This window comes from Nelumbo nucifera, chromosome 4, assembly GCF_055504915.1.
Source record: "Nelumbo nucifera cultivar China Antique chromosome 4, China Antique-T2T, whole genome shotgun sequence".
Taxonomy (NCBI): domain Eukaryota; kingdom Viridiplantae; phylum Streptophyta; class Magnoliopsida; order Proteales; family Nelumbonaceae; genus Nelumbo; species Nelumbo nucifera.
Window position 1 is genome coordinate 23,400,728 of NC_142652.1, and position 62,917 is coordinate 23,463,644.

At 35.7% G+C, this 62,917-nt stretch overlaps 5 protein-coding genes across 9 annotated transcripts; 2 read left to right on the forward strand and 3 right to left on the reverse strand.

Moving 5' to 3' along the window:
- Window positions 1–317: 317 nt before the first annotated feature.
- On the forward strand, window positions 318–1,514 carry LOC104597804 (stress-induced protein KIN2-like). The gene is made up of 3 exons (XM_010259526.2): window positions 318–458; window positions 563–631; window positions 1,251–1,514. Exons 1-3 carry the CDS (start codon window positions 399–401, stop codon window positions 1,323–1,325), a joined length of 204 nt encoding a protein of 67 aa, XP_010257828.1. The 5' UTR covers window positions 318–398; the 3' UTR covers window positions 1,326–1,514.
- Window positions 1,515–4,227: 2,713 nt separating this feature from the next.
- Window positions 4,228–16,942, reverse strand: LOC104597803 (NAD(P)-binding Rossmann-fold superfamily protein). The gene is made up of 10 exons (XM_010259525.3): window positions 16,757–16,942; window positions 15,525–15,642; window positions 15,315–15,403; window positions 12,688–12,743; window positions 12,541–12,596; window positions 11,556–11,649; window positions 6,640–6,719; window positions 6,088–6,130; window positions 4,864–4,955; window positions 4,228–4,578 (listed from the first exon to the last, which is right to left on the reverse strand). The coding sequence occupies exons 1-10, from the start codon at window positions 16,810–16,812 to the stop codon at window positions 4,405–4,407; spliced, it is 858 nt and encodes a 285-aa protein (XP_010257827.1). The 5' UTR covers window positions 16,813–16,942; the 3' UTR covers window positions 4,228–4,404.
- Window positions 16,943–17,538: 596 nt separating this feature from the next.
- On the forward strand, window positions 17,539–28,510 carry LOC104597802 (uncharacterized). 3 transcript variants are annotated; one of them, XM_010259523.3, is made up of 6 exons: window positions 17,540–17,780; window positions 19,969–20,385; window positions 23,869–24,014; window positions 24,308–24,584; window positions 27,348–27,620; window positions 27,881–28,510. In XM_010259523.3, exons 2-6 carry the CDS (start codon window positions 20,077–20,079, stop codon window positions 28,358–28,360), a joined length of 1,485 nt encoding a protein of 494 aa, XP_010257825.1. In that variant the 5' UTR covers window positions 17,540–17,780; window positions 19,969–20,076; the 3' UTR covers window positions 28,361–28,510. The 3 variants fall into 3 exon arrangements, with proteins under 3 accessions (XP_088759208.1, XP_010257825.1, XP_088759207.1); XM_088903081.1 differs by having other exon boundaries at window positions 17,540–20,385; XM_088903082.1 differs by lacking the exon at window positions 27,348–27,620 and having other exon boundaries at window positions 17,539–20,385.
- A 7,594-nt stretch (window positions 28,511–36,104) lies between these two features.
- Window positions 36,105–39,459, reverse strand: LOC104597801 (uncharacterized). 3 transcript variants are annotated; one of them, XM_010259520.3, is made up of 8 exons: window positions 38,965–39,459; window positions 38,211–38,291; window positions 38,051–38,110; window positions 37,170–37,213; window positions 36,902–36,944; window positions 36,728–36,799; window positions 36,547–36,648; window positions 36,105–36,443 (listed from the first exon to the last, which is right to left on the reverse strand). In XM_010259520.3, the coding sequence occupies exons 1-8, from the start codon at window positions 39,322–39,324 to the stop codon at window positions 36,324–36,326; spliced, it is 882 nt and encodes a 293-aa protein (XP_010257822.1). In that variant the 5' UTR covers window positions 39,325–39,459; the 3' UTR covers window positions 36,105–36,323. The 3 variants fall into 3 exon arrangements, 2 of the variants coding, with proteins under 2 accessions (XP_010257822.1, XP_010257823.1); XR_016085188.1 differs by having other exon boundaries at window positions 36,397–36,443; window positions 36,777–36,799; XM_010259521.2 differs by lacking the exon at window positions 36,902–36,944 and having other exon boundaries at window positions 36,777–36,799.
- Window positions 39,460–45,407: 5,948 nt separating this feature from the next.
- LOC104597800 (enolase 1, chloroplastic-like) lies at window positions 45,408–51,187 on the reverse strand. Its single transcript, XM_010259518.3, has 7 exons — window positions 50,483–51,187; window positions 49,249–49,556; window positions 48,708–48,862; window positions 47,833–48,150; window positions 46,555–46,701; window positions 46,409–46,459; window positions 45,408–45,740 (listed from the first exon to the last, which is right to left on the reverse strand). The coding sequence occupies exons 1-7, from the start codon at window positions 50,917–50,919 to the stop codon at window positions 45,675–45,677; spliced, it is 1,482 nt and encodes a 493-aa protein (XP_010257820.1). The 5' UTR covers window positions 50,920–51,187; the 3' UTR covers window positions 45,408–45,674.
- Window positions 51,188–62,917: the final 11,730 nt, after the last annotated feature.

The window sequence follows — 62,917 nt, forward strand, 5'->3', positions numbered from 1 at the left end:
GCACTCGGCCCATGTATTATAAATACCTGGCCAGGTGACATCCAATAAAAACTAGATTGTATTTTTTGGCACCCATTGGCCACCTGTAAAAGAACATATATATTGATGGAAAAAATACGAAATAATTAAAAAATTACAAGAACTTGAATTTTACAAGTTATTAAGAGTGGTTCCTCGTCAATAGGCAGAAATTTCTAATGCTTGGTCCAAATAGTTCCACTTGTCATAAATTCATGTGATACCAAATGGCAAAGCTTGATCAAGGTCCTCATGGCAAAAGCTATAAATTAATCTTATCTTCCATCGCCAAAGGAAAACGATCGAAAAGTTCAAAGTTCAAACCCAGTCTGATCATTTTGATCGTATTAATTTCAAGCCAAAAGAGATAACAATTAAAGATGGCAGACAACTCTCAGAGTCTCAGTTACCAAGCTGGCGAGGGCAAGGGCCAGGCTCAGGTGAGGGATTCCTCCTGCTTCTTTGCGCTCAACGACGTTAATTTTGTTCAGGGTGATATGAGATCAATATACGTAGTATTAATGGTTTTCCTCTCTTCTTACAGGTTAAGAAGGACGATCTGATGGACAAGGCATCAAATATTGCTCAATCTGCAAAGGAATCATGCCAAGAGGTTATCATTACACCTTGCTAATCCAGTTCATCCACCACCCGGAAATCACACCATTAGCAACTCCTTAGTGCAGTACACCAAAAAATTCTGAGCTCTATACCAGTTTGCAGTGCTTAATTAAATTTTTTGGGTTGATCTAGTAGTACTTAAATAAAGGATCAGTTTGGATCAAATAGTACAAATACAAATATTAGAATGCAAAGCCTTATATTTTGTATGTATTAATATTATATATATATATATATATATATATATATATATATATATTTTATTTGTACTTTTTCTAAACTGAGCATCATAAAAACTCCGTTTGAAAAGAGTATAACATATTGTATTTCTAAACCTACATTTATACTGTACATATTTGTATTTGTACTGTTTCCAAGCTGAACCGGAAAAATTCAAATACAAATATGCACAGTGCAAATACAAGGTTAAAAAATATGATATACAAGGTTTTGCACTGAACATATTTGTATTTATACTTCTTCAAAACCGAGTCTAAGGTGCAACTCCAAACAAGACTGCACCAAAGTAAAATGTGTCGTACTTTAAAAACTGCTTTTTTTTCTCATATTTTATTTGTTTGGCATTTTTATTCTAACATTCAATGATGCAGGCTGGTGAGCAAATAAAGGCCATGACACAAGGGGCCGTTGATGCTGTTAAGGATGCAACCGGAATGAACAAATGAAAATAATATTTCATTAACCGTGATTCTTATTAATTGTTGATTTATTTTGTTTGCTTTTTTATACTTTTTCTTGTTCTCAATTGCCCTTTTTAGGGACTTGGGCTGCATTTAGAAATGATGCAAATAAGTGTGAATGCAAATATGTAGAGTGTAAAACAATTCATATTAATTGTAAAGTTTGGTTAGTTTTGCACTGACAGATTTACTTTCTTACCAAACAGACTTTTAGATGTAATAAATGCAAACACGGAATTCCAATAAAATATATGCATTTTTTTATCAAAATTCCACTTGAATGCAAATTTACTTCTTTTTTATCGATGTACTTTTACATCTTATTATCAATGTAATTATGCGTTGAAAAATGTGTTTTCTGTTATTTACCAATGCATAAATGTAATATTGTCAAATACAGACAAAAGTGAACTAGAGTGCAAATAACCCTGAACCATGATTTACAGACCTGATCCTCAGAATTATACAAAGAGCAACAGCCGTATAAACCAGGGAGAGATAAAACCAAGAAAACTATTTATAAATAATGTAGGAATGTTGTTGTTTATAGTTAAGAAAGTTCCTTTTTAAGTATTAATGATATTTAATTATATCAAAGAATCATTATATTTGGTTCTAAATTCTAAAACTTAAAAGAGCTTGACTTTTTGGAATGAAAATGAAGTCAGAAGTGATGCCAGAAGTGGTAGATGCTGAAGCAAGTCTAGCTCCCATACATCAGGCCAAGTCTCAAATAAGTTGTGGCTGGAAATTGTTGAATCTGTAAGGCTAGCTTGGAAAGAGTAGAGTACTATATATAAAATAATATGAAATACAAGGTTTTACACTTTATATATTTGTATTTATAATCCTAAATTAGAAATGTTTTTATTTACCCAAAATACTAAAATTAGGAATTAATGTTTTTCATGTATTTTTTTTTTTGGTATTTGATGATACACCTCACATTAATAACTCTTTTCCCCAAAATGGGTGGTTGTGAGAATCAAATCTGCATTTATGCTAAAATGGGAATGTGATCTATTCATCACACGGGGGTGCCTCATATGCACATCCACCGTGCATTAGGAACATCTCTCGTGAATAATAACTTATAAATACGGGAAATGTTCTCAATATATGGTATGATATATATGTGAGGCCTGCGTGAGGCGCCCTGTGTGAGGAGCATATCTGGTCTCGCTGAAATGATCTGTCAGCTTAAGCCATCCCTCGTGTAATCGTGTATGCTTTTCAAGTTTGACCGATAGACTAATTCAATAATAAGCCCAATAAAATATAAACCGACTCCAGAGGCATAGATTTAGTGCCCATTTGGGAAGGTTTTCAGGAGGCAACTTCCGGTGTTCGGAGCTGGGCCCCACATGGGAACGCTGTAAGCTGTGTTTGGTAAAAATAATAGAAAGCCAATATGAGCCTTCCAAACACCTAAATCACTGCTAAAATATGAAACTTTTCTAAATTGCTTCTCCAGAACACCGGTGCTCAACCACCGCATCTCAATTTCCACAATACACTTCAAACGGGTTCTTAGTGTTTCCTGCAAATGGATTAATCGCAAAATACTGCTGACTTTGTCATTTGGTGTTTATGTGGCATGTTGTCTGGATCTGGACCCCGATGGGTTTCACCTATAAGATTTGCTGATTCTCTCGTATTAGTAAACGGCATCATTGGATGAAGTAATAGCTTTAGAGCAAAGTCAAGATTGATTAACAACATTCTAACGGAATTGCATAGTTTAGGTTTTAATTCAGAAATTCTGAAGGTATTTGTTAGCTACGGGTGTCAATACTAAGGAGGCAGAAACCTGTTTGCTCTTGATTGTGAACACTTTTAAAACATTATAGTTTTCAAAACCGAACTCAATTGGATGGTTGGACTGGAAAACCGGGAACCGGTCAGGTGATCAGTTCTATTTTATCTCAGAAACGTTATTTCACCAAAACCGTTAATTTAGTCAACAAACCACTGACCCGAGCAGTCAAACCTTTCAAACTGTCTATTGGTTTTGGCTGTTTTTATTTTTTATCAGAACAGGCCATCCATTTGGTTCAAATGGTCAAACCATTTGACCCAAGAACCAGACTGGTTCGTTGTCAGATTCAATTTTAAAAACCTTGTAAAACATGACATATCTGACTGCACACGTTCAATAGCAAAAGTCAGGTTTTTCCTTAAATTGATTATAAAGCTCTGAGCGGCTGAGCCACATTGCAAAGTTCCACATGAGGTTCTTTTTTTTTCTTTTTTCAAACAGATTCAGGGGGTATAAGACCTGTCTACCCCCTGAATCAAATCATACCCCGAAACGAAACGGTTACTGTAGAGGCAAATAGCGGGGGTCACCGATACGATATGTATGAGCTGATACATATCGTATCAGCTAATCTAGACGTGACGCGTTAAGAGGCCTTTGATACTGGAGGCCCAAATAATCACTGTACATTCCTACCCATAATCACGCTACACCACACCAAATATTTTTCTTTGGTGTGTGTTCCAAATCATTGTTTTACGAGTGTCCCAAAGTGTGGTGGGTTATAGAACATGAGATTTTGGTGCGATTCAAATTTTGCAATGTGTTCAGTTCTAAAACCCACCCTAGCAAAACCCAAAATGCATTACAGTATAAAAGAACACATTTTCTCTATGGATGGTGCATTTTAAAAACAAACGAAATGAGCCACAACCACGGTATACAGCACCCCCTAATTTCCAGGCTTGACATAGCCCTAATTTTCCTTATTCTATCATTTATTTATCTCAGTATCAAGCCATCAACCCAGCAATACTCACCCATGTAATCATGTATGTTACCAAGTCCAACCAAGAACACATTAAAAGCATAAACAGTTTTCGGATCTTATTGTTTCAAATATGTTAAGATATGAAATGAGAAGTTGGTATTCAATCTATAAGATGCCCAAAACTTACAGTGTTACTTTCTCTGAGTTTAGGCTCTTGCCATCATTATTTTGCCAAATGGGGGATGGGGTTTAAATCTTTCTTCTACACTGAAGGATAGAAAAAAGAAAAAAAAAAGGACATGAAAAATTTATATTCACTTTTGCTGACTGTAGCGTTGTATACCATAAACGTCTATGATACCAGGAGGGAACACAGGATCTGTCGCAGCTCTCACAGCAACTTTGGCCACTGAAGTAACATTAACAGGAGGTATAAAAAGTGGCCCAACAAGTGGCACTCGGTCGAGTGGTTTTGCATGTTGCAGAATCTGCAATAATTGAATATGAATCAAGTTATTATGCATAAGGGCTGAGGTGGGCTGCTCACCAAACTGTGGGTTCCCCCTCTGAGTCTGAGTAAATGGTGGATGATGCATGCAAGTAATGGGCCAATATTCCTTTAAATCTAATGCTGTGATAGGTGAAACTACATCACTTGGTCAACTTCTTCAATCTTTCTTTCAGCGAGAGTGGAATACACTATAGGATTCTGACTCTTTGTTAACATAAAACTACATGGATAGAATAGTAATATGGAGGCAGAAAGATTTTACCATCTCCAATGGAGCCCCGATAACACCTAGAGGTAACTTCATGCTCCCAACTTGGCGAGTCCCATGTATGAAACCCGGCCTAAGGATCACACCTGAAAAAGAAAATGAATTTTTTTTTTAATATGTAAACATGGTCTCAATTTCTGTGTTGCTAAGAAATCAAGTGGGACCCTGGAGGCTTAGAAAAGCCAGATCACTAACAGTGGCCATGCAGGCTGAAATATGTTTGATACCTGGATCTGCTAACTTCATTGCAGATTCTTTAGCTAGGGAAGGTACCAATAGGCAGTCCCTGGTTGGCAAACTAAACAAACTTAACCATATCCAAAATTGAAAACCTCAAATTTATCAGAAAAAATTGAAATCCTCAAGTTCATCAGTTACCCTTGGCCTTGGTTTTCTAAATAAAAAACACATCAATTTTGGTACCATCAAAACTTCAATTACCTACCCAATAAGGCAATAAGCTTGTTACTGCACAATCTGGATATAATCCTTTTAAGAGTTTCAATGCTTGTTCTAAAGGCTTCCATTTTAGAAAGATATTAGAAATATCGGCATGTCCCTGAACTAGAAGTCGGTAACCAAATGTAGGGTCAACAAGGTGACCACAAACTGCAGATTTTGAATTTGAATAGCAGATTGCTTTTTACTCTTAATGGAATGTGATTATATCTAGAGCATGACTACTATATAGTTATGTTGATGGTAGAACTTGATTGACATGCTGATTCAAGAGCAATGCTATTAAAGGCAAGCATCTTGCTTACGTGGATAATGAGGTCAGGCAAGGTCAGATGCTATACAATTGCCTTGACCTACTTGCCTCAGGTTTGGATAGGTGTGTTGATTGAACCACTCACCTAGGCACATTCATAGCTTCAGTTGAGGGGTGGTCACCCTTTCTATATTGGTAAATTCATTTTTATAGAGTTAGAGAGAAGTGCAAATAATAGAGGGGAGGTCAACAGTTTTGCCATTTTGAATTTTAGAAGTAGGAACCGGGAATCAACTCAAAGTTTTAATATTGGGTTCTTATATTGCTTGCCAATCATCCTTCCTTCCTTCCTATCTTTCTTCTATGAAGCGGGCTGTCCCTATTAATGAAGACAATTATTTGTACCATGATATGTCCCAAGAGAAATTTCACAAAAATTTGAACAATACATTGTAATATACTTACAAACTATAAAAGAATAGCAGTGGAAGAATAAGAAAACTCACCTCCATATGGGAATCTCGTCAATAACTCTGTTTCAGCAGCTCTCTGCATCATAACAATGACATGGTAATTTTTAATAAAAAGGGATATGGATAATATTCAGCCATTACCAGAATACAGAAAAGCTATTTTAATTGAAAGGTTATTATAAATATCTCAATAAACAAATAGTGCAGAAATTTGAGCACCAACCAATTTGTACAGCTACAGGATATGAAAAAAAAATCTGTAAATACATGCATATATCAACCTAAGTGCTAAAGCGCCTTCAACTATAAGTTGGACCAAAAAAAAGCCCAATGAAGATAGGAGAAATATTAAGAAATAACTAAAAAGAAAAAACTTCCTTCTACAATTCACTATAAGAGTATAAGATTCTTAGAGCAAATAATTTTGGTGGTTTTTCTTGATTTCTGCAAGTTGTGCAGGGAACATGATACATTACTAATCTTCTTTACATACATCCTAATTTTATCAGTTATCTCCAGACTTTTCAGGATTAATAATTCATATATACTATGAAAAAACTGTAATATTTTTTCCATGGAAAGTACCTTCCCCTCGTAGTATCCTTGAAGTAGATAATTTACCAAACCAAAGTCAGCAGCAGAAATATATACAAATCTTTTCACACCTGCAAAATGGTATTGAAAACCCAGTCAACACAGCTATGTTTGAAATTCTCCATCTATAGGGATGGATAATTGAAGAAAGAAAATAATCATGAGAAAAGGCTGCTACAGAAAATGGAAATAAAAAATTACTTTTTTAACATAAAAAACATGTCATTCTAATCATATCTTTCATTTTCAGTAACAATCAACAGTCTTCTGGTGGAGTTCCCCACCCTCAAACTAACTGTTTACAAATATACAAGTTCTTAAAAAATGAACAAGTATCAACATAAGTTACAAAATAAACTAAAGATTATTAAGGTGATAAAGTGACCCAAGGCAATTAAGGCTCACCAACAATTAGCATTGTGGACACTCCACCTTTGGAGGGGGCTTGAGAATCAACACATGTCAATGGGTCAACTCATGTCTGAATCTCTAAAATATGTCGGACTCAGCTACAGTGCAAATCAGACAAATTTACCAGAATGCCCACCACATTGACTCTCCAATTTACTAATCCTCACTCTAAACACCTCTATGTAATAGTGGTCCAATTATTTAAACTGTCCAATAGGGGATTCCAGTATCTGTATTATCCCAATTTACACATAAAATTATGATTCATTGGAGAAATTAGGAAAACAATGAAAAACAACTAGCATGGCCACGTAGCTAATGGCCAAAGGCTGTTGCCTGTGAGTTTAATTTTTCAATTGTAAATTGTTGTTTAACTATTTAAGCTGTTATGCTTGTATAGTTCTATTAATTTTAAGAATGACATTAAAAATTTTAATTTTAATATTCCGGGAAGGTATGATACCAGAAGAACTTTGACAATCAGAACCCCACCACCAGTGAATTTTGATGAATACCAGTTGATCGGTTACCACTTTTATGATACTGGTTGGTTGATTATCAGTTTTTTTAGGTATCGTATACTACTTATATTTTGGATTCACCAAATAGGACTCCTAGATACACGTCAGATTCTGATTTCCATGTCTGAGTCCATGCAACACTAGCTACAACAATTGCTTTGGGTTGTTTCAACATGTTTTTACTTTTACAAAGTAAATACAGACACATGCACAAAGATTGACAGAAAAAATGAGCGCAGTTGAAGAGATCAGAAGTTCAGTTGTGATCCATTCCAGATGTGTACAAGGATATGGTCAAGGCAACTGCCATTCATAGCTTGTCTTGGAAATGAGTGAGGTTGGTTCCACAAAATTGAGGTTTTTACATCATAGAACTCCTTACAAAATGCCAATCATTATATCCAGCAGTTTAGAGCAAGCTGAATAGCACTTTAAAAGAACGCGAGCCTTCTATACCATTCTACAAACTACAAACAGAAATTAACATCATAAAATTCCCAAAGTGTTCTATAAAGACACCTAATTAGATAAGCCTCAGCACTTGAATATAAAAAACATGCATGTAATTAATAGCTGCTTTGTGTTTGTGTTTTATTTTCATGTCTACCATACAATGGCTTAAGCATGTAACTGCTCAATCTGTTGCTTAATACAGTCTGCTCAAAAAGAATAAATGGTCAGGCATGTGGTTATGGATCTGGTCTTGGTGGTCACAGTCAGGGTGTTGTCTTAAGATCGACATTGGTGAGACCATGAAAGGGAGTTGGAATTTGATACATGTCAAATAGTCTGCTTCAGCAAGAAGAAAAAATATGGACTTGCAAAACATGTCTTCTGAAAAATATACACTATTAAATTGTATCATAGTTTTTGAGCTCAACATTACACGCCTAAAAAAACTCTAAGGCCCCATTTGGTTTGTGGAAATAGGGGTCTGGAATCGGAATCGGAATGGGCTATTCCGGTTCCAACTGTTTGGTTGGATGGAATCGGAATCCCATTCCCATTCCTGCTGGAATGGCATTCCCCCATTTGATAGAATGGCCATTCCCTGCCCCTCCCTTGGGAACGAAATCCCATTCCTGCTGGTTTCAATTCCCATTCCCATTCCTGTGAACAAAACAGACTATGGGAATGGACCATTCTGATTACGATTCCAGAGGATTTTGATTCTGATTCCGATTCCGACTCCGATGGCAAACCAAACAGACCCTAAAATGTTGTCTTTATTACACTGACATGGAGTGATCTCACAAGCAGTGTTGCATGGACACTGACATGGGAATTGGAATCTGATACATGTCAAATAGTCTGGTTCAGAAAGAAGAAAAAATATGGACTTTTAAACATGTCTACAGAAAAGTATGTACTATTAAAATGTGTCATAGTTTTGGAACTCCAACATTACACATCTATAAAAAAAAAGTTGCCTTTGTTACTAAATAACACTTTATAGGAAAATTGGCATTCATTAATGAAAATAAATTATAAGCTCCACTAAAAAATCCATGGAGTTTTAGAATCAGTAATGTGCTCAACATAAATAATTCATGAATTTAGGAGACTCCATGCAACACTGCTCAGAAGCCATTGCATCAAATGTATCCCAGCTAAAGTGTCAAAGGAGAATAGACATAAACAAACAAAAGACATCTAATTAACAAATATTCCAGCTGAAGTGTCAAAGGAGAATATAAATGAGAGGGAGTAGTTAAAATGAGTTCTTGGAGGGGTTCAGTAATGAAATATACTCCCATACATTTTTCACTTACCAACAACAACTTAAGGATCAGAGTGTCATAGAACAAGTAATAGAATATTATCAGGGACAAAGAAGCAAATAGTAGAAGATACGAACTCTAACACACTTTTTTTTTTTAATCAGCAACTGAAAACATGGTTTTATTAATTAGCAGAATAATTTACAACATCTTGAGTAGCCTTGGCTACCCCAAAAATCTTAGAACAACATCAGAAAATTTTCTTATATTACAAAGAAGCCCAAAAGCAATATTAATACCCTCTATTAACCCCTCGCTTGGCTAAATGATCAGCAATGCAGTTTTCTGATCTAGGAACCCACTGCATAACCACCAGCATGTCTTTTGAAAATAATTTGAATTTTTTAAACTCATTCCTGAAAAAACACAGAACCTTATCCTCTCGATTCAGCCAGCTTATGATATTCTAACACAGAGTTCATCTGTCTTATCTAATTACCCACCCAAATTTCAATGCAGCAAGCATTGTGGAGTTGTGAGACTTTCCTTGTGAAGGTCAACTTCATCTAACTATGTATTGTCAGTCTGCTTGCCACTTGGAAAGTAGACTAGCCTTTCCAGAACTGATGCACATAATCAATACATGGACAGAGTCACCAACTAATAGACTGAAACGTATATAAATTATCAGTTCTATTTCGCTTTAAAACTTGATCACTATAAAGTTATGAGAATCCTCAAATGTGAATGTCAAATTGTCAACTTCATCTAACAGTGTTTTATTGGTCCGCTTAGAAAATTAACTGACCTTTCCAAGATTGATGCACATCTTCAACACATGGGCATACCATGAACCAACAAACTGATATGTATATAACTGTTAGTTTCATTTCCCTTTAAAGAGACTGAACCATAGACCTAGAGGGTTTATTCCCAGTTTAATAAAAGAACTTTCATTATCTGGAGATAATTCATTCGCTGACTCCCTAGCCCATGAGGGAGTTGGTAGGCAATCACTGCATATGTGGGTATCCATTAGAATGACACAAACTTTGATTGTTTAATTTATTTGGGGCTCTAGTTAAAGCAGTGAGAGGAAGCAGCATTATGCTTACTAGTTCCAAATCTTCAATGGGATTCATACATAAATCTGTATTATTTGTATATTTTGTTTATGGATTTTATAATCAATAAAATTATCACCTGTTAGTGACTAAAAAATGAATAACAAGAAACAGAGAGCAATGACTTATAACAAAACTAACTAGAGACCAAATGGAATGATTGATGCTGATGGTGTGCAAATTATTTATTTATTCAGGGGTAGGATCACCCTCTCAGGCCACGAGCTTTTGACAAACCAGTTTACAAGTCCATAGATTTTTCCTGTTTAGTTGGTTAGGCTGTTTAAAGTTTCTTTTTTTTCTTTTTTATTTTTTTTTTGAGAAAAGTTAACCAAGATTCATTAATAAAAAAAAAGAGGTACATGAGAAGATGTACAACGCAGGGGAAGGACCCCTACAAACTACAATGGAGGAAGCTTGTCGCTATATAGCTGCTCTAAGAATACACCACATTTAGCTAAGCCATCTGCTGTATGATTGTGTTCCCTAGGAATCCAAACTAACTTTACATTTAGGCAGTCCAAGGAGTCCAAACTAACTTTACATTGCAGGCAAAGTTTCATTAGTTTCTTTTTCTTTGGGATCTCACAATGTACCTGCAAAAGGTCATTCAGTTCATAAATAAATGGGATAATGGCTTTGTTTCAAGGATACCTCCTTTTGCCATTTATCTTTCAGTGGCAGTGTATGTTGATGAATTCATCTTGGCTACAAAGTGATACATAGAAAATGAGTTTTATTATTCCTGTTCATATAACGGAGGGATCTTTTTAGAAAAAAATGATGATAAGTCTATTGGAAGGAATTCTAAAGGATATTTGTTACTAAGATTTCCCTTCCAATGGGATTTCCACAGTTTAATTTCCTGTTAACTTGGGCCATGTGCATGCTCTTTCGTGGAGATTCTTTGCATTCTTTTCTGGTTCCATATGATATGTGCAGCAATTGTGTATATATCCTAGTAGACCTGTTCATGGGTCAGGCTCAGACTTGGCTTTGGACAAAATTTGAATGGTCCTGGCCCGAAGTTCAAGCCTGAAACAGTGTAAATCCAAGCCCAAAGCCTGGCCCATGATTAGGTCTATATCAGTAACCCAGGCATTTTACATGCAGTCATGAAGCATATTTACCTTGTTCTGCAGCAGATCTAATTGCGTTGATGTTTGCAGTCCCATTGATTTTGTACATGTATGAATTTGAGCCAAAACCTCCAACACATGAAATCTACAAAAGTCACATTCAATAAAAAAATATATCAATATATGCTACAGACTAAAAAAATGTAAAATAGAAAGAAGTAAAATACTTGGTTCTTAATAAAAATCACTACTTCAAGAACTCAGGACATAGAATACAAGGTTAGCATAAAAAAGAGAAACTAAAATGAACAAAGAACTAAAATCCATGGGGTACAAGAACCTATACAACTCATTTTGAGATTACTATTAATAGAAGAAATTTGTTCCTAAAACCAACATGTCGTGCATTTGTAACTTAAAAGCAGTGAAGGAGAGTACATATCTCTGATACAATTTCAAAAAACTTACCAAACTTAAGTCACTTGTCTAGCTAAATCCTGGAAAAGTTTAATGCTTTACACTGTCAAGATGGTGGTTCATACTAACTAAAAAAATGTATGATTACAATAGGGGAGGGCATATAGCTTTTTGTCTAATCAATAAGGGCTTCAATAGAGCACTACCAGAAATAAAGGACAAAATATATAGATAAGTTGTTCTTGAAACAATCATGTTCACATAAAGTACAAATAAAGCCATCTTGTCTGCATCAAGTACCAAGACCAGGTATAAATTAAAAGAAGGCAATATTGTTGATATATGGATTTCCTACCTCACAAACTCAATCTCCACAAAACCTTCCCTCCACCCATATATCATAAACCAGAAAAAAAAGGAAAAAGAAAGAAAAGAAACTCTAAAGCATGTAGATGAAACTCGTGTGACATAAAAGTCAAGCATAAATGATTGATAAAAAGTACTTCTAAAGAATATATATAAGCCTTTGACTATTGATTGGATATAGAAAGAATACAAGACTAAGATTGAATAAAAGACCTCCTGGACAATAGAAAGGATATAAGAAGAGTTCACATACCACAGCAGTCACTCCATTCAATGAATCCTTTAATGAATCAGATGAAAGAAGGTTTCCTGAAAGAGAAGGGAATAAGGAAAAATATTTCATCTTACATTTCACAAATTTTATGCTAAATAAGCATAAAGTATTAAACCAATTCTAGACCTTGATGCCAGACTACACTGTTAGCCCAAGAATCATGTACAGATGACCTCCCTGACCTGAAACCAAAAATTGTTGAAAGGAAATTAAGAATAACATGATTTTTCCTTAATTCAGAAAGAAATCTAAATAAAAAAAAATCTTAGGAGTGACGTATATGACTTGAAAAAGACTTTCATAATGTGTTTTTTGCTGTAAAATTAATCTAGTGGGAGTCTTGTATTTTATGTATAGTTCCTTTTAGTGAGACATTTGGTAGAGTGAGAAGTTTTTCAATATTCTTCTTTTCTTCTAATTTTCTTCCTTTTCATTATTTTTTATTATTAAAAGAACAGAACAGACTTTATCAAAACCAGCTTAACCAAAGAGAATACAGCAAAAACAGAGCCATTAGCCATAAATTTTTAACATCTGATTGAGCTGTCCCACTTACTCCCCAAAAATACCAAAGCACTATGCCTACTCCTAGACTGAAAGCCCCCAAAAGAGCTCCCTATTCATCCCTTCTCTAGCAAGGGAGTCTGCTAAAGTTTTAGTGGTACTTCTTTCCCAACTGAATAAAATTACATTACTTGCAATTGATCATGTTTTCCCAGTACATGTCTAAACATCGAAGGAGCACCAAATGAAGATTTATGCTTTTACAAACTTGCAAGAACATAATACAAACGAAAAATAATAAAAAGAAAAAGAAGAAATGACCATTTTAGATCTTCTGACTTAATCAGCACCCAAGCCCTCAATGGAAATAAAAGCAAGGGAAAATTTCTTAAACTACCCCTACTGTTTAGCTAATTGACAAACTGTACCCTTACTGTTTAACTATTGTCTTGCACCACCCCTACTGTTTCTGACAATTGTCATTGCCATTAAATTCTAACAGAAAATATGAAAAGTCAGTTTTACCCTTCCATTAAATCCCATCCATCTTTCCTCAAACAATGGCACCTCCTTTCTGGTTCCATGTGTATCATTGCCACTGTAACCAGATCCTCATCACCTGTTGAACCATCATTGTCTTCGACGAAGAACAGAGTGAAGATAGCAGAGGAGAGGAACAGCAATTACCTCCGTAGAGGATTAAAGGTTAATGTTCACCCCTTTAATCCTGATGCTTTTCCTCCATAGATCTCCCTTCCTCATCCTCTCCGACGAGTGCAAAGGATGACGGTGCTCTACTCTATAATCTCCAGTGTGTTTGTTGGCTTCGACTTTCTAGGGTTTAACGTTTGGGAGAGGTTGAAGTTGGTGAGATTACATGGCCGGATTGCTGTAACCTACCGCGTACATCTTCCTTCGTCATCCTTCTTACTGTGTTTTTAAATTATAAATTAAAACAAAAAAACCTTCTTATTGTGTTTTTAAATTATAAATTAAAACAAAAAACAAATTTCAAGCAAAGAGGTCTGGTAATTTTAATCGCCGGAAATTTGGAGGTACGGTGTTCTTCTCCTCGGCGAAGATGGACTAAAGCGGAATCCGAACATGACCAATTAAATTGTGAGAGACATTGAAGAAGCCATGGTAGTCGTTAGGGTGTAAGATGGAGACAATAATCTCTTCATCCATGTCAAGGACATTGAATACGAACTCCTCATTCCAGACATGGTTTAGGGCTTTATTAATGACTCTGGTCTGGGACTTGCCAACCCGAAGCTTGACATAGAAGTCCTCCACCGCTCTAGAGAGAGAGAGAGAGAGAGGGGAAAACAACTATCAAGATTCTATCGTCGGTTCGCTTGCAGTTGCAGAGACACGAATAGTGAGTCACATGCAGCGTGAGATCAAGATTTAGGGTTTGTAGTTTGTGAGCTGAGTGATTCAAGAAAAATCAGATGTAGAGTTTAAAATTGGAATCAATTTAGGGCGAAATGAGTGGGTATCTTGTCCTTGATCGGAGATGCAAAGCATTTGATCGGTAGAAGATTCAATGATGCTTCTGTTTAGAGTGATATTAAATTGTGGCACTTCAAGGTTATTGCCAGCCCTGGTGACCAACACCGCCATTGTCACTGTCCCCGCCTACTTTCACAATCTCTGTCTATGCGGTGGTTGCGAATTCACAATTCTTGCCTAGTTTGCTGGCATGAACTGCAGCCTTCCTCTACCAATGATCATCATAATGAAGATGACAAGGATGAAAGGAGATAGGAACTGCCATCGCCGGAGGTGGAATCAGTTATTAACTTTTCTATCATCAGCAAGCAGGAGCGGTCATGTTCATCCTTAAGAGATATGACAGCATCACTGCTACTAGTGATGGGACGAACAAATTTCCTAGAGTTTCAGCTCTTGGTTCACTTTTTGTCAAAAGATAAAAATGGACGAAGTGAAGAGAGGATGGAAATGCAGATCAGAAGCAAAAGCAGGAGGAACATGTGATTCAGTTGCTGCCAATGAACAGGGCCCACATCGGCGACCGGCTAGACAGTGTGTACAGGTAAGGGTAAAATTGGGTTTTAAAAAAATTATATGTCACGTGGTGTCACGTGTGTACAGGTAAGGGTAGAGCTAGTCAATTGTCAGAAACAGTAGGGGTAGTGCAAGACAATAGTTAAACAGTAAGGGTACAGTTAGCTAAACAGTAGGGGTATTTTAAGAAATTTGCCAACAATTATAAAAAACACTACCTGCTAAGGCTAGAGACAGACAAACCACGATTCAAAGCTTCTTGGCAAACATGTGAGCCAACAAATCCATTGCCACCCAACACAAGTAACTGAATCAAAAGCAATTACGTCAGTTATATAGACTTCAGAGGCTCACATTAGGTCTAAAAATATAAAGAAAAAAAAATTGAACCATAAGGATAATCTTAGTCCAGACTGCTAGCTAAATACTTTCTCTGTAGGAGGTGGCGGCACATCTACTGTTTCTGCTTCCTGAACTTTTAAGGGCTCATCTACCTTGTTGGAGTCTGTTGATAATAGCCTCCCATTTCTGGAAAAAGCCACTGTACTGTTTCAGCAGCAACAGGGAAATTGATGAGTGTTCAATAAATCAAGTCTACAAAATCTTCAAAAGCAGTACAAGTAGAAAATATTTAGAAATATTTTCAAACTGTAGCTTTTGTCCCCACCCCCTTTTCTAACATTACTTGCCAAAGTTTTTAGTCTTGCAGCAGTACCCATATAGTCTAAGCTCTAAGTCAAATTGCAGGCAAAATATAACAAAGTTCAGTAGGGATTACCTTAAGGTTCAAGTGCCAATTTATGACAAATGGAAGCATAGAGGTTATTGAGGTTGATGCTCTACGTTATCCCAGACTTCGGAAAGTATGGCAACGCCAACTGATTTGCTTCTTTAATGAGATCCCATTACATTTTCTATCATAGTATTTCTTTTGCTTTGCTTCTTTAATGAGATCCCATTACATTTTCTTTAATTAAACTCATTTTAGTTTAATTATTCATTTTAGTATTTCTTTTGCTTTTCTATCATAGTCATCTCTGGTTTGTCATTGTTTGTTTTTCGAAACTACATAAAACCGATTGTCAAATCAAAATAACAAAGAACAGCTAGGGAGGAAGGATTAAGGAAAGTAAAAGTATGATGAAGTTATTGATCTCCAGATGTCAAGTACTTTAAAGAAATTTTGCCAGTTCAAGGACACGGTTCTCCTAGTATAATTTCAGCGACGAAACTAGAATTTCGACTAGCACAAGGAACACCAAAAATGAAACTTTCCCTAGACCTTAGCAATTACAAAAAATAAGCAACAGTGAGGGTAACAACGTTACAAAACTGTTGATATTACAAGCTAACAAATTCAACAGGATCCAGTTTCCAAATTTTATAAACTGGTTTCTGTTCCACCGTTTTCCAGATTTCCCTCCTCAACCCAATTTAGCTATCAATGCAGAACGAGTGCACGAAACAACAAACTTTCGGAAAAGGTTCCAAACAAACGTACCCGTGTCAAAATTAAGAAAATTAGTTAAAAACAAGTGCAACTTCGGCAAAAATAAGATGGAATTGTTTCAATAAATTCATTGAAAACTAAAATGAGTAATTAAATATTGTCATCAAATCTCGAAATAATTAATGAAAAAAAATCGAAATACGAACTTACTAGAGCCTTGGGAGAGATGATTCTGTATGAAGCAAGCGTGATATGATCGCCCTCATTGCTTCTCTCTTTTTGCTGCTTTTTCTGGGTTTTGGGGGTAGCTATTAAACTCCAAAACTCCAAATCGAAGGAGAAATGATGTTGTGTGTCTTTCTCACCCCTTTGGTGCAGGAATGGTGTCGTCTGACCAAAATTTTATAGACACGAGTAAAGCTCACGAGCTCACAAGTAGAGAGAGAATCTGTGTGTGTGTGTTAAGGAACACATGGCGCGTAATGGAGACAAGTCTCAGCCCGTAAGGCTCACACGTATGCTGAAATGCCATGATCGTCTCATCAAGGACATCTATAAAAGCCCAATTTATTAGATAAGTCGAATGATCAACTTCACTTTGACAGTCAGTGTAATCAACGACTAATATAACATGTGAAGTAGGAACCGTTTACTGAGCAAAGGCTCCCTTCCGTCGCAAACGTACCGCACGTACCACATATCCTCTGCAAATCTTGTTGGAAAGTTTCCGAATGGCCTAAGATCAAAGCTAAGATAAATCGTATTTGTCTGTTTAATCTGAACCGGACCGGAAAAACCGGTAACCGTTCAGCCCCCCGGTCCGGAATACTGTAAATCGTTAAATCCTAAAAAACCGTTGAAAAGGTCAGAAAACCGCTGACCCGGGAAGTCGAACCGTAAACCGTTCGACTCGGGCAGCGGTTCGCGGGTTACGAATTTCATTTTCGCTAATTTAAAAAAAATAATAATAAAAACAAGAAAAAGACTCCATTTCCCTCGGATTCCCAGCTCTTACGAATTTCATTCGCGGGTTATGAATTTCATTTTCGTTCTAACCCTTCCCTCCTCTCAGCCCTCGTACCCCGACTGACGACCTGCGGCAGCCACGATCGATGGCGATTCACGGCGACCGGCGACGGCAGTGAGCTTCATCTACGGCGGTTTGCATAACCTCTATTTATCAAGAGGACTTGCAGCGGCGGTCAGGGGTTTCTAACATGCTACGGCAGTAGCAGTTGAGCCGATCTCTGTCATACCATATTATGATGAACCCTTGTTTTATATTTTCTGAAATCCTTTTCTAATCGCCTCAACTAGGAATGCAGAATAGAATACATGTTTGCCTATATTTATTTTTATTTTATTTTTGGGACTTATGTGATTTCGTCTTTTTTTCTTGCCCATGGAATGATGGAATATCCTTATGACGTGAACATCTTCTTCTGTAATTTTATTTTATTACAGAGATTGAGGGGATGGAGTCTGATTATTATAATAAAAAAAATTCTGTTACTGAGATTTCATGCTTATTCAACTCTTTTTCCTGTCATTGTTATTTTTTTTTTCTGCCATTCTCAAGATGATTAGACTTTCTTGTTTTAAAAAGTATTGCTGTGGGCGACATACATTTTACTGTATAGACGACCTTTTAATTTTTCATAGGTAAGATAGAAACAAAAACCTAGACTGCATTACCAAATCCTTGTTCTCGTTGTCTTCTGAACAAATTGTTCCAGTGGAATGTCAACTATGCAGTTTACCACTGTCTAGTTTTCTGGTTAAATGCCATATCGTTGCAATGAAGAAATGTATATTTGGTGGATGTTCTACTTATAACTGGGTATATGTTATTAGCTCTGTCTCTTCCTTAAGCTTACCTACCTACACTGTTTTTGCAATTTTCGTGCCATAAAAGAGATGTCTTTTTCCCTGTATGAGTTGCTTATGGATGTGTCTGAGCATTAAAAAATATTAGTTCTTCTAACTAGGAGGAATCTAAGACTTGTATTCAGGAATGGACTTATCCATGGATATCTGTCCAAAAGAAAAAGGATTATCTTCCAAGCTTTAGTTTGCTGAACTTGAACTGAATACAACCTGAGTTCCCCTGCAAGCCTATTTCTTGTTAATGTACCAAAGCAGTCTCCTCATTACACTTTCAAGTTTCTTTCAAAATTGAAGTAATTTTGCCAATGGAATATTTATTTAATGTACTTATTTAGTAAACAGTAGAAGTAGGTTTAATGTACCAAGGCAGCCTCCTCATTTTCTTAACTTTCTTTACAGCCTTGACAAATAATACAATTTAAGAGGCTTAAGATATGGAAATTCCTATGCCCAAAATAATTATATTTGAACTTTATTGAGGATATGCCCACTACCTGAAAAAATTGAAGAAAAGTTCACTGGTAGTTATTGACTTATTATTAGCCTACCTTTAAAAGATGCTTTTCCTTGATTGTAACTGATTAGGTAGTTCAAAAGGACAGCTTATGTTAGTAAGGCTTTCTGAACCTTGTTATGTCCACTTCTTTACATTGTTGGTCCTGTGTGGTTAATACATCTATTGATTCTATTCACTTCCATTGATCTAATTGCTAGAGTTTTTGAGTTTCTAATACTATCCTTTTCTCTTCTGGTGAATATGAACCTCTAAAGAGGTTTAAAGGTCGCCAAAGAAATATTTCCTGACACAAAGACATCTGTTTTGTTGTCAATCATTTAAATTTACAGTTTGTAATATGATTGGTGTTTAAATTTACAGCATGAATGTTTAGGAAAACATTGTTTGAAGTTTAGTCAACTATATGTTTATATGAACTAGATAAGAAAATTGTTTGAAGTTTAGGAAAACATTGTAAGTTTAGTGAACTCTATGTTTATATGAACTAGATAAGCAAATTGTTTGAACTTTAGAAAAACATTGTCAGTTTAGTGAACTCTGTGTTGGTATGCATATCTGGGCTTCTTAGCCTCATATGGCATTAATTTTTGCATTCACAGTGTTTTCTCCCAGTTTTCTGTTTCTGCTCTTTTTATTCTGAATTCATTTTAATTGTTGGAAATTCCATGAATTGCAGCAATAGGTCCTCTTGGAAATCAATGGGAAATCAGACTTCTTTTCTTGTCTCCTTTTTTACTCAAAAACCATTATAACTAAAATAAAAGGGCAGCCCAGTGCACAAGTCTCCTGCCAATGCAGGGTCTGGGGAGGGACAGGTGTATGCAGCCTTACCCCTGCACATACAGAGAGGCTGTTTCCAAGTTTGACCCTGGTCACCCAGGTCAAAATGGAGCAACCCAACCGTTGTGCCAAGGCCCACCCTCTCCAATTTAAACTAAAATATAAAACCCAATTTTTTATGTATCTGGAAGGATTATGTTCACTTTAGTCTTTTTATTCTTACTATTGTTGATAGCAGGGCTTAGATGATGCTCCATTGAGAAACCAACCCGAGGAAAGTTCGTTGTTTTGCTTATTTCCATCACATTTTCAGTAAAAAGGAGTTGAAAGAAAGATTATAAATAACATGGGAAACCCTGAGCAGCCCAAAAGGAGAGTGGCATTTGTTCTGATTGATGGACTGGGTGATGTATCAATTCCAAAATTTGGGTACCGAACTCCTTTGCAAGTGGCCAAAATACCCAACTTAAATGCCATTGCTTCTGCTGGAGTTAATGGGCTGATGGACCCTGTTGAAGTGGGTTTGGCTTGCGGTAGTGACACAGCTCACCTCTCTTTATTGGGGTATGACCCAAGAGTTTATTATAGAGGGCGAGGTGCTTTTGAGTCCATGGGTGCTGGATTGGCAATGTCACCTGGTGACATTGCTTTCAAGGTGAATTTTTCTCTCTCCAGGTTTTATTTATCTTCCATGCTTCACTGTATTCCTTTTTCCCCCTTTTAAGTACATCAACATACATTATGCAACATTTGATGATCAAATAATATGAAAAAGGAAACTATCCATACAATTGTATTTGTGTATTAGTTTGTGTTAGAGAGTGAGAGTGAGAGAGAGAGAGAGAGAGAGAGAGAGAGAGAGAGAGAGAGAATTTTGGGTTGATGGTTCTGTCTTTCACAATATGAAGTCACATAAGGTAAAACAGGTATCCACGTAGCAGTGATCAGTGTAATTTAGTATCATGGCTCATGACTTAATTCATGCCATATAATACCTTTTGGATAAAACTATGCAATATGAAAAATACTATGTAATATTGCATTCCTTATGATTTGCTTTGTAACAATACAAAGAGAATTTGAGGTTAATATGCAAATTGGTATTTGTGCACATATTTCAAAAAATAAAATATACATATTATTTTGACAGTAATAAATAGTAGTACCTCACCATGTTGACAGTGATAAAATAGTACCTATTATGTTGGTGGTACTAAATGTTCATCTTCCCCATAATATATCCTTCACCAGATAAGTGGAATTTATCTATTGTACTGAAATTTACTTAGACAGGAAGAGTGCAAACATAGATGCTGAAAAAATATCCAAAAAGACAGGTCAGAGCACCTAGGTTGACTCTAAACTTACAGTAGTAAATGTTCATCTTCCTGTATCTACACATGACTCCATTCACAGTAATACATCCTTCATCAGATAAGTGAAATTTATCTATTATACTAAAATTAACTTTGACAGGAGGAGTGCAAGCATAGATGCTGAAAAATATCCAAAAAGACAGGTCCAAGCACCCAGGTTGACTATAAATTTAGGAATAACCACTGGATAGTAGTTTATATTCTATAGGAGGCAGGAGGCTGAGGGAGCCAATCCTTTTCTAAAAATGTCTCTTGTTAAGTAAAAAATTCTGAGGTTGGGACTTGGGACCCAATTTCCATGTATCTTCAAGTTGTTACCGAAATGATTTATATGGATAATGCTGAATTTCTTTAGGATAATGTCATGTTTAAGAATATCATGGTTCTATTATAGTGCAGTAATGTTCTAGAGTTGTGTGGTTGTAGGCTTGTAGCTTATAACTTAAATCAAGTAAAGGGGAAATCATCATTGTCTACTGATGAGTTTTAAATCTTATTGGCAATCACATACCTTGTGTGATTGTAACCTAACAATCTCCTTTTAACAAGTGGGGGAGGTGGGTATGTGGAAAGGGTTTGAAGTGACTCCAGGAGGGGAAAGGGTACAACTTTTGCAGTTTGCGGATGGCACCCTCTGCTTTATTGTTGCAGATGTAGATCAAATAGAACTAATGTTAGGGGTCCTAAGCTTGTTTGAAGTAGTGGTGGGGCTGAAAGTCAATTGATCAAAGAGCAGACTAATCCCTGTGGGAAATGTAGAAAATATAGATGAGCTGGCTGAGATGCTGACATGTCAGGTCATCTTTCTGCCAACTATTTATCTGGGTCTCCCCCTGGAAGCCAAATGCACCTCTTCCTTGGTTTGAGACCCTGTTTTGGAGCGCATGGAAAAGAAGCTTGCCTCTTGGAAAGCCATTATCTATCCTTGGGAGGTAGAACCACCCTTCTAAAAAGTTCCCTCTCTAATTTGCCTTCTTAGAGGGATAGTGGCCCAAAGGATAGAAAAACTTAGAGGGATTTTCTGTGGAAAGTGTGAGAGGAGGAAAAAAAGATTCATTTAGTTAATTGGAACCGGGTATGTGCTCCAAAGCTGAAAGGAGGCCTTGGAATCAGGAGAGTGAAGATCTTTAATAACGCGCTGTTGGGTAAATGGATTTGGAGATTTGAGAAGGAAAGAGGAAGTTGGTGGAGAAACTTAATTGCTGCCAAGTACAGTACAGTTAGAGGTGACTGGATAACCATTTCATATTTGCCTTCCTTAGGTTTCTCAATATGGAGGAAAATCATGGATACTCTACCTTATTTCAGCAGAGGGCTAAGTCCTAAGTTGGGCAATGGTCAAAGGCTGAACTTTTGGAAAGATCCATGGTGTAGTAGTAGGCCTTTATCAGAACTATTCCCACAGTTGTATCAAATTACAGAGAATCAGAATGTGGCTGTGGCTGACTGTTGTGAAGTAAGTGACAGCTCTGAGATGTGACTCTGTCCTTCAAATCTGATATAAAACTGATAAAAGAAATAAGGAAAAGTAAGAGAGAAAGAAAGGTTACAATAGAATAGAAGAAGAAGATGGAGAAGAAGAAGAGAGTTCGATGGTTCTCTCTCTCCCTTCACTAATCTTTTATTAAACTTAATTAATCATGCTAATTACGAGTCTGCCCTTTAAGTGGGCGGCCAGCAAAGCAGTAACTTAAGAAAACTTAAAAAGATGTTAACAGGCCCATTAACACATAAAACAGTTATAACATTACTTAAACATAAAAGAAATATTAGGGTCCATTCGGCCTAGTCTCTCTACACTCTGTTTCCTGGTGCCACTCCTTCCAAAGACACTTCCAAGATTGGGAAATTGGTGAGGTTGTTGACTTGCTTGAACTGCTCTCTAGTTAGACATTGGACCTGAACTTTGAAGACAGTTGGAGCTGGAATTGGATTGCAGATGGCATTTTTCAGTCAGATCTTTTGTCAGTAAACTTTCAGATATAAATATAGCTGATGTGCCTGCATCCAAAATTTGGAACCCAATCTCCCCCTCAAAAATCAATGCTCTGGTCTGGGCTGCAGTGTTGGACAGGTTCTGAGTGAAAGTTAATCAGTCCTTACATTTTGACACTCATGCTTTCTTTCTCACTTTGTACCTTAAAAAGGAATATCCAACAAAACCAATATCCAAAGAATTTATTTGAAGAAAAAAAATCTTGATTTTAATCATTTATTTGTTAAGTATTAAATAAGAATCTATTTGCATCAATTCTTAGTTAGTGTTTTATTGCATGTAACAGATGAGGGGATTTAAAAGAAAAAAGAACACTCAACAAAGTGTTTTCCCAACTATACGGATTGGCTACATAAGTCTTGTTTCACCATTCCACTCTTTCAAGGGATAAAAACAAGATATAATAAAACATAAAAGTGAGTGAATTGTTAAATTTTAGCCATGAATGATTTATTCTATAGGCTAATAAAGAAAAAGAAACTAATAATACCACTTTGCAAACCCATGAATTATCCTTTCTACCATAGTCCATACAAAAATGATATTAAACTTGTTGGCCTTTGAACTAAACCACAATTAATTGGCTAGCCTCAATTTTACCAGAAAAACTGAAGTTTTCACTCCATCTTGTTTGACTTTTCATCATAATGACTTCTATATTCACATGGTGTGGGAACATTTTGAATCATTTAGCTTTCCATTCTCCCTTTTCTTTTCTCCAATGTTGCTATTTCAGTTGCTGATGCAATATCATTTTGATATCCAGTCAAACTTTGCAACCCTGGATGAGGAAACTGGAATAGTCACCAGCAGGAGAGCTGACAGGCACTTTGAGGAAGAGGGGCCCATCCTTTGTGCTGCTTTGGATGGAATGAAGCTGCCATCTTTTCCCGAATATGAAGTCAAAGTCAGGTGTGGAAAATTCTAACTTGGCAGAAAATAAATTTAAAGGAGGAAAGAAAGACCCTGTTTTTTTTTTGTTTTTTTTTTCCTTTCTTTCCAAGAACTACTGAAGGTTCCATAACACAAGTATCTATATTACTATATAATCTCCAGCCTTGAATACCAGTTATCAAGCCTGACTAGTTTCCTGCAACTTATTTTCAAATAGAAAAAGATATTCAACTAATTTTATATATGCTTACTTAATGTTGATAATTTCATTAAGTAAACAAAGAAGTTTAACATAGTATGATCTTCTGAAGATATGCAACAGAACACAGATGTGGAGTTGTTGTGAAAGGGCCAAATTTGAGTGGAAATATATCAGGGACAGATCCTTTAAAGGATAATCGATTACTTTTGAAAGCTGAGGCTCTTGATGATTCTAATGAAGCAAAGCACACAGCTGCAGTTGTCAATGAGTTATCCAAGGAGATATCAAGAATTTTGGTCTCTCACCCAGTGAATGCAAAACGTGTAGCAGAAGGAAAGAACATTGCAAATGTGGTCCTCCTACGAGGATGTGGTATCAGAATTGAGGTAGTTGTCACAACTAAAGTACTAAATCTAAATCTATCATCCTTTTCCTTTTCCCTTTTTTTATATACAATTGGTGGGTCTTCAATTATGGAAATGAGTAGCATTTACTGGATTGGGACTAAATTTTCTTTTCATCTTTTCTCATGTATCTATTGATGCATGATAATTAAGTAGCATTACTTGAACTTTTTCCCCTTTCTTTCATGATACATTAAGGGGAAGAGAAATTTGGTGAAACAAAAACAAAATTACAGAGAATTTTCTTGAAATCATCAATAAAGTATTTTCACAAGACAAGCAATACAAACTGTTAGTGGTGTTAGTGAAGGGGTATTTCAGTCTTTGTACTTGTTGAGAATGCTGATGTGTACTGTTATGTTAGTTCGAGTGCCTCTTACTTAAAGAAGGGCACTCAAGTCTTTTTCAATAAGTCAATAATATAATAATAGGTCTGGCCGAATCAAGGGATTAACTTTTTTCCCTAATTCGAACCAGCCTTTCTCTCTTTTCTCTCTTCTCTCTTTTCTTCTTTCCTCTCCTACTTCTTGCTGTCTACTTTACTCTACAGTCAACGAACAAGACAGAATTCTATGGCAGGTCAAACTTCAACATGGTATCAGAGCTAGGTTCACCAAATCAGACTTGCTAGAATTCTGCCTTCTGCGCATTCGAATTAGGGTTTCACTTGGGGTTCTCAGTTGTGAGTTGGAGACTGGGAAAAGGGCTGAAAAGGAGTGATCGCCCTCTTCCCTAGGAGGTCTCTATGCCTCTGATTGTGTCGTTGGTGATTGGTTGCTGTGGTTTCTAAGCCCTAGTTAGGGCTGGTACGTGTGGTGCAGTGGTGTCTCAGCCCTTACCTCTCCAGAGTGGTGCCGTGCTATGGAAGAAGAGCTCTCTGCTTTGCATCATAATCACACTTGGGATCTCACCGCTCTTCCTCCTGGGAAGCAGGCTGTCGGTTGTAAGTGGGTGTATAGTGTTAAGTACTTGCCAGATGGTCGTGTTGAGCGCCTGAAGGCGCGGCTGGTTGCCAAAGGGTACTCCCAAACCTATGGCATTGACTACACGGAGACGTTCTCCCCGGTTGCTAAGATAGGATCAGTTCGTGTCGTCATCTCCCTTGCAGCTATGTCTGGTTGGCCTCTCCATCAGCTCGATATCAAAAATGCCTTTTTGCATGGGGATTTGCTCGAGGAGGTCTACATGGAGCAACCACCTGGGTTTGTTGCTCAGGGGGAGGATGGTAAGGTATGTAGACTTAAGAAGGCTATTTATGGACTTAAACAGTCCCCTCGAGCATGGTTTGGTAGGTTCAGTGAGGTGGTCAAGAAGTTTGGTCTGAAACAGTGCCAAGTTGATCACTCTGTCTTCAGTCTTGACTCTTCGGCAGGTAAAATAATATTGGTGGTGTATGTGGATGATATCGTTGTGACTGGGAATGATAAAATGGGCATTGACAGATTGAAGGCATTCCTACAGGAACACTTTCAGACAAAGGACCTTGGCAAGTTGAAATACTTTTTGGGCATAGAGGTAGCAAGATCTAAGCATGGCATTAATTTGTGCCAGAGGAAATATGTGCTTGATTTACTGGAAGAAACAGGATTGTTGGGTACTAAACCGGCTGAGACACCTATGGAAACAAATACGAGGCTGAGCAGTGATATAGGTGAAGTGTTTGAAGAGCCTGGCAGATACCGACGACTTGTAGGCAAACTAAACTATCTAACCATTACTCGGCCAGATATTTCATTTGCGGTTAGTGTGGTGAGTCAGTTCATGCAGAAACCTTTGGTCCCACATTGGAATGCAGTGCTAAGGATTGTGAGGTATCTGAAAGGAGCTCCTGGTCGTGGTCTGCTGTACAGAAGTGGTGGAAAACTGGTAGTAGAAGGATACACCGATGCTGATTGGGCAGGTTCTATGTCTGATAGACGATCTACCACAGGCTATTGCACCTTTCTGGGGGGTAACCTGGTAACATGGAAAAGTAAGAAGCAAACAGTTGTGGCAAGAAGCAGTGCAGAAGCGGAATATAGGGCCATGGCACATACTGCTTGTGAACTAGTGTGGCTGAGGAACCTTCTACAGGAGATAGGATATGACATCAGTACTCCAATGAAGCTCTACTGTGACAATCAGGCAGCGGTTCATATCTCTTCCAATCCAGTGTTTCATGAAAGAACCAAGCACATCGAAGTTGACTGTCATTTTGTGAGAGAGAAGGTGCTGAATGGGGTGATAGAAACTGCATATGTTAGTACGGGAAACCAGTGGGCAGACTTGTTTACAAAAGGCTTGAGTCGGGGGAGAGTGGACTACATATGTAACAAGCTGGGATTATATGATATATACTCACCAGCTTGAGGGGGAGTGTTAGTGGTGTTAGTGAAGGGGTATTTCAGTCTTTGTACTTGTTGAGAATGCTGATGTGTACTGTTATGTTAGTTCGAGTGCCTCTTACTTAAAGAAGGGCACTCAAGTCTTTTTCAATAAGTCAATAATATAATAATAGGTCTGGCCGAATCAAGGGATTAACTTTTTTCCCTAATTCGAACCAGCCTTTCTCTCTTTTCTCTCTTCTCTCTTTTCTTCTTTCCTCTCCTACTTCTTGCTGTCTACTTTACTCTACAGTCAACGAACAAGACAGAATTCTATGGCAGGTCAAACTTCAACACAAACATATGATTTTGCTAATTTGGAGAATTCAAGCACCTGATCGCATCTCTGGAAATTTATTTTGCTCTTTTGTTTACCATGCAGGTTCCTCCATTTGAAAATAAACATGGACTTCAGCCATGCATGGTAGCTCCCACCAAAATTATAGCAGGGCTGGGTCTTTCACTCAGCATTGATATCTTAGAAGCTCCTGGAGCAACTGGAGACTATCGAACACTTCTAACATCCAAGGCAACCGCTATAGCCAATGCACTTTCTGCTCCACTACAGTCATGTCCCCGTGTTTTTGTACCAGGAGAGGATGAGTACAAGCCAGGCCATGCTGACGGTTATGACTTTGGTTTTCTTCACATCAAGGTGGTAATTCAATGAGTTATTTATAATATTTATCACTTTTTTTGGGGGATCTTTCTACAATCCACATGTCCATATTTACAACCTCAAAATCCATGTCCTTAGAACAAGAGTAGTTCTCACTATGTTGATGTCTTCATATCCTTGTTATTTGCAATATGTGGATATGTATGCATGTATAATCGTGGTTTTCTAGGAAAATTTTTCTTGCCTTCATTTTATTACAGAAATGCTAATTCTCTAGTTGGTGGCTGTCCCAACAGGCAATAGATGATGCAGGTCACGATAAGGCAAGCATTTTCAAGGTCAAAGCCTTAGAAGCTGTTGACCGAGCAATAGGTCAGCTGGCCAAGCTCCTCTGGCAGGCAGAATCGACTGGAAACTTCAAATATTCTCTTTGTGTCACTGGTGACCACTCCACCCCAGTTGAGTATGGAGATCACAGCTTTGAGCCAGTCCCATTTGCACTGTGCCGGTTAGAGGATTTTGTTGGTGCTGTGGGAGGGAATGACATTGTTATGGGAACCTCCCTAGATCCATTCCCTCTTCCAACTGTCAAGACTGATGAAGACCTAAAAGAAGACTTGGGTATAGAAGAGGAGAGAAACATCTTGCAAAAAGCTTTCAGTGGTGATTCTGTTAGTGAGTTCAATGAGATAGCAGCGGCAAGGGGTTGTCTTGGGCGCTTTCCAGGAGGTGAAATGATGGGAATAATAAAAAGATTTCTTAAATTGAAACTTTGAGTAGCAGTTTTTGTTGGGAAGGTTTCTGGAATTTGTTTCAAAAACCTAATAAATAATTAATGGGTTTGACTCGTTATATTCCTAACTTGATTATTTTAACATGGGATTCTACCATTAATTGGAATAACAAAAGAATTATTTTCTGAACAAGTCTTCTAATTTTGCGCTCTTCAACAGGGTTATATCTCACCAACTGATAGTGGTTCAGTTGGCAGGGTCTCTGCCTCGTTGTAGCGGATACTTGTGATGGGAATGGGCTACCCCCTGTTATCTAGAGTGCAGATGGTCTTATGAATCAGGAATAAAAAGGGGGTTCTGTCTCCGTAAAAGGAACTACAGACTTGGGCATTTGATGTTCTGAATTGATAACCATCTAAATGCAAATTCTAATGTTAAAATTACATGTTTTTAAAGTTAACAAAAGATGGGGAAAAATATACGTGAATACTTGTAAAATGTACAAGTAAATATCTTGCGTGGTAAGTTAGACTTAGATTTGTGGGTTTTCATCTCCCATTTATAAATTATAAATTTTTAAATGCACTTTTTAACATCATTCATAATTTCATATTAAATTGCAATAGGTTTAATTTTGGATGAATTATGCATATTAATTTGTAGAGTTTGCGGCTCATGTGTAAATGTTTAATATTAATTTTGGGGAAAATTCTATTTTAGTACCTTAAACTTTGGGGGTAGTGTCAAGTTAGTACCCGAATTTTCAAACGTGTCACTATAGTACCTAAGGTCCTAAACTTTCAAAAAGAGTCAAGTTGGTCCCTGTTGTTAACTGATCGTTAGTTATTTGTTGAAAATGTTAAAACTATCCTTTAAAAGAAGACACTGTTCATACTATCATTTAAAAGAAGACATTGTTCATTGTTTTCTTCCCTGAAATTGAACCAATTGACGTGTTTGAGATTTTAGGCAAATGAAGTCATTATCTTCTACCTTTAGATATGAAACACATTTTTGTCTAGTTATTTTTTTGCTTTCAGTTATTGTTTCCCCCTATCACATTTTATGTTTTTTTCTCTTTTTCTTTAAAGATAATCGGTTCAGTCTCAAGGTAAAAGACAATGAACAATGTCTTCTTTTGAATGGTAGTTTTGACATTTTCAACAGATAACTGATGGTTGGTTAATGGTATGGACCAATTTGACACTTTTTGATAGTTTAGATATTACAGTGACATATTTAAAAGTTAAGGTATTAACTTGACACTATCCCCAAAGTTTAGGGTATTAAAATAAAGTTTTTCCTTAATTTTGAGAACAAATTTATACATATTTAAAAATTATGTGTATTTTGGATGAATTATGCATGTCCAGTGTGATAAATAATTTGCAATATATTACACTTCCCATTTCGCATGACACGATAAAAAGTATGTGTTTATACCTTATTTATGTCTAATTGAACCATATATAGAATTAGTGTTATTGATGTACTTGTAACTTTGTAAATTTATTTGAATTTTTCTAAACGTATCAAATTATCAATGCGCATCTTAATCATTACATTTTACTTTTCCATTGTCCCATTTCCAAAGTGCATCCTGGCAATCTATATATGCTCTCACATGGCATCTATCTTTTTACTCCTTTTCTTTATTTTTGTTTTTTTTTTTTTTAATTTCACATAATTCCGCATCATCTTTAATCTTTCGTCTTTGTCTTTCTCGTTAACTCCTTTTTATTATCATCTCTTAATTAATCATGGCATTAACTCTCTCTCCTCTAATAACTTGTTCCACTAATTCTCTTTCTTCTCAATAGCTCCATTGCATTAAATTGCCTAAAATTCAGTGAATATTTCTTCTTTTTTTAGATAAAATACAAAAACCTCCCCTAAAGTTTTTGACAATAATAAAAAATTCCTCTATAGTTTCATTGTAACAAATACTCCCCATGAACTTTTGAGAAACTTAACAAGAACCTCCCTTTTGTCACTAACCCAAAAGGAGAATGTATACATTTACAAAATTACCCCTGATACATCATTTAAAGATATCATAAAACATCATATTTGCCCTCAATCAAGAAACATCTGGCTCAGATGCTTGGCTGCTACGAATCCCCTCAATCTTCTGTGGTAATGTGGCTCTTCTCTGTATCTCTATAGCTAAAATTTGCAGCCTTTGTATTTTTATCTTGTCTTTCTCTTCAAGGGGTTGTTGTAAGTAGGACTCCAATTATTCGTTTGATTTCTGATTTTACCAATAAGAGCAAATGAAAATTATTTGTTCCTCAAACAGGAATTCAGCAACGTTACGGGCTCTTCCCACTATGCAATCCTCATTTTTATTCTACAAGAATCTCTTCGGCTGATCTCCCACTGTTCTTCCTCTTAACCTTTGAAGGTATTTACTACACAAAGGATTTCATGCTATCTTGCATCGATGGCACTTTTTCTTTTCCCATTTTTTTCTTTTTTAGCCTTGTCATCAGCCATGCGAGTGAGTTTGCAATTTCGACTTTTTCCATTTCAGAAATTGATCTTCAAATCACTAGAGACTTGAGGCTCTAGACTCAGAAATTGTTGTAAAACTTGAGGATGCGCTACATTATCAGAGAATTTGATTTTTTTTTTTTTTTAATTTCTTGTACTATTTATTTGTCAATTGGATATTGTATTTGAACAATTTGTTTTGGATATTTTAATAACTAATCTTTATATTAATAGATTTCATTTTAAATTGCAATTTTTATTTAAGTTGTCTAAGTTTTAAATTGTATTTTTTTTTTTTTATTTAAGTAGGTATTAAAATTCTAAACAAATAAAACAAACAGGTACTAAATATGTTGAAATTAAGCAAGAATTAATTTTTCTAAAAAATTTGGTCTATGTCAAGCTAGTGGTCTATGCCGACACTGATATCCACCTACTTAGCTATAAATATGCAGGAGAAGATAGGGTGACGATCAATGCCTGTTGGTTTAGAGTCCGGATCTCCTGCCCACATTAATCGCAAGAATATCTCATTTTTTGTATAATATTATATATTTCGAAATATTTTCAATTCACGGGAATAATATAGTGTGGGAAGGCGTGGGCAGAATTGTTGTGAGCAGGAGATCTGGAATCATTGGTTTAGCCATTGATAAGATAAAAGGAGATGGTCATATAGTACCTAAATCGCCGCTTTAAATAAGATAAGCCGGTAGTTCTGACAAAACCATCGCTTTAGGGAATTGTGAACCGCCCTGGACCAACCAGTAAAGGTGACACCGTGGCAGCCTTTTCAGCCTAAGCCGATGTCTTGATCTAAGGTGACAGTCAATTAAACGGCAGACGGTTGACCGCCGACTTAGACCAATGATAATCTTAAAACAAAATAAATATTTTTAAATAAGGTTGATCTGTGCCTGTGGTCATAACTGCTAGTAAAGTAAATATGCAAAATACTTTTTTATAAATCGAGTTGACCTATGCTGGCAGTGAGTTCTGACAGGACAACCAGGTAGGCAGGAGATGCTAGGGTGAAGACTTCTCTGTATGTGATTTTAGAATGGAAAAGCTTGGACAAACTGAAGAATTACAGTGGTTCTAGCTCTCATATATCTTATTGATCTCTTGTTCATCCAATCAATTATGGCTTATGAATTTCTCTTCATATAAGTCTTTGTAGGAATAGAAATTCCCCACCCTGTCGTTGCCCCGAATCCCTGATGGAGCTAAAAATCTTAACCTCATTCCCGTTTCCACAAGAAACAAGGATCTCTGACTTTGTGCCGCCCTGCCCCAGTTATTTTACTTGTATATGTATAAATTTATTTTTTATCTTTTTAAACCTATTTAGAATTATTTTATATTATGTAATATAGTATGATAAAATATAATATATTATGGTATAATATACATTAAGATATATACACAAGAAACAAGGGTCCCTGACTGTGTGCATGACTTTTCCTAATTTCATAGACCTTTTATTCTTGTATGTATGGCACCATGTCTTAACTTCATTTGCTTGATGTGCAAGTTATGGAATTCATATCATAGTTTTCTTCATGGGGCTGGCTACACAATGGAAATAGCTCCCTGCTCATAACCCCACCAACAATAATGATGATAGGATTTGATCCCAAATACATTGTCGAATTCACTATCATAGCATGAAACAGGGATTTGACATGGATTTATCCTATGTTCAATAAATTAGATACTTTGCCTCTATTTATTTCATTAAGCAATTTGCCTTCTATAGAGGTTGTTCAATCAGACATGGGCGGAGAATTTATCAACTTTAAACAATTTCTTGTTAAAAATGGTATTTCTCACTGTTTTGCTTGTCCACCTACACGAGGGCAATACGGAAGTCACATTTGTTATGCAAAAGCTCATACGGTAGGTGCAAAGCCATATAGTACACCCATGGCTTCATGCATCAGACTCTCTTCATTGGATGGTATTCCACAGCAGATCTCTCCAAGTACCATGCTGTAGTTTTTTTGGGTACTTGGTTCTACGCCTGAATCCCCCATAGGGGCTGTTTGAACAGTGCAGTACCACACCTATAACCCCTTCCAAATCTGATGGTCGCAAGATGTGAATCCTTGTCTCTCTTTATTGGAATGAACCAGCTAACAGCTCAACTGACCTGAGATAGTATGAATGAACCAGATAACACCAATCCTTCCTTAAAAAACTTGCCATTGATCCCCCTCGGCCACCAATTCTTTGGTTTGATAACATCAGAGATATCTATCTTAGTATGAATCCCATATTTCACGTCCGAAAAAAAACATATTGAAATTGATTTCCACTTTGCTTAGGCAAAAGTAACTATTAATTGCTTGATGTTTGATAAATTTGCTGATATATTCACCAAACCATCGGCCCATGCCTGATTTGCAGCTGAGCAACAAGCTTCGTGTGGTAGAGACCCAACTTAGCTTGAAGAGGAGGGGGGATGCAAAGCTACTACTGATCCTATTCTCCAGATTCTAGCCCATTGTAAGTTTGTCCAGCAATGTCACTTAGAAGATAAGCCTCATCTTAGTTAACTGCTGTATACTAGTTTCCCTTTCATACTCTTTTTTTAGCCCCAAAATTTATTCCAGGTGGAGGGGCAACCACCTAAGATTTTCATTGATCAACCATTATCAAAAGGAAATTGAATTACAGTAGAGGATGTAGCCCACTTGGCCCCGAAACCCAAACAAGAAAAGCACTTCCTTCTATACTCAACCTTGCCCAAGAGCATTATAAAAAACAAAGAAAAGGAAAATGCACAAGTCAGATAAAGCATCAGTCTAACCGAAGGATTGGGAGCCGCATATAGTCTTCCTTCATGAAGTTGAAGAGATCCCGAGGAAGATCTTGGAAAGAGCGAAACACATGTCTCTTTCTTTTCATAATTCCCAAATTAGCAAGACAGTCTGCATCTCTTTCTAATCTCTCTTTAAGGAGTAGGAGTGGATAATGCTCCAAGGTGTTGAAGAATTAGCAAGAAGAATATTTACCAAACCTTGATTATCAAATCCACTTCCACCTCCTTTATACCATTTTCATATCAAAGCTTAAACCTCCTTTATGTATCGCCATGCATTCGGCTCTAAGAGAGGTGCCATGACCATAGCAATTGTAAAAAGCAAACTTGAAAATAGTAATGCAATTTCTAACAATCCCTCCACTAGTGTTGTCTCCTGGGTTGTTGCGACATGTCCATCAACATTAATTTTAAACTCGAATTGAGAAGGGAAGTGCCAATAGACCCAACGAATTCTCTTTCTTTTAATTGGCAAAATAGGAATATTCATTGCTATCTAGATATGAAGGCTTACCCTAAGCTAGATTAATTTCCCGCAACCAGCTGTGAAACTCCCACAGAAAAAGAAAAAATGGACATGGTTGTGAGTGAAAATCCTCAGGGTAAAATTGTAAAATAATTATATTTCAAAACTCAGGTTTAGATTTCAAACTTTCTTTATATTCAGAGTTTTACTCTTTTTTTTTTTACTTTCATAACCTAAAATTAGGACTGTCAACGGGTTGGGCCAGGGTCAAGTTTAGGTAGAATTAGTCCAAACCGATTATTATTCAGGACAAAAATCACAGACCAAAAACTGTCCTGGTTAATAGTCGGGCCTATCAGGTTTGGACCCGATAAACCTGATTTTACTTAAAACTATATTTATTTATTTAAATAATAATTTAAATTTTAAGTTTTGATAATATAACCTTAATAAAAATGATACAAAATATGATAAAAATTATAAGAAATTAAGAAAACATTATATATATATATATATATAATAAAGTAATCAGTTCCAGGTCTAAATTGATTTGAGATAGGCAGGAAATGGAATTGACCCAATAATTAATCAGAACAAAATCACAAAACTGAATCTGTTATAATAGGTTCAGCCAATTCGGATTCATCAGGTAAACGGTAAACCCAACCAATTGACTGCCCTAAGGCTCAGTTTGGAAGGAGTACAAATACAAATATGTAGAGTCCAAAACCTTACATTTTGTATTATTTTGTACTGTACATATTTATATTTGTATTTGTACTCCTTCCAAACTGAGCTGAGCCTAAGTAGAATTTCATCACCACACCGCCTATTGCAATTAATTCCCTGCAAAACCTATTCATTCTTGATGTCCAATATATACAACACATTGTGCATTAAAAAACAAAGGCTCAGTTTGGAAGGAGTACAGATACAAATTTAGAGTGCAAAATCTTGTATTTTGTATTATTTTATATGTATTTGCACAGTACAAATTTGTACTTGTACTCTTTCCAAACTGAGCCTAATATCCAATAACCCAGTCCAGTTAACATTGGATTTTGTATTATTTTATATGTATTTGCACAGTACAAATTTGTACTTGTACTCTTTCCAAACTGAGCCTAATATCCAATAACCCAGTCCAGTTACCATTGTTCTTTTACATTCATTGAAATGGCAATGCAAATGCCATGATTAATTTTACTGAAGAAACAAATACCAGTTGGCTGAGTTATTTGCACCTTACCAAATACCAATCTAAAATAGGAAAACTAGCAAGGAGAGGATACAAATAAAAAAGTGTTACAATTTTAATTAAATCTAAAAATAGGCACACTAGCAACGGTTTTCTAAGTAAGCCACGGGGGACTTGATCGCATGATCTTGGGATGTGTCAAAGGGCAGCTAGGGGGAATCCATTGCCACATTGAAACCCACCATAGCTTAGGTAGGCCGTCAACTTATTTGCGCCAATAATGTTGCAGGTAGTGATCAGTGGTAACACTAAACCAGCTGGTAGAATGCTCATGGCCTTTCCCCTCTTTTTTTATTTGCCTTAAGTAGAAGTTTTCCTTCATGAAATCCATTCTTCTCTACTTGCCTTTATACAAGGGAAAAGAAAATAAATAAAAGAACTTGGAAAGAAATGCTTACTTAAACTGGTGTTAGATGGATTCTCATTTTACATTTGGCTTCTTAACTGAATTGGTTGTAGATGAGCTTAAATAGCTCCATTTTGAATTTTGAATTTTTAAAAATTAAAAAAACATACACACAAAATTCCAAAAAGAATTCGGAAGTTATATGAATCTGACGTGAACAACTGCATTTTAGAATATAGCATAGATTCCACCAAACCAAACTACATTAAATTGTGCACTTCTGTGAGATTGAAGTCTTTCAATAAGCTAGCAGCGATTCACATCTTTTGGTGATTTTTTTTTTTTGAAGGGATCATATTTTGGTGAGATTAAAGTCTTTCAATTGTGCACTTCTGTATGTCATCCTTCCATACTTTAAACATGTAATAATCTACAAACATTAGGTTTCACATATAATTTCTGGCATTGTCATGTTGCAGATATAATGGAGGCCAATTCAATGGAGATGGGCCTAATGCCAATGAAAGATAAAGATGGTCGTTGCATTTTTTGGGCTTCCTCTTAACAGGGCATAAGAATGACTAGTGATGAAATAATTGGATAGCAGTGGCAGCCTCTTCATACTGCCTTCTCCAGCCATCTTGGCAGTTTCAACGAAGTTTTCATCCCAAGCCTAGTGAGGAAAACCGCATATAGAATGTGTAGCAAGAATATAAAGAATCCACAATTAAGCAAAAGCTGACAAAATAAACAGTTACTTTAGTCCCGTGCATGATGGAGAAGAAAACAAAAAACCAACTAATGAAATAACAAGGAAACAGGGTAAGTTAGGAAATCATACCAGGGTCCCAAATATAGCATAAATTGTATTCATTGATGGAATTGAGTTTATGCCTATAGCTGTGAGCATGTAGGTGAGAGAAGTATGAATATTTATGGTGATCTGCAAGGAAAAAGAAGAATTTAGGAAGCAAGTTACCTACACTCTCAAAAGCCAATATAGAGACTCATATGGTAATTACCAGAGCAAGTATGTTTTCTCTTATTAAGAATGAGGATATTAGAACATACCCCATTGCACCCATTGCTCGAACCTGCATGTTAAGAAAATGTTAACCTCATCAGAACAATTAAAGAACCAAAAGATATAACAGTGCAAAATGGGTGTAAAGAAATTGAGTAAGGCAACAGAGTACAAATGTGCAGAAGAAGATAGAAAGTCCCCAGTTTTTGCCCAACCTGACAAGATAAAAGAGCAACTGAGCAACTGAACCATTTTATATTGATGTTTAAAGCACAAGAATAAAATCACCATGATAAAAGTAAGAAAATATAATAGAACTATTAACTGCTACGACTAGGATAAGCCACAACATTTACAGATACCAAGAAAAAATAAAAAAAATCACATGTATAAAATGCTCATCTGCACAGATTATATCATGCCTAATTGCCTTTCCATACCTCCACAAAGTACCCATGGCCAGACCAACTAATCCATGCATAAGCTACAAATAAGAGTAATCCCAAAAGTAAAAGTCAGCAGTCAGTTTTTCTCTTGATAGAAGTCATATAAATTGAAAATCAGCCATGAAAATACAAGTAAAGAAACAAGCAAACATTCTGGTTTTGCAGGAATATGGAAGAAGAAGTTGGTTGGTCAAACAATCAGAAAACAATGATTAATATCCGATATCGTTTATCGAAAAAATGATTAATAAATATCCAATATTATGTTTCTTGTCATGATTTTTTGCTCTCTGTACTATTAAACAGCATATTCAAGCTCAAACGCCTAAACTAGTCTAAATAAATATTGTGCGTAAAAAATAAAGCCCAAATACATGCAGCTGGAATTCACTTGCCCAGTGAATTTCTTACTGGCATATGATAGAAACAAACTTATAGTCAATAAAAACTCTACTTCAGACTTAGAATTTCACATGACAAGAAAGTCTTTCTAAGAAAGCCAAGTGCTAGGAGCAGCTTGATGCCTAGAATCTATTACAGTTGATAAACCCAAGATATCTCTAAGAAAGAGTGGCATTCAAAATGTTTAATTGTTGCAGTATTCTGTAATTTGACATCTTTATATCCTAGATTAGTTAAGTAACAGCAACCACATCATTTGTTACACCTCAACCATAGACAGCTTAAGGTTCACGAAAATGCTTCAATCTTAATATAAGAATCAAATATTCCTTGTTATTCTTTCCCTTTTTTTGACAAAAAAAAAGTTGATCTGAAAAAGAAGGTCCTTTAGGTTAATGCCTTTACTGGACCAGACAGGTTACATGAAAGAAGGGTTTTATTAGAAAGACTGAAGAAGCTCCAAGCATACTCACCAGATAGGTTAATGCCTTTACTGGACCAGACAATGTAAGTAATAGCATGGCAGTTGCTACCTGCAAGGAAAGAAATATGATAATCAAAATTCATGTTTTAGGGGGCAAAAGGATTTGAATAGAAGTTTTAAAATTTGTAGGACAAAGCCAAAAAACAAACCATTGTCTTTCTACCAGCTGCAACGCCCCATCTCATGGAGGTTATAACTATTGGCAATGAAAAGAAGCATGCAACATAGTTCTGCAAAGAATTGGAACCCATGTTAAACATGTTCCATTAAAGTGATAGAAGACTATCTTAAAAACTACAAATGCTACATACACGCACAGCTCCGTGCTATATATCACTTCTACAACTCTAATCTCTAATCTCCAGGAGTGGAAGTATATTTTTGGGTAAACGAGAAGTGTGAACACAAAGTCAACCATGTCATCTCACTAACAACTACAGAGGGTTGAAAGGATATAACAGAAACAAACATGAAATAATAGTGCCGAAAATGTGACAAAACTTGTATGCATAAAACAAAAAGCAAGGTAGGCAGGTTGGTAATGCGAATGTTGATACAAAAGACCGGGACTTCAAGCCCGTCTTCACCCATTAAACTGTTATCAACAACCAAATTTCCGACCAGAAAAGAAGGAAAAAATCATTTCTTTATAAAACAACAAGCACATACAAAATGGAGTTATGAATTAAAAACTACAACAGATTGCAAAAAGTAATGCAAGAATAACGTAGCTATGAATTAAAAACTAACCAGACAAAAAAAATCCTCAAATTCCTACTTTAAAGTCCTTAAGTGGCATCTAAGATATTAGAAGAAATCTCTAACAATCACATTGAGACTGAAAACATCTAAAGATGGTCGACAATCACATACAAAACGGAGACGGAACGAGAAATGTCATACCTCGATTGCAAGAGAATTGCTCAAGAAATAAGCTAGTCCAGCAACGGCAGCGAACATCGAGCACTCCACTAATCTCAGAGTGTTGTTGTAAACGTCCCCGTCGGCTGCTAAATCCTCGAATTCCCCGGCTGGAACCTCGTTATTCGAAACCCTAGGGCTTCGAAGTTCACGTTTATAGAGAACATTTGGGGTACGAGAAGAGAGAGTTGCAGAGATGACATGATGTCTTAGGAGAGATGTCGATTCGTTGGAGACTAAAGAGATGGAGAGAGTGTGTGTTTGAGGTGAAGAGAGAAAGGGATGAAGAAGGGCAATCTGTGAAATATGTGAATACGAGGGTTGGAGCTTCAGAAGATTCATAAAGAAGAGAATAGGGAGAGAGGGAGAACGGGAAGGAGTAAACAAATGGACGGATTATTCTCTCTGTTTTATCCTTTCTCTGTAACGACCAACAAGGGCGGGAGACAGAGCCACACAAAGGGAATTCTGGGTCTGGGCATAGTGATATTACCGAGTTTATCGTTCAGCCTTCTTTAAAATTACCAATATGTACTTAGACGGCTTGAGCCCTTGGGCCAAATCTGAATTCAATCCAAATTCGGGTTCGGTTGTAGCGTCCAACTGTGGGCCAATCTGAATTCATCTATCTCTCATTTATTTTTTGCATTATGATAACTCAAAGGCTGGTTTTGGTTAAGCAGATGTCATATCCCTCTTTGAAAAAGTCACGTGTCAAAAGGTGAATAATTGGAAGTATGAAGTCTTATTTAGTCAAAATTTACATCTCAAGTTTAAGAAAATGATATCAAATTGCTTGCATATTAAAAAAAAGTAGAAAATCCTCCATTTACTTAGGCTCCACACTCTCATTGGTACAAACAAATCCCAAATCTTTGAGTATCTACTATCTAGCAAAGCCAAAGGTTGGAGAGGTTCTTTACTTTCTCAAGCAGGTAGTAAGGAGGTGCTCATTAAATCTGTCCTCACGACCATGCCAGCTTATTGTATGTCATGTTTTTTTCTTACCAGAAAACATTATGAATTCCATTATTAACAGCCAAAAAGGTTTTTAATTGGGGATAGTGAGGAAAAGAATAATAAAATAAGATGGACAAGTTGGGACCAAGTTTATAAAAACAAATTAAATGATGGGTTGGGATTTAGGGATCCAATGGCTTTCAATCCTGCCCTCTTGCCAAAACTTACTTGAAAGTTGTGCTCTGCTGATAATTCAAGTTTGTGGGCTAGATTTTTAAAAGCAAAATACTTCCATGATTCCCATTTTTTACAAGTTTCTTTAATTTTTGTCCTTCATGGAGCTGGAGAAGTGTATTTTTGATGGAAAATTAGTAGTTTCTTGAAGGTGGGTGTTTGGGATGACCCCTGGATTCTAGGTTTGAAAGCAATTGGACCCAAACCCTTCAATTCTCAACAGGGTAGATGAGCCTATTGATCATGATAGAAGAAGTTGGAATGTAAATAAAATCAATGACCTCTTTACAATTACAACAACGCAAAAAATCTTGAACATAGATTTATTTGTAAATCCGTGGCCAGATGAGTTGTTGTTTGTAGGAAGTAAAAGTTAGTTGTTTTTATTTTTTTGCAAAGAAGCTCAAAGAGGAAGAGTCCTCTGCTTCTGTTGGTCCAAGGAAAACATTACTGGAAAGATATTGTTGATTCGAACACTTGTGAAAGGTGTAGAAAGGAGCCTGAATCCATTTTATATGCCCTTCTACTTTGTGATAAATCTAGGTGCATCTAACTGGGCCCTGGGGCCGGAATTAATCCAGAACATGGCAGATCTTTGCTCCTTTTTTGGAGAGTAGTATAACAATATTTTATCCTCTTTAGGATCTGATTCCTTGGGTTCAGTAGCAAATTTGGCTATTATTTTATGGGAAATTTGGAAAGATAGAAATCTGTTTTACTTTGAAAATGAAGATGTGATCTTTTATTGGGTTGGCTAATATTTATAGGTCAATAGTCAATAGTGGAGAGATCTCTTCTCTAACAGCTGAAATCAGAAAGCTCTTCTAATCCTAGTTGAAGAATGAAGCGGTATGTTGGTCAGCCACTGATCTAAGGAATGTTGAAAATGAACTGTCATGTTGGATTTTTGTCCTCTAATAAGGCTTCATTTTGCGAGATCATCAAGGTTTTTGCTAGGCAGTTGGTTTTTGGAGCTATGAGGACATCTTCACCTCTTATTGCCGAGGCAAAAGCACTGTGGGAAGCCGTAAAATTTGTAGATTAGTTGGGTATTTCTAATATGGTTTTTGAATCGAATTGTGAAAGTCTTGTGAAATCATGTGGTTTAGTCAATCACAACGAAAATCTTGATATTGTCTTTTGCTGTCGTGATATTGCTGAATTGGTTGGGAGAAGAAGATAAATTTCCAATTTTGCTCAAGATCTTTGAATGGGGCAGCTCACGTAGCTGCAAAGTATGGTTTGTCTTTTTATCCAGTTATAGACATGGCTTTTAAAACTGACCCAGAGACTGAATCGGTCAGGGGTCCGGTTACTGGGTCGAATGGTTCGATCATTCGAACCAAATGGTTGGCCCGTTCTAATAAAAAAAATTAAAAAAAGTCAAAACGGTTCAAACGATTAACCGTCCGAGTCAGCGGTTTGCTGACCAAAATCAATTGTTTTTGAAGAAAATTTAGTTTTGGAGAAAAAATCACCTGGTTCCCTATTTTTCCTGTCCGACCGTCCGGTCTAATCTGGTTTTGAAAACCATCGTTATTCCTTTTGTGCTCTCTGAGGTGTTATGCTATGAGTGTGCCAGATGTGTTTAATTTCCTTTTCTTTTTTCTTTGTAGTTCTGTTCTCTGGTTTTTTTCTACTTTAATGAATATCTTTTTACCAAAAAAAAAAAAAGACTTATGTATTGGGCACTTGGGCTATCTAACCCAACCTGAATCCCTTTGACTAGTTGTAGTTAGTAACAGTGTTTTCAAAATCGAACCAGATCGGGTGGTTGGATCATAAAAAACAGGAACCAGTTACCTGACCAATTCCATTTTACCCCAAAATCGTTTTTTGGCCAAAAATCATTGATTTGGTCAACGAATCACTGACCTGGGCGGTCGAACCGTCAACCTAGAGAATGTTTTTTGGCTGTTTTTTATTTTTAATTTTTTTTTATCAGAAAGGGCCACCTGTTTGACCCAGAAACCAATCTTCATAATGGTTCCTTGTCTGGTCCGGTTTTAAAAACCTTGATTGGTAAGGCCTTCTACTGGTAGACAAGGTGTCTATTGCGAGACTGGATTCAGTATTCACAAAATTTGTTCTGACACAGTTCTCACAATAACAACATTTGGAATATCTCTTTATTTATGGGGAGATGTTCCCACTGCACGTTTGCAAAAGATTGTGAGCATGATGTGATCACAGTTTTGTGAGTACTTAATTCAAATTCTTGCCTAATTTTTTACTAGAAAAAAGTTTGATTACTTATGAGGTTTGAGTAATCATATATATATATATATATATATTAAAAAGCTATTTTCACGTAGCTCATAAGATGGCCACAAAAAAAACGAATAGATCATCTCTTAAGAAAACGTTTAAGGACATTCTACATGCTCATTAAATTTTTGCATAATTCAATTTTTACCCTTCTTTTTTATCTCTTTTTTTTATATAAGAAACAGGAGGAACTACACCAAGCCGGGAATAGTTCGGCCTTAGGAACCACTAACACAAATAAACAATAAATCCTTAGGGAGGGAGGTAGTACAAAAGTTGAGGGGGTTGGGGAGAGACAAGAGAGCTTGATACCCCTCTTTTTTTATCTCTTTCATCTCATTCTCTTCCTCACCTTCAATCACCCGATTGAAGAACCCCGTCTCTCTTCTCCTCCTTCTGTCACCATATTAGAGTCAATGGCTTCTCTCTTGTCAAATTGAGAAATAATGGGGTTGAACAATTTATTTTTACAAGGGTACACCTAAGCCAGAGAGGAAATATTGTTTGTTCAACTATAGTTATTATATTATAAAAATGAAAGGGGGAAGGTCATTTTAGAAGTAGATTTTGTAAGTCAAAGGGTGAGTTCCCTTGGTCTGGTGACCTTAGCAATGACAAAGTAGGTGAGAATGGAGAGAGAGAGAGAGAGAGGAAAGAAGGTTGGCATTGCTGATTTTGATTGATGGTGTTTTAACAGAGAGAGAAAAAGAGAGTAGGGCATGTTTTTGAAAATTTAATGAATTTTACCTTGTATATGAAAGGTCAACAAGGTCTGTAACTTTTGAAACTATAGGTTATATATAAGTAGTTTCCTCAAACCTTACTTAGGGTATATATAAGTAATTACCCCCCCAATAAAAGAAATAAAAAGAAAAAAAAAAACTAGTTAATCTAAGTAACATCACAAGGTGCCAATTTGCCAACTGGCTAGTTGGTAAGGTCTCGGACTCGCTGTAGTAGTCTTGGGATTGAATTCTGCCTACGTTAGGGTTTGGGGGTTATGTATTTGAGGGATGGGCTATCCCATTCACACGTACAGTCTCAATTTGATTGTACCAAATACTTGGGATTGATTCCTGCCTAGGGGTGTAGCAAATCACCAACAGAAGTAGCAATCCAATGCATCTCCAACCACCAAAAACGGAGAGATAAAATGACAATAGAGGTTCCTAAAAGAAAATGCAAAGTGTTGGTGATAGCATGGGTTGAGTAAAGCCACAAAAATGTGGCAAAGCCTCAAAAACTGCAACCGCTACTAAAGACTATAACTGCCACCAATTACTACACCCGTCAGTGAACTGTAGGCAGAATCAACTGTGGACGACAGAGTCAAAGCAGCAACCATTCCCATCGATCGCCCAACACAGGATTAGAGAGAAGGCAACCCCCTTGCCAAAATCCTTACACAAAGGAAATAAAAAATGAAAAAAAAAGGAGAAAAACAAGGGAGAGGAAAGAGTGATTGGGTGACAAGAAAGGGACGAACAAAAGAATAGTGGGGGAAAGAAAGAAGTGGATTAGTCAGGAAGAAGAAAGAAGAGTGAAGAAAAGGGGAGGAGTATAGAATAAGGGAAAATTATGCCCGAAAGATATAATACGAGAAAGGTTGTGACCAACCCAAACCACCCCCTCACAAACCCCTCTCCTACGTAAATTTCGGTATCATGTCTTTCCAGCATTATATTCGAATCAATAAAGAAAACTTGAAAATTATTAGGTGAGTAAATTTGTTTTATGGTTTGGCGTGAAGGTTCAAGGTTGTGATGAATTTCTTCTAGCGAATTAGATTATTGACTTGATATGAAAGACAAAACTGTTTGGACACAGATCATATTGATTAACTTGGAGTTCCATTTTATCTTTAAAAAACTTTTGTTCAAATCACAACTTATTCTGACCATTACAAATGAGATTGGCAGTCATAGGCAGCTCTGCCACCCAATGTTTGTATTTTAAGACCATGATGCAAACTGGTTAAATCTGGATCAACTTACACGAGGAAAGGTTGTTTCACTGAAAAATACAAGCTAAATAACATGTATAGGAGGAAAACAGCTCAGCTTTTTTTTTTTAAACATGGTTTTTAAAACCAACCAGGAGACCGAATCGGTCAGAGGTCCGGTTATCGGATCAAATGGTTCGACTGTTCGAACCGAACAGTCAGTCCCTTCTAACAAAAAAAATTAAAAATTAAGAAAACGGTCAAAATCATTCAAATGGTTAACCGCCCGGTCAGCGGTTTGCTGACCAAAATCAACAGTTTTTGGAAAAACCGTAACCAGTCACCTGATCGGTTCCCATTTTTCCAGTCTGACCGAACGGTCCGGTTCAGTTTTGAAAGCCATGAAAAACCCAATAGAATGAGCTACCAACTGGGCTACCAAATGAAGGGCAAAGACCCCTATGGGGGTGTCAAGCAGTGATTAATATAAAAAACAAAAGAAACAAAAAATGGGTGCAAAGAACATTTACATTTTAGGCCTTGTTCGTTTTTCGGTAAGTTACTCGAATAAATGCAATTACCTGGGTAAGTGCCAGGAAATACTTACCCAGGTAAGTGCATTTACCCATGTTCTTTTATTTCTCAGGTAAATAAGACAATGACCATTTTATCCATAAAAATCCATTATTAAAAGGGGCATTTTTGTCTCATTCAAGTGTTGGCAACTTTCCTCCTATGTGAAAAAGTTATTTACCCACCTAGGAGATGGGTATCACTTTCCTAGGTAAGTGATACCCAGAAAAACAAACTTTCCATGGTCCCTACATTAATCTGAAAAATGAACATGGGATTCTTGGTCAGTGTGAACCAAAATCCCATTGACGAACTTTCCCCCTCTCCAAATCCAAAAAAAGAACGCCCCCTTAACGGTTCACTGGATTGACAAAGATAATTTCATTAAAAGCCAGACTTACAAGTAAAAACACAAAATTGGATTTGACTTATTCTAAACCCAATCACATTTGAAAAGAACAATAGCTTTGCATAATAGCATAATAAATTATTTCCATGGCAAAAAGTTACAAACAAAATTTCTATCTCCTCAAAAATCAACAGACACTCATTTTAAATTCCATCAAGGCAATTTGAATTCTTGCTGGACTTACTCTAGATCATAACTTATGGTCCTTCATTTCATGATAGGCATGGTTTTCTTTTCACACATGGGTGAATTTGATCGACTACTTATGTCATTTCCATAAGAATTTTGAGTTCAATCCATTATTTTCTATGGAGATCTAAAAGCCTCTCCAGCATAACGCACATTTCCAAGTTCCTCTTCGATCCGTAATAGCTGCATTAAAGTTGAGACCAAAAAAGGATTGTAAAAATTATGTCAGTGGATCAAGGAATATATATAAAAAGTGAACATATTCTGGTAACTTTTATTGACCAAGAACATTGATACTGTCAAAGATTAATTAGGAAATAACGACATTACAAAAAATACACTATTTTTTACATCATTATTTCCAATACCCAGTAAACATTCTTGAAGCAATAATGGTTCCCTCGATCACCTAAGCATGGCTACACAAGCTTCCAGCAATGTGTATCCACAGACAAAACTAAACTACAGATGAAATATATTACTAATCTTTTTAGATATAAGCTACACATTGCTTACCATTATATATATCCTTGAACATTTAGTCAGTAACTTGAGTCATGCAATAAGATGTATGCCTTTCATAGTTTCATAAATCGTTACCTCTCTTCTTGACTAACCAATAAAGCAAAACAAATTACAAATATAATAGATCAAAATGGCCCTTGGTTATATTAGATGCCATATTGCCATCTTGGCAGTTTTCCAACAAATGCATGATTTTTTGTTATCCAAAAGGTGAATTTCATTCTCCAGGTTAAAAAATGCCTCTAACATAGAAAACAAGGTTTTTTTTTTTTTTAATAACCAAAAAGCCATTAGAGCACCCAGAGAAAGAGATAAGAAACTATTACCTGATTGTATTTGGCCAATCGTTCACTTCGGCAAGGAGCTCCTGTTTTGATCTGCAAGACAGAGCATAGTAGCATATACACAAATTAACCCTATGACCTCTGAAAAAGTTAATATTAGCCAGAATTTTTTAAGGGCATTAACATGCCTGTCCACTTGCCAAACCAACAGAGAGATCTGCTATGAAATTATCCTCTGTCTCACCACTCCTGTGGCTGACCATCACACCCCAACCTGCAGCTTTTGAGTCAAGAGCTGCTTGAATGGATTCAGTGACTGTGCCTATTTGGTTAACCTGCAAAAGAAAATGGCCATTAATAAGTTCCTTAACATGGAGCATGCAAAAACGAAAATGGCAATTGATAATGCAGCTGGCATTTCATTGCTTGCATTATATGATCAAATCACCAAATCCAACTTCCACAAAATGGGAGATAGAAGTGGGTCCCATTATCAGTGAGAAAACCAATCTGACACAATGCAAATCATGTATATCCCCTGGCCATTTCGATTTCAAGATATAACCACAGTCAACTTTAATATACTATGACAATTTTCCCACCATTCACAGATTGCACAGAAAGGTTAGGAAGGCCCAAAGGGCATCATACCGGATTGGCCACAAGGTGTCATTGCTAGGTTGAGATGTGCAGGGAAACAGGGACTCCAACAGAGACCAGCCAAGGCCTTGCTTGATTCAGAAAGATGGAAGACCAACCACATGAAATGCAGCACATGGTTATTTCCACTATGTCCTCTTCCAGAAATTACCCCCCCCCCCCGAAGAAAAAAGGGGCAAAGCGCACCATATATTTGTATTGTCCACTATGTCCTCTTCCTGGGTTTTCCTTAAAAATAAAAAATAAAACATATTTAAGGGCTGTTCCCAATATTGGTCAGACAACCAAGGGTCTTGGGGAGTGAATTAGATATGGGACCTTAACCTTCGACATTTTTTTTTGAAATAAAGTGACCACTCTCAGACTTGAAATTGTGTTCATGCTTGTCAGCCAGAGATATTGCCATTGTAACAATGATCCCCAAAAAATGTCCTATTTTAAGTTTAAGATACTAAATTCCCGATGTCATATCACATCTTTTCAATTGAATCATCCTGGGCAAAACTTGTTTACTCTCCAGCCAAAATAATGTGACTTACTGATATTTAACCCCACAGTGGCTAATAAAAAAGGTAACTTGTGGAAAATGAATGGTAAATAGATGGAGAAAGAATTTGAACAAACATTTTGAAATATGGTTTCTTTTTTCATGATGTCTCATGCTGACATAGAATTCAGGATTTGCCTTGCATGGAACAATAGACTGTCCATGAAGCTGTAGGATGGAGTAAAAAATATCATTGCAAAAATAAAGTTGAAAATTAGAACATTCAAGTATGCAAAAAATAATACTTATAAATACTTACCTTTAATAGCAAAGCATTGCAAGCCTTCTTCTGAATAGCTTCAGAAATTCTCTTTGGATTAGTGACCAGCAAGTCATCACCTACAAGTTGGATATCAACTGAAGACCGTAATGAAGCCCATGAGCTCCAATCATCTTGATCAAAGGGGTCTTCAATTGACACAATAGGAAAGTCTCTGACAAACTCCTTGTACATTTCACAGAGGCTCTGAGCTGTGTAGACATGAGCACCATCATTTGGCTGCTTCTTAAAGTTTAGGTCATATTTCCCATCTTTTGTGAAGAACTCTGAAGCTGCAACGTCCATCCCTATTTTGATCTGCATCATTCATTTTTTATGTTATTTCTAAAATAGTAAACACTAAAAACTAGGAGGGTGTTTGGCAGAGATGCATCTCATTTATGATGAATCAGGAATGCAATGCACCTGATAATGCATTGTTTTTGTCAAATATGTGTTTGGCTGAGATATATGCTGATTATGCATTTAAAGTACTTTGTTTTTATTGTTGCAATAAAGATATGACAGATCAGAAAAGTTCTGTTTTTTTCACGTTTCAATATGACACATCAGAATGATGATTCAAGATCATCATCACAGTGATTTAAGAAACACAAAAAATGGCAATTCAAGAATCATCTTTCTGCATGGAATTCTAGGTGAATCGTTGGACCACAGTTTCTGCATGAATCAGTATTATTAAATATGATGCATTCCTGATTCTGCACGAACGCTAATGTGGCAAGCTGGTGCAACAAATTGATTATGAAAAACATCCTTCCCAAACACCCTCTAGATGTATCTATCAAAAAATAAATAAATAGAACACCCTCTAGATGTGGAATGAAAAAAATATTTAGCACTACTCATTCTACCTTGCTTGTGTAACCAGCCTTTTCAATTGCATCAATGAGTAAAACCAGTCCCTCCCTGTTATCCTGAACATTTGGAGCAAATCCTCCTTCATCTCCAACATTGCAAGCATCTTGTCCATATTTTGCCTTGATGATGCCCTTGAGAATATGATATACTGTTTCCAGAAACATAATTTAAAGTAGTCATTTTAGATTTTCTTGTTCATTTCTCAGTAGATCAATGCAGTAAAAAAGCCCCCAAGCTACAGTGACCTATTATATGGTATTAAAATGCCTTAGTTCTAGCCCTAAATTTGCATCCATCCAATGATCATAGCAACCCAATAAATTAGTTTGGATGAAAAACAGTAGTCAAGATCCTTTAAACCATTTGAAAAATCAAAAGAATACAACTTAATCAGGAGGCAACTTTCTGACCAGTAACTAAGAAACAACATAAAGTTGATGGCCAAAACCAATCGATAATTATCATTCTGTTGTGGTGGAAACACAGGAAATTCATTTATTCTCCATGGGAGATGTCAGGAAAAAGTGTACTAACCTTCACTGCCCATCTGCAGAGCCTCAGAAAATGAAGCAGCACCTACTGGTAGTATCATGAATTCTTGCATGGCAAGATTATTACCAGCATGGCTGCCCCCATTTATCACGTTGAAAGCTGGAACTGGCATAACAAGCTCCTTCGTTCCAGCTAATTCTTGAATGTGCTTGTAAAGAGGCACCCCCTTTACCCCAGCACCAGCCCTACAGACACTCAGGGATACTCCTAGAATGGCATTGGCCCCCAATTTTGATTTATTTGGTGTACCATCAAGTTCTAACATGATAGCATCGACATCAGCTTGATTTCTGATTGGAAAAACAAAAAGGGAGCAAGAAATGCATAAATATCACAACCCACATTGTAAATGAAAGAAATTTTGCACACAGACCAATTGAAGCTTCAACAATCATCAAGTTCTGGAAGCATAATAACAGCACAATATGGTTATAGAGTAACAAAGTAGAACATCGTAGTTAAATACAGATATCCAAAGATCAAGTAAACAAATGAATCTTGGATTAAGTAGCTTAAGTTGGATTCGGTCCATTCGGAAGGATCATATATACTTTCTGAGTTCCATTTTCTTCCAAAACAGCTCCATGCTCACAAGCAGGAAGCAGCATACTGTGTCAATCCCATCCAATATCATAGAGGTATGGACACACCGTCATCAACTTTCCTATCCATGATCTAGACTAGTTTTGATTATATAAAGCAATATCAAATAAATCTGGGGGAAAACAATTTATTCCGGACGGGTTAGGGACATTAAGCGATCCAGCATACAAAGAAGTTTTTCTAAAGACAAGGCCGTAATTAATGATTAATGTCTTAAATCAATCTGACGATTTACCATTTAGCCAACACTGAAGCTGATAAGGATTCAACGATGTCAAGTTTAAACATATAGTGGCTTGTAGTAGTCACTTATCAAGCAAAAGAAATTAAAAAAAAAAGGAAAAACTTTTATGTGACTATGAAAATCAGCACAGACAACTAAAAGTTTTGAATTCTGTAACTTCTGTTAATGATATGCAAGCTCCAATTAATATAATATGAAAGAAGCGACAACTAGATACCATATACAGTAGAAAGCCACATTTACAGTTAAATCCTAATAACTAAAAGCAAAAGGATCATAAATTATTCTAAGAAATCAACAAAATCCATGCTTTTTTATAAAAAAAAAAAGTTATTTCATGAGAAACTTCCAAAGAGATTTTAAACCCACCTAACGTCTACACCAATGAGCTTGGGAGCTAAAACCTCGTTAATGTTCTGAACCGCTTTGAGAACGCCTTTTCCACCATAAGCTCTCTTGTCGCCATCTCTGAGTTCCAATGCTTCATAGATCCCAGTCGACGCTCCGCTGGGGACGGCAGATCGATATAGATCATCAGTTACAAGATCAACCTCAACAGTGGGATTCCCTCGACTATCAATGATTTGCCTCGCCTTCACCGATTTCACGGCGAACTCCTTTGCGGCATTCACCGGCGAAGGAGCGACGGTAATGGAGCTGCGGACGGACAGAGGACGATACTTGTGAGAGGTGGAAGATGGGAAAGAAGTGGAAGGGGAGTAGAGAGAAGAAATTTTGGAAGAAATGAAGGGATTTTCGAGAAGAGTGCTGGGTTTGGATGAGGAGAGAGAGGTGATTAGGGCCATCTTTAGGCGGTAATAAAGCCGTTGAGGATGTAAGGGCTGCTCCTGCTTCTCAGTTTTCGGAGACAACAAGGGCTCTTGTCTATCTATATATATACAAGTGGAGTGGAGGGTGGGAGGAGGGGTTGGTTTGGTTGAGAAGTCTGTCAATGGGAGAAGGAAGCAAAGATGCCTCCGACTCCTGGTGTGGTGGTTGTTGGAGACTTGGAGTTGGGGGGCTCTGAAGACTGGAGAGACGTTCAAAGACGCGAGCACCCGCGCGCTAGAGAGAGAGAGGAGGTAGGTGTGGCCGTGTGGACAGTGGAGTGAGTGTGCATGGGTTTCAAAAGGTAGGTCCCATTAGTGATATAGTGCTGTGTGATCTACGATAGTTTCATGTGTCTCAAAAGATGTACGTGTCTCACTAGTCACAAGATGAAAGATTCACTGGTTGTGTCATTCCGACCGGCTGATTATTGAGGGGCTATAGGAAATCTACGTACTAATCGGATTCACTTGAGTAGGTGTGTGTCAATTGTGCTTGTGTCGGTTGCTGTTGATTAGCCGTCTTTTGACTTTGGATTGTATCTGTCTATATATCACGTGGCTGAAAGTTGGAACTTTACAAAAAAGAAAGGAACAGCTGAAACTTTACCCACCCATGTTTTATACGGATCAGCCAAGATGGTCGGACCGGGTTCAAATAATAAATAGCTAGTTCAAATAAAATGCATTGAGAATCAGATACACAAATACACTAGTATGTGTGTACGTGATTTGTACATCACAATTTTTTTTTATATTTCTATATCTATAAAAATTATTGTTATTTGTTATTTGTCACAATTCATTAATATATAGATATGACCAATATTTCTATATATTTTATATATCTTTTGTGTTTTAATCTTTTTAAAATTTTATTATATAATTATAATTTCATGGATTGATACATTTGATCTGAAATGTTGAATTGATCTACCACTAAACAAGAAAATAATTTCACTTTTGGGTTAGATTTGAATTTTGTATCTTATTTATATCATCAATAAAATGTTAAAACAATTTTTATTTATTGTGTCTAACTTTTGATATGATTAATATAAAATATTATAAATGTGTCCAATTGTTTTTTACAGAGTTTCTATCTTTTTCATATTTTTTATTTTTATTATTTAATCATGAAATCAATGGTTAGCACATATGATCCAAAATATTGAATTGTTGACCCCACCACTAGAAAAACATTTTCATTTTTGGGTTGGTTTTAAATTTTATATTTTATTTCCAACATCAATAAAGTAACTATTATTTATCACACTTGTTATTTTATATGATTAATATAAAATATTAGATGAGTGTCTAAATGTTATTACAAGTTTTTGTATTATTATATAAAATTTTTGTATTTTTATATTTTTTTCATTTTTTATTTAATTATGATATCAAGTGTTGACACATTTGACTTAAAAAGTTAGAATTGTTGACCCACCACCACAAACATAATTTTTATTTTTGGATTGGTTTTAAATTTATATTTCATTCCAACATCAATAAGAATAATTATTATTTATCACACTTATTTTTTATTTAATGTGATTAATATATATAAAACATTAGAGACGTGCCAAAATTTTCAATATTTGTTATTTATTTATATTTTAAAAGTTTTTATTTAATTATGACATCATGGATTAGCCCACTTGATCCTGATGGTTTAATTGCTTAATCACCACCATGATGGAAAAACAGTTATGCTTTTGGATAAATTAAAAAAAAAAACATGTATTTTATATCATTAAAAGTATTGCATGTAGATCTAATTGGTAGAATTTATTTGTTTTTGTTTTGTGAAAATAATCTCTTAAATATAGGATTTAATAAAAATGGGAGCTAATACTCTAAAATAAGACTTAATGAGAGGGAATTGAATAAGGATAAATATAGTAGTTCAAATAATATTTTGTGCCATCACATTAACCATCATAAAAGAATGACAACTATAAATACACTATTATGATCTATTGCCACCAAGCCAACTCTAGCACGATAAGAAGAGAGAGCACCATTAAAATTAATTTTGATATGTGGAGCTGGTGGTCGACACCAAAGAGTAGACGAGACTAGTGGCTTCATTTGTAGTGCATCCAGTAATTGGGCTACAATTTTGTTGTTAACACTTAGGCCCTGTTTGCTTTTCGGTAAGTTACTTACTCAGGTAAATGCAGTTACCTGAGTAAGTTTTTCCTAGGAAACACTTGCCCGGGTAAGTGCATTTACCCATGTTCTTTTATTTCTCATGTAAATAAGGCAATGACCATTTTAGTCGTAAAAATCCATTATTAAAAGGGGCATTTTTGTCCCATTCAAGTGTTGGCAACTTTCCCTCTAGGTGGGAAAGTTATTTACCCACCTAGGAGATGGGTATCACTTACCCAGGTAAGTGGTACCCAGGAAAATAAACTTTCCCTGGTCCCCACATAAATCAGAAAAAAGAACATGGCATTATTGGTCAATGGGAACCAAAATCCCATTGACCAACTTTCCCCCCTCTCAAAATCCGAAAAAAGAATGCCCCCTTAATGTTATGGATCTCAAATGGGATCTTGTTGAAAATCAACTTTCATATGCTTTCTATATGTGCCATAAAACAATTGAACATTGAGCAACAATTGACGAAACCACATTGTGTAGTAGGCTCATCAATCTCTACCCAATGGTTCTACCAACCATGAAGCCTCCACTCTTGATGAGACTCTGATCTTGAAATGAACCAAAAAAGTGAAAAACCCTCCAAACTAGAGGGCACCTAAAGAACATGTGGTCTATTGGCTCCTCCTGGTGACAAACACTATGGCTAAGTTTGGAAGGAGTACAAATACAAATGTATAGAGTGCAGAACTTTGTATTATGTATATATTATTTGTATTGTACATATTTATATTTGTACTCTTTCCAAAAAAAGCCTATACTCCATCAAACGATTTCTGTGTCAATTCCATCTTAACAAGATGGGAGAAATTGAGGCATTTTACACAGAAAAAGATCTCAAGGGTGAATATTCTTGAACTTTCAAAACTGCCTCCAAGCTACATCTCCAAAAGCAATGTGTGCGCTTAAGAATTGAAACAACCTTGATGTAGAAATGGTACGCTGAAGCTGTAAAGAATAGTCCATTGGATGTATATTTCCACGTGAATGTGTCTTTAGCATCACCAAGAAAAAAAAATTGGTATAGGCATTTGTACAATGGAGTTTGCAATTTGAGTTGGAAAAATATACCTTATCAGAGGCATTTCTAGTATCTCTTTGATTGTACGACACACATGCAGCTCTCAAAGTCTCAACCCAACTTGAGGTTTCGAGTCTCCAACCCTAATCCAACACTCATCCTTAGTTCAGTCCAACCTAATCCAAAGTCAACCAAATGTTCTGAACCCTCAACCCTAACCCAACCAAATGATGTGCAATCTGGCAGCTCCCTGCTGGAGGACAATTCGAACATTGATCTGACGAATTCACTGCTAGAAGGTGGCTTAGATGTCGAGCCAGATAGTTCGTCAGGTTGACCTTCAAAGAGATAATATTAGAGTACATGGGTTGCTTTACCTAGGGTGAGCACTTTGATGTTAAGTCAGCAATGAGTTTTTTAGATTGCCAAGAGGTTTGGAGAATGCGAGAGCTTAGTCGCACGTACCTTCTTTGAGGAGAATGGTGCTTTTATATAGGTGTGAGGGGTTAGAGACCTTCTATAATGGGTCCTAGATCCCCAAAGAGTCATTTCCACTAAGTCGGGTGAGGGTTTCTTTGTCGGTTATGTAATTTGTGAAGAGAACTGAGGTCCGTCCGATCGACTTTGACGCGGATAGGTCGACCTAACGGCCAGCCATTAATACTCCAGAGAACTCGATCTGGTAGCAAACCCATGTAATAGGTTGGCTAGCACGGCTTGCAGGTCGCCACTTGTACCCTACTTAGCTCGGTCGGTTCTTGAGGGAGGTCGCTCCTTGCATGGGAGTCCTTTAGGTCAGCCGAGCCGCAGTACTTTAGGTCGGCCTTAGGTGAGATGCTACTAGCTAACCTACCGAGGTGGTCTGCTCACTCAGCGCTGAGGTGTCACTTGGATGCCATGTATCATGATGTTATTCAAAGGACCAAATTACTCCTCATCACAACCTAAATCCATCATCCTTAGTCCATGATGGCTCAAGTTAGGCCCAACCTGACCTTTCTCCCATTTTTCTTAAAATTTTATAAAATGTCTTAGGTTCTTTTATCCTTTGACTAAAGAAACCTAAATTGAACCTTTATGATTATTATACTAACCAAATTTTTATTGGTATTTGCTTGTTCAACGTTTTTATTGATTTTTTAAGTGCAAAATATGATAGAAAGAAAGGATATTTCAAGTGATTATAGTCTATTATGAATTATTCTAAATCTTTTTTTTTTGAAATCTAAAAATCATGAAATTCACAATAACAAGACATGAACTTGTGAAATGAAATTTACTAATGACAATTTGTCATTTGGGTTAATACTTTAGGAGGAGTTAGTTTTTGGGATTTTGAAAGGGGAAAGTTGGTCAATGGGATTTTGGTTCCTATTGAGCAAGAAACCCATGTTCTTTTTTTTAGATTTATGTGGGGATCAGGGAAAATTTATTTTCTTAGGTATCATTTACCCAAATAAGTGGTATCCATCTCCCAGGAGAGTAAATAACTTTCTCACCTAGGGGAAAGTTGTCAACACTTGGATGGGACAAAAATGCCCCTTTTAATAATGTATTTTTATGGTTAAAACACCCATTGTATTATTTACCTAAGAAATAAAGGAACATGGGTAAATGCACTTATCCGAGTACCCCAAGTAAGTAATTTACCAAAAAGCAAACGGGCCTAGAGTTGAGACAATTTGATATGAAGGTATGTAACAAGGCTATAATACATATGTACAATTGTACATAGTATTAATAGAGTTGGGTTCAGGGTTGGGTCTAGTTGTTCAATGGTTAACCCTAACCCAACCTGAAGTGAAGTTGGATTGACAAAATTCAACCTCGATTGTTAGTTCAGCCCAACTCAACTTGATTTTTCTAGTTCGATTAGAATTGGCTTCCAGTTAGGGGTGTCAATGGATTGGATTTGGGTTGGACCCATCTAGTCCAAATGTCTTTTGGACAGGTTGGACAGTCCACAAGATTATATGGACTTGGACTGGTCCAAATATAAATGGTTTGTACACATAGTGGATTGTATTTGGACAAAACTGATTTTTCCGGTAGTCCAAAGTCATTAAATATGTGAATCACACTGAAAAGCAGTTTGGTCAAGTTTAAAAACTCTCCAAAGTACTTTGAAGTATTTTTACGAAATCACTTTTATAAAAGTGATTTTTATAAAATCACTTAAGCATTTTTATAAAAGCACTTCTATAAAATTATTTTTATAAAAGCATTTTTATGAAAGTATTTTTATAAAAGTACTTTCATAAAAGTACCCTTATGAAAGTACTTTTATGAAATTACTCTCATAAAAACATTTCTATGAAAGCACTTTTATAAATGCATTTTTACATGCATGCACTTTTATGAAAGCACTTTTACAAAAGTAATTTTAAGAAAGCACTTATATAAAACACTTTTGCAAAAGTATTTTTGTAAAATCACTTTTATGAAAGTACTTTTACAGAAACACTTTTACAAAAGCACTTTAAAGAAAGCACTTTTATCAAAGTACGCTTATGAGTCAACACACGAACAATCCAAAGGGACCATGCACATGAATGATGTAATGTAAGGTCAGGTAGTAGGGGTGATCATTTCCACTTGGCTTGGCCAAGCCTATCCCAAAAAATTTGGGCTTGGGCCTAGGTTTTTTGTTAAGGCCCGACCTAGGCCTGCATTGAGCCCACAAAATTTAGGGCCGGGCTTGGTCCTAACTTTTTAGGCCCAACTGGATATTTATAAATAATATATATTTCTTTATGTATACATATTATTTAAAAATATTTGATAATTGATGTTTTATATATTAAATAGAGACTAATAGAGACTTGTAGGAGATTAAAGATTTTAATCCTATGGTCTTAGATCTTACTAAGTTCTAATTTAGTATGTAATGAAATATAGAAATTACTGAAAATAAATTACTAAACCCTAATCTTCTCGGCTCTCTCTCTCTCACTAATTTCATAAAACCACCACAACGCCCAATCTCTCTCTCTCTCTCTCTCTCTCTCTCTCTCTCTCTCTCTCTTTCTCTCTCTCTCACCAAAAGACGAATCTTCTAGTGATGAAGACTCCATTGATGAAGATACATCTGAAGTTTAGAGTGGTTGCAAGTTTTGGGTAAAATTGAAACCATTTTCAATATTTTATTACTTATTTATTTATATTAATTTGAACTATTTTTTCTTAGTTTGCTAATATCTTTTTTATTTCACTTTTTATTTGTAGGAGTTGAATGGAAGATGGAGAGATGTTTAAAGTTGTTTTGTGGATATTACATGACAATGGATGGTTATTTTTTGATAGATATTATAGGTTATAGGTTGATTTTTTGTTGATAGAAGAATTGGTTTGTTAAAACTATCATTTTTAGCATACTAATGACCAATTGAAACTTATAAATTACAAGGTATAATTATTTAATTTCATCTATATTATAAGCTTTTATCTTGATATTAAGTTTAAAGTTTCTTACAAGCTACTATAGTCTTCACGACAATAAGTGAAAAAAAAAATACAATTGTTTAATTTTGGAACTGAAATACAATAATTAGGCTCGGGATCTTGGCCCAGGTTGGCCTGGGCCCATGTAGGGCTGGGCCTGGGCTTATATTTTTAGGCCCATAACGGGGTCAGACCGGGCTCGGGCCTAGCCTATGCCCATGTAAGGGCATTAAATGTTCTCTATGTATGGTTGCGATCTCATGTGGGTAGAATTGACGTGGGTAGGAGATTTGGACTCGTTCCTAGTAGACTTATTCATGGGCTGGCTACATAATTAATCACGATGATGAGTGCATATGACAAAGCTCCGTACACATGTTTGTATGTGCAATATCAGCATATACACAGCGAATTGTGGGAAGGTTTCAATGTAACGCACCTACGTTACATTGGTCCAATTACTCTCATTTTATGTAATTTTTTAATATTTTTAATATTTTTTAAATTTTAATATTTTATTAATAAAATAATCATTTTAATGTTAATTCTAGCACAAGTCCAACGGTTCTCCTTCTCAACTCTTTTTTTCATTATTTAAATATTATTTTTTAATATTTTTATCAATAAAATAATATTTAAAATACTAATTTTTATTTTTAATATTTAAAATAATATTTTTTAATTATTTAAAAAATGAAATTATTGTCTACATATTGATACCTTTTTTTCAATTTATTTACCATATAAAATGCAAAAATTAGACATTTATGATCGACTGTGTAGATCTCCCATAAAATGTATATGAGATACATGGAATCAAATAGTGTGTTGTGGAAACATTAAAAATGGTGTTGCTTTCAATGGTTGACTCTTACACAAACTAAGACAAACATATATCTAATAAACATCTTACCAAATAGCATTTTGGAATAAATTCCTATATGGTGATGAGCTGGTGTTGTTTTTCAAACAAAAAAGGCCACATAACCAAACACCATTTTAATTGGGGACCCTCTTCCTAATACTAGACCACAATTAAAAGAGAAGGTAGTTGTGGGTAAGGATGTCAATGGGTCGGGTTAAATGGTAAACCCTGCTTGACCCAACCCTATAGATCGGGCATATTCAGCTTTAGGGTTGGATTAGGGCTTTGATTCTTTGACTCGCGCGAGTTGGATTCTGGTTTTGGCTGACCCTCCACATTGGGTCATGATACTCCTACATATACACATAGTATTCTTGTAACCTTTTCACTTCGAATTTTGTATCTTTCAAGTTTAGGATTTCTTTATATGTTGATTTTAGGTTTTTTTTAAATGGAAAAAAAGTGATACCTTGGAATCTATAAAACATATGTCTAACTTAACTGATGGCTTTTAGGTTTTCAAAACGTGTTAAAAAATACAATTGAAATGCTATGGGTCAAGTCGGGTCAATATCAGGTTAAACCCTATAGGGTCGAGTCGGGTTTAGGAATTATGTATTTTTCATTTGGGTCGGGTTTGAGTTCGGGTTAAGGCAAACCCGTGCCAAACCTAACTAGTTGACATCTCTAGTTATGGGATTTTTAATTCACGTATATTAGCTTTTAAATGTAGTTGATAGTTGAAAGTTGGTGTTGATGGACTAATTATCATGGTGATCTTTCAAATTGGTGGTAAATGTACTAGAGCTAGGCACCAAAGTGTTCCACTCCCAAATTCGGATTTTGTCATCAGAAAATATGCTTTTTATGACATTGTTTTTGGATTATTTGCTAAAACACCCCTTATAGTTTCACGGATTTACTAAAAGATACCTATAGTTTACGTTTTTCTGAAACTCCCCTATAGTTTGCAACTAATTTACTTAGCCGACCTTCTATCAAGAATCTTTTATATTACTGTCTGAAAAAGGTAAATTGACCACCTATACTGAGTGAAAAATGTTTAAGGGCATGGACCTATGGTATTTTATTCTGAGTACCTTAGCACTTTACACCAAACCTTTAAAATGAACTATTGTTTGAATTTCAAATCTACCACACAATTTTTGGTTTCAATAGAATGAAGAAGAGAGAACAATGCATCCCATGTTATTAATTTGCAACAACATGTCTTTCTTATTCAAATAAAGAACAAAATTAATCAAAAAAAAAATTGTTTCCCATGTTTTATTAAGGGTAAGAGTGGCATTTTCTATTTATATTTTCTATAGATTAAATTCGTCCAAACAAATGCTAAAGCCAAAATTGTCATTTTCCACTTCAATCTAATGGAAGGTTGATTAAGTAAATTGGTTGATAACTATAGGGGTGTTTTAGTATAAAATTGTCATTTTCTATAGTTTAATAAGTCCATTAAACTACAGTGGGTGTTTTAGTAAATGACCATTACTTTTTAAGCCATTTTCTACAATATTAGTGCCTGTTTGTGAAGCATTCACATAGCCACTTCTAGCACTACATGTGCCTAGAAACTCAAAAGGTCATTATATTGTATTTGGTAAAATCGGGAAAGTTGAAAGAAGGTTTATATGAGCCAAAAATAGACTTTTTGATGAAGCTATTGTAGGTAGCTTCTTGGAAGTGGTTCAGTCAGTGTAGCTCCATCATTGCAGAAGCCCTCCCAAATGGGCTCTAATTGGAAAAAGGTAACAAAGTTGTTTGTTATAGAAGAAAGGTTCTTTTTTTTTCCTTTCCTCCTATAACTCAATGCACAATGCTGTGTGTATGGGTGCAACTGAGATGGACTCAAGTTGGGTTTTTGTAAAAATTAGAGAATGACCCCATTACTAAGTATGGGGTTGGTATTCGAATCAATTTCGTTTGACACCATTATTTATATTATAAATTTTGTTTAGTGCTTTATTTGATATTTTTATTGATATATAGATCTGTTATTTAATATTTTAATTAATGAAAGAGATTAAATCAAATTTTATCTGTAAGCAATAACTCATTTGAAATGAGCCTTTTAGTGGAGGTAACTACCATGCATTTGCAACCCTACTCCGTTCATCTATACCCCATGCACATAATATCATGCAAAATGTGATGTGGTCATATCAAATTAAATCATTTGTGATGTGCCCATATCAAATTAAATCACTACAGTGTGCATATATTAAACTAAATTGGTGTGCCTAAAAATATTTTGTGTCAAAAGTCAAATATTTTTTATGACATTTTACATGGAACCATAACATCATAATGGGGAATAAAATCAATGGGAAAATGAATATTGTCAAAGTAAAATCAATGGGAAAGATAAAATACAAATTATTAATTTTGATAATTACTATTTATTATCACAATTAGTAATTATTATAAGAAAAATTATTTTACTATATTGTATACTGTACCATAAATTAATCATTCAATTTACAATGGAACCTGTTTTGCCTACCTTATCAAACATTAAAATCATTTTTTATTGGAAATTATGCCAAGAAAGTATATTAGAGTGAAGGGAAGGAATTGCCACAATACTTTCTATGGGAAAAATTTGGAAGAAATCGCCAATAAAGTAATACTTTGGGTAAAACTTTTTCGGGTTACCAGTTTGTTAACTTCTCTTCAATTTGTGAGTGCCCAACATTGCCACATATTAGTAAATTTCATTTTATGAGCACTCAAGACCACTGTCATCGTTGTAACTGTTAGAGTTTATAACATTTATAAAAAAATAAAAACAGAAAAAAGAAGTATGATTGGATAACCTTGCTTTAATATATATAGCTACAAATTTGGGATTTAGGATTTAATGAGATGAGATAAGATGTTACAAACATTGACTATTGCAGAGAGAGAGGGAGAGAGAGAGAGAGAGAGAGAGAGTAATATTAAAGAGTAATAATGGATTTTTTAGAAATAATTAAGACATAAGAGGGTTTTTATTTGAGTATTTGATGGATTTTATTAGAGACAATTAAGACTAGAAAGGGTTTTATTGGATTTTTATATTTTTATGATTTAATTTAAAAATAATTAACTACATGTATTTGTGAGAAATAAGAGGAGGAGGTATGTGTGAGTTTTGTGGTGAAAAGACCCTTAATAGTTACTTCCCCTCTTTCCTTTTTCTATGATATTTATAGATTTGAATGGGCCTAGCATGAAGGCCTAAACTTGAAGTCATGGAAAATGCCAACTTGATCGAGCCAACCTAAGTTGCACCTCTTTTGGTTTGATGTCAAATTAATGCCGAATTTGTTGAATTGAGTTTCTAATTAACGATTTGCCTTTGAGATGGCATTTAATAATGGTTAAAGGCAATGGGATTCTCTACAAGCGAAAACTCTATACACATTGTGAAAGCATGGAAATACTACAACACAATTGGAACCTCTCCCCATCTATCTATATCTGTACTACTTATAAAAGTGTGAATGAGGAGGTATTGGCTTCTGGAATTTTTCTTTACTAAAATACCCTTCTTCCTGAATTTAGTTCATCTCCATTGAAAATGGCAGAAAATATAAGTAATATAATACCATTAAGTACATTTAATTACCTCTCTTTAAGTCTCACATTTAAGTCATTAAATAAATCACATTCTCTCTCATTGAATCCACCATTTATACTTTTGTTTATCACCATTAATAAATCTATACACAATAATTATTAATAGACTGAAATTTTATATTTTTAAAATAAACCTAGAAAAGAAATCACAGTTTTCATCTAGGTGGTGGGTAAGTACTTCAACCATTTGGGTCAAATGGATAATTTCATGATGTCATAAATAAATAATACCAATTTAGAAATATAAAAAATATAAAAAAAAAGAAATTAAAAAAATTGGACACATTTCTATTATTATATATTTTGTCATGTTAAAAAATAAGTATGATAAAATAGACATAATTTTATTAATGATGGACATCAAATATACAACTTAAAATCGATGGGAAATTAAACCATCTTCCTATTTAGGGGGTGGGTTAGTGGTTCAACCTTTCAGGTCAAATAGGTTAACCCAGGATGTATAATTAATTTTTTTTTACATAGAATAGTACAAAAAACTGAAACAATTTTGGGCACATCTGTAATATTATATACTAATAATGTAAACAAAAATAAGTATGATAAACAATAATTATTTTAACAATGATATAAATGAAATGCAAAATTTAAAACCAATTCCATATCTAGATGGTAGGTAGGTCAATGATCTAATGTTCCGGGTCAAATGGGTCAATCCATGATGTAATAACTAAGTAACAAATATATATATATATATATATATATATATATATATATATATATATATATATATATATATATATAAACATATATATAAACTCAAAGAAAAATGTAAGCTTTGTATAAAGCATTTTGATATATTTCTATTATTATATATTCACCAT

What these genes read in the sequence shown, in the direction of transcription:
- LOC104597801 (XM_010259520.3), bottom strand. Translation starts at nt 39,324, where the DNA reads ATGAATCTTCTGAAGCTCCAACCCTCGTATTCACATATTTCACAGATT. An exon ending in GCAATTCTCTTGCAATCGAG is followed by an intron (nt 38,292 to 38,964) that starts GTATGACATTTC and finishes AATTCTTTGCAG; the next exon opens with AACTATGTTGCATGCTTCTT. An exon ending in ATGCTATATTTGGGACCCTG is followed by an intron (nt 36,444 to 36,546) that starts GTATGATTTCCT and finishes TTATTTTGTCAG; the next exon opens with CTTTTGCTTAATTGTGGATT.
- LOC104597804 (XM_010259526.2), top strand. Translation starts at nt 399, where the DNA reads ATGGCAGACAACTCTCAGAGTCTCAGTTACCAAGCTGGCGAGGGCAAG. An exon ending in AGGGCAAGGGCCAGGCTCAG is followed by an intron (nt 459 to 562) that starts GTGAGGGATTCC and finishes CTCTTCTTACAG; the next exon opens with GTTAAGAAGGACGATCTGAT. An exon ending in CAAAGGAATCATGCCAAGAG is followed by an intron (nt 632 to 1,250) that starts GTTATCATTACA and finishes TCAATGATGCAG; the next exon opens with GCTGGTGAGCAAATAAAGGC.
- LOC104597803 (XM_010259525.3), bottom strand. Translation starts at nt 16,812, where the DNA reads ATGAGGGCGATCATATCACGCTTGCTTCATACAGAATCATCTCTCCCA. An exon ending in CGCCACCTCCTACAGAGAAA is followed by an intron (nt 15,404 to 15,524) that starts GTATTTAGCTAG and finishes CTTTTGATTCAG; the next exon opens with TTACTTGTGTTGGGTGGCAA. An exon ending in AAGGATACTACGAGGGGAAG is followed by an intron (nt 6,131 to 6,639) that starts GTACTTTCCATG and finishes GTTATGATGCAG; the next exon opens with AGAGCTGCTGAAACAGAGTT.
- LOC104597802 (XM_088903081.1), top strand. Translation starts at nt 20,077, where the DNA reads ATGGGAAACCCTGAGCAGCCCAAAAGGAGAGTGGCATTTGTTCTGATT. An exon ending in GAATATGAAGTCAAAGTCAG is followed by an intron (nt 24,015 to 24,307) that starts GTGTGGAAAATT and finishes GATCTTCTGAAG; the next exon opens with ATATGCAACAGAACACAGAT. An exon ending in TTGGTTTTCTTCACATCAAG is followed by an intron (nt 27,621 to 27,880) that starts GTGGTAATTCAA and finishes CTGTCCCAACAG; the next exon opens with GCAATAGATGATGCAGGTCA.
- LOC104597800 (XM_010259518.3), bottom strand. Translation starts at nt 50,919, where the DNA reads ATGGCCCTAATCACCTCTCTCTCCTCATCCAAACCCAGCACTCTTCTC. An exon ending in CTCATTGGTGTAGACGTTAG is followed by an intron (nt 49,557 to 50,482) that starts GTGGGTTTAAAA and finishes TTTTCCAATCAG; the next exon opens with AAATCAAGCTGATGTCGATG. An exon ending in GCAATGCTTTGCTATTAAAG is followed by an intron (nt 46,702 to 47,832) that starts GTAAGTATTTAT and finishes TTTCTTTTGCAG; the next exon opens with GTTAACCAAATAGGCACAGT.